Below are 72,089 nucleotides of genomic sequence, written 5' to 3'. Positions count from 1 at the left end.
CCCTATTACTGCGCTCCAAGTCCAAGCAGTCCCTATTACTGCGCTCCAAGTCCCTGCAGCCCCTATTACTGCGCTCCAAGTCCCTGCAGTCCCTATTACTGCACTCCAATCCGAGCAGTCCCTATTACTGCGCTCCAAGTCCCTGCAGTCTCTATTACTGCAATACAAGTTCCAGCAGTCCCTATTACTGCGCTCCAAGTCCCTGCAGTCCCTATTACTGCGCTCCAAGTCCCTGCAGTCCCTATTACTGCACTACAAGTCCCTGCAGTCCCTATTACTGTGCTCCAAGTCCCTGTAGTCCCTATTACTGCGCTCCAAGTCCCTGCAGTCCCTATTAAAGCGCTCCAAGTCCCTGCAGTCCCTATTACTGCGCTCCAAGTCCCTGCAGTCCCTATTACTGCGCTCCAAGTCCCTGTAGTCCCTATTACTGCGCTCCAAGTCCCTGCAGTCCCTATTACTGCACTCCAATCCGAGCAGTCCCTATTACTGCGCTCCAAGTCCCTGCAGTCTCTATTACTGCAATACAAGTTCCAGCAGTCCCTATTACTGCGCTCCAAGTCCCTGCAGTCCCTATTACTGTGCTCCAAGTCCCTGTAGTCCCTATTACTGCGCTCCAAGTCCCTGTAGTCCCTATTAAAGCGCTCCAAGTCCCTGCAGTCCCTATTAAAGCGCTCCAAGTCCCTGCAGTTCCTATTAAAGCGCTCCAAGTCCCTGCAGTCCCTATTACTGCGCTCCAAGTCCCTGCAGTCCCTATTAAAGCGCTCCAAGTCCCTGCAGTTCCTATTAAAGCGCTCCAAGTCCCTGCAGTCCCTATTACAGCGCTCCAAGTCCCTGCAGTACCTATTGCTGCACTACAAGTACAACAGTTCCTACTACTCCACTATAAGTCCCTGCAGTCCCTATTACTACATTACAAGTCCCTGCAGTCCCTATTACTGTGCACCAAGTCCCTGCCAGTCTTTCTGTAGCCTCTATGCAATTGTGTCACTTTTACTACATTATTACTGCATTCTAAATTGCAATAACCCACGTGGTGCACTACTAGTCCTCCTAGCAAGACTTTCTACAGTCTCAGTTGAGGTATTATTTATGACACCCCCCATCCCTACCACTGCACTACAATCCCCAGCATGCAAAGAGAAGGGCGCAATCATGTGACCTGTCAGCGTAGCTCACCCTCTGGTGACCATTTGGCTCCTCCTTCGGTCGCGGCGTCTGACCTCTCCTGTGCAGCCCCTCCCCCTGTGCTTGTGCGGGGAGGCGTGGCTGCAGCGTGTAGCTCCTCCCCTGTGTCGGGATGAAGGCACGGGGAGGCGTGGCTGTAGCGTGCAGCTCCCTCCCGTGTATCGGGAATGTTGTAGCGGGGAGGCGTGGCTGCAGTGAAGCCCCTCCCTCTGTGTCGGGATGATGGCACAGGAAGGCGTGGCTGCAGCGTGTAGCCCCTCCCCTGTGTCGGGATGTCAGATTGTCAGTGCGGAGAGGCGTGGCTGCAGTGTAGCCCCTCCCCTGGCTGTGTCGGGAATCGGGATGTCGGCTCCCGGGCCGGTGTTGCGGGCGGTGCGGCTGGGGCTGCTCGGGTACGCGGAGGCGGCGGGGCTGCAGGCTCGCTGTGTACGGCGCTGTGCGGAGCGGGGGGAGGACAGGCTGCTGCTGCTGGAGCACCGGCCGGTGTACACGGTGGGGATCCGGCGGGCGGGGTACCCGGAGGAGGAGGAGGCCAGGCTGCGGGCCCTGGGGGCGGACTACCAGCTCACTGACCGCGGCGGCCTCATCACCTTCCACGGGCCCGGCCAGCTGCTGTGCTACCCGGTGCTCAGCCTCCGCCGCCTGCGCCGCAGCCTCCGCAGCTATGTTTGCGGCCTGGAGGGGGCCGCCATCCGCCTGTGCTGCAGCCTGGGGGTCCCGGGGGGGCGGAGCCAGGAGACCGGCGTGTGGGTGCGGGGCCGCAAGCTGTGCGCCATAGGTGAGCAGAGACCCCCCTCCCCCGCTGTGTGATATATTATGTACCACCATCATGGCCTGTATACACTGGGGAGACCCCCATACTGTACCTCTATATACAGGGGGACCCCATACTGTACCTCTATATACAGGGGGACACCATACTGTACCTCTATATACAGGGGAGACCCCCATACTGCACCACTATATACAGGGGGACCCCATACTGTACCTCTATATACAGGGGGACCCCATACTGTACCTCTATATACAGGGGGACCCCATACTGTACCTCTATATACAGGGGGACACCATACTGTACCTCTATATACAGGGGGACACCATACTGTACCTCTATATACAGGGAAGACCCCCATAATGCACCACTATATACAGGGGGACCCCATACTGTACCTCTATATACAGGGGGACCCCATACTGTACCTCTATATACAGGGGGACACCATACTGTACCTCTATATACAGGGGAGACCCCCATACTGCACCACTATATACAGGGGACCCCATACTTTACCTCCATATACAGGGGAGACTCCCATACTGTACTTCTATATACAGGGGAGACCTCCTTACTGTACCTCTATATACAGGGGAGACCCCCAAACTGTACTTCCATATACAGGGGAGACCCCCAAACTGTACCTCCATATACAGGAGACCCCCATACTGTACCTCTATACAGAGACCCCATACTGTACCTCTATATACAAGGGAGACCTTACTGTACCTCTATATACAGGGGAGACCTCCTTACTGTACCTCTATATACAGGGGAGACCTCCTTACTGTACCTCTATATACAGGGGAGACCTCCTTACTGTACCTCTATATACAGGGGAGACCCCCAAACTGTACCTCCATATACAGAGGAGACTCCATACTGCACCTCTATATACAGGGGAGACCTCATACTGTACTTCTATATACAAGGGAGACCTCCTTACTGTACCTCTATATACAGTGGAGAACTCCTTACTGTACTTATATAGAAATATTATATAAGTACCCTCGTACTGTATTTCTTTATAGATGAGTACTCCTGTACTGTTCTATATATAGGTGGAGACCTCGGTATTGTATATATATGTATATATGTGTGTGTATATATATATATATGTGTATATATATATATATATATATGTGTATATATATATGTATATGTATGTGTATTATGTGTAGAGAGAGAGACTGACCCCCATACTGTTACTTATATATAGAGGGGAGAACCCCTATATTGTATGTGTGTATATAGGGGCAAACTGCATACTGTATTTTTATATACAACGGGGTTCCCCATATTGTAGCTCTATGTACATGGGGACATCAATACTGTACCTTGATATACTGGTGGAGACCCCCCATACTGTACTTTGATATTAAGAGGGAGACCCCCATACTGTTTAATAAGTGTATAGCTTCTATATACATGGGGGGACATTCCCATATACTATATTACATACCAACATGGCCTGTATATATGGAGGGGGGGAGGCATATCTGCTATAGGTAGGGAGCACACCGCCATTCACTACAGTACATAACATCAGCGGGGGTCCTATATGTTGGGGGGTAATAAGGTCTGCGCTATAGGTGAGCAGAATTGACCAGTAATAAATTACATTCTGGATAACTAAAGTATGACATTTGGGAATTGAAAGTATTTGTAAACCATTTTAAGCAAAGATGGAAATAATTTACACTACTTCGCCTAGGGATTCTGTAAAATGCCTAGAGGTGGACCAGGCAAAATATATACTGTGAAGAAAGATGAACCATTCATTGGTTTTAATTACCGATCATTGTACTACCCCTAATAGATATATATATATATATATAAATATATATATATATATATATATACATATACATACATACATACATACAGTGTTCTCCCCAGGCCCCTTTAGCTGGGTACTCCACCTGGCTAATTTTGATGACCACCCGGCTATTATCGGCTTGCCTCATCCGCCTCTAATGCTGTAAGCAGAGTTGCGCAGAGAAGCGAAAAACCTGCATTCTCCCCCACCCGGCCGGAAAAAAATTCTGGGGAGAGCACACACCCTCTATCTCTCTCAGCTGTTAGTGGCTCCGGCTTACTGTCCGGCGCGGCCGTACTCATTCAGGACAACGGCGCTCATGCTTGAAAAGGAGCCCTTGACAAGCCCTTGTCAGAATTCTTCAGGGGGTATCTCCCGGAGCAGTGCGTATCAGCGCGGCTAGATTTGGGCACAGCCAGCGCCGCCATAGACTATAATAGGAATCAGTCTATAGCGGCGCTCAGTGAGTAACGTCAGAGCCGTCAGAAGACTGAGCCGAAGTTGCTTAAAAATCACAATAATTCGGCCTCCAGCAATAGCTGGAAGCCGAATTATTTCATTCCTTACCATCCATGGCGGCCTGGAGGGGGAATAGTAATTAACACAGCCTGGACTTGTGCAGAAGCAGGATCAGCCTTATACCGCTGTATCCTGCGCCCAAGTCTACCGGCGCCGATTTCAAATGTACTTGTATCTCCACCCTGTCCACAGGGATCTGGAGGGGGAATAGTAATTAACACCTCTGGGACTTCTGCAGGAGCATGGAGAGCCGTTCATTAGCTGAACCCTGCTCCCCAAATTTCCCGACAGCTTAATTATATGTACACCTAAAGACTTCCCTCTTAGGTGTTTCCTTTTTGACCCGAGCTTCAGATTGGGTGGACTTTAAAGGGGAACTGAAGAGAGAGGTATATGGAGGCTGCCATGTTTATTTCCTTTTAAGCAATTCCAGTTGCCTGGCAGCCCTGCTGACCCCCCTGCCTCTAATACTATTAGCCATAGCCCCTCAACATGCATGCAGCAGATCAGGTGTTTCAGACTTTAAAGTCAGATATGACAAGACTAGCTGCATGCTTGTTTCTGGTGTTTGTTCAGATACTACTGCAGAGAAATAGACCAGCAGGGCTGCCAGGCAACTGGTATCGATTAAAAGGAAATAAATATGGCAGCCTCCATATACCTTTTACTTCAGTTCCCCTTTAAGCCACAATTATTTGCATGTCATTGGCTGTAGTGCCATGCTGGGAGATCTGTTGCTATAGTCTGTACACAGTGGGGGGATGGTAGTGTATACATTTATTGAGCGCGCTTCCCTCTGTCTCTCTGCAGCACAGCGCTATTTCCCTCTGATGTCACTTCCTGTCTTGTCCCCGCAGGCGTCCATTGCTCTCATCACATCACTTCCCACGGATTGGCGCTGAACTGTAACACGGACCTCAGCTGGTTTGACCACATCGTCCCGTGCGGGATCGCGGGGAAAGGCGTCACATCCCTAAGTCGGGAGCTGGGCAGAGACGTCACCGTGGAGGAGGTCATTCCGCCATTTCTAGAGGCCTTCCAGGAGGAGTTCAACTGCTCTATAGACTTGTCTGATGCAGATGACCTGAAGGAGGCGCCGCTATAAAACTCCACATTCTTCATGGAATAAAATTTTATGTTTATTTTTTAAGTTATTGGAAGGGAAAGTGATCTCCTGTATTATAAATATTTTTTTAATCTGTTTTTTTTTTCCGCTTCCTTTCTGTGGGGGTTGAAGACCACTGCAGCCTGTCTTAACACTGGAAGTGACCCTTATCTGAGTGAAGTAATCTAACTGCCACATCTAAGGCCCAGGATCTGACCTAACTGCCACATCTAAGGCCCAGGATCTGACCTAACTGCCACATCTAAGGCCCGGGATCTGACCTAACTGCCACATCTAAGGCCTGGGATCTGACCTAACTGCCACATCTAAGGCCTGGGATCTGACCTAACTGCCACATCTAAGGCCTGGGATCTGACCCAACTGCCACATCTAAGGCCTGGGATCTGACCCAACTGCCACATCTAAGGCCTGGGATCTGACCTAACTGCCACATCTAAGGCCTGGGATCTGACCCAACTGCCACATCTAAGGCCTGGGATCTGACCCAACTGCCACATCTAAGGCCTGGGATCTGACCCAACTGCCACATCTAAGGCCTGGGATCTGACCCAACTGCCACATCTAAGGCCTGGGATCTGACCCAACTGCCACATCTAAGGCCTGGGATCTGACCCAACTGCCACATCTAAGGCCTGGGATCTGACCCAACTGCCACATCTAAGGCCTGGGATCTGACCCAACTGCCACATCTAAGGCCTGGGATCTGACCCAACTGCCACATCTAAGGCCTGGGATCTGACCCAACTGCCACATCTAAGGCCTGGGATCTGACCCAACTGCCACATCTAAGGCCTGGGATCTGACCCAACTGCCACATCTAAGGCCTGGGATCTGACCCAACTGCCACATCTTAGGCCCGGGATCTAACCTAACTGCGACATCTATTGCTAGGTACACACTGAGATTTTCTGGCAGATTTACTATCAGATCTAATTTCTGATCGATTTCCAATAGATATGAATGGGAAAAAGTTGGAAATCGATCGGAAAAGGTGCACGTTTCCGGTCATATCAGGTAAACCTGATAGAAAACTGATGCAAAACTGACAGGACAGGTCAGTACCGGACCGGAAATGTGCAGATTTTTGTGTGAACCGAGACTCCACACCAAATGCGGTATTTTACCAACCCTTTATTTTTGACTGAACATATGGAATTGAAGCCTATTTGGAGAATGTTATTTTTCTCAAAGGATGGGAAAGATACAATGTGAGGAGCAAGTTTGTGTTGCCGGTCAACAGACATTCTTCTGGTGTTTTGTCTCTTTGGCCGGTTTGCTCCGGTTCCAGGGAAATTAGAGTGGGAGTGCGAAATGCGTCGGTGAGATTTGTTATTATGTGGAATTTTTCACATCTGCGCTTCTGAAGGACACCGGAGTCATTTTACCTTTGTCCTTCATTCTCCACTACATACAGTAAACCCCCCACAGCATGGTGGTGTAGTGGTTAGCTCTCTCGCCTTGCAGCGCTAGCTACCCAGGCTCATATCACAGCCAGGGCACTATCTGCACAGTTTGTATGTTCTCCCCGTGTCTGCCTGGGTTTCCTCCCAAAAGCTGCATTTGCGATGATAATACTCACTAACATTGCACACTGGATATTAAAGGGACTCCGAGCACCTCTCATGGGCATGCCTTTAACCAGTTCACCCCCAAGGGTTTTTATCCTAACGGACCAGAGCAATTTTCAGTTGTCAGCGCTCCTCCCTTTTATTCCCTAATAACTTTATTATAGGGATGGGACGAATCCACAATTTCTTCGAATCCGAATCCGGATCCGAATCTAAAAAGGTTCTCGAATATCTCGAACCTTTCGAATCCCGAATCTAACGAATCCTGCACATAAGAATTGTGCGATCCGTGGTATAGTTGCCCGCAGTATAGGTAGCGAGGTAAAGGTGCCTTCAGTATAGCTAGCTAGGTATGGGTGCCATCAATATTGGTAGCTTTCAGTATAGGTAGCAAGGTATAGGGGCCTGCAGTATAGGTAGAAAGGTATATGGGCCTTCAGTATAGGTAGCAGGGTATATAGGCCTTCAGTATAGGTAGCAGGGTATATGTGCCTTCAGTATAGGTAGCAGGGTATATGTGCCTTCAGTATAGGTAGAAAGGTATATGGGCCTTCAGTATAGGTAGCAGGGTATATAGGCCTTCAGTATAGGTAGCAGGGTATATGTGCCTTCAGTATAGGTAGCAGGGTATAGGGGCCTTCAGTATAGGTAGCAGGGTATAGGGGCCTTCAGTATAGGTAGCAGGGTATAGGGGCCTTCAGTATAGGTAGCAGGGTATAGGGGCCTTCAGTATAGATAGCAGGGTATATGTGCCTTCAGTATAGGTAGCAGGGTATATAGGCCTTCAGTATAGGTAGCAAGGTATATGTGCCTTCAGTATAGGTAGCAGGGTATATGGGCCTTCAGTATAGGTAGCAGGGTATATGGGCCTTCAGTATAGGTAGCAGGGTATATGGGCCTTCAGTATAGGTAGCAGGGTATATGGGCCTTCAGTATAGGTAGCAGGGTATATGGGCCTTCAGTATAGGTAGCAGGGTATATAGGCCTTCAGTATAGGTAGCAGGGTATAGGGGCCTTCAGTATAGGTAGCAGGGTATATGGGCCTTCAGTATAGGTAGCAGGGTATATAGAGGCCTTAAGTATAGGTAGGTATGTAGGTAGGTATAGGGGCCTTTAGGTAGGTAAAGGGACCTTCAGTATAGGTAGCAGGGTATAGGGCCTTCAGTATAGGTAACAGGGTATATAGAGGCCTTAAGTATAGGTAGGTATGTAGGTAGGTATAGGGGCCTTTAGGTAGGTAAAGGGACCTTCAGTATAGGTAGCAGGGTATAGGGCCTTAAGTATAGGTAGGTATGTAGGTAGGTAGGTATAGGGGCCTTTAGGTAGGTAGGTATAGGGGCCTTTAGGTAGGTAGGTAGGTACGTATAGGGGGCCTTTAGGTAGGTATAGTGGCCTGTAGGTAGGTAGGTAAGTATAGTGGCCGGTAGGTAGGTATAGTGTCCTGTAGGTAGTTAAAGGGACCTTCAGTATATGTAGCAGGGTATAGGGCCTTAAGTATAGGTAGGTAGGTATAGGGGCCTTTAGGTAGGTAGGTATAGGGGCCTTTAGGTAGGTAGGCACGTATAGGGGGCTTTTAAGTAGGTAGGTAGGTATAGAGGCCTGTAGGTAGGTATAGGGGCCTTTAGGTAGGTAGGTAAGTATAGGGGCCTTTAGGTAGGTAGGTATGTATTGGGGGCCTTTAGGTAGGTATAGTGGCCTGTAGGTAGGTATAGTGGCCGGTAGGTAGGTAGGTATAGTGTCCTGTAGGTAGGTAGGTAGTTAAAGGGACCTTCAGTATAGGTAGCAGGGTATAAGGCCTTAAGTATAGGTAGGTAGGTATAGGGGCCTTTAGGTAGGTAGGTATAGGGGCCTTTAGGTAGGTAGGCACGTATAGGGGGCCTTTAGGTAGGTAGGTATAGAGGCCTTTAGGTAGGTATAGGTGCCTTTAGGTAGGTAGGTACATATAGGGGGCCTTTAGGTAGGTATAGGGGCCTGTAGGTAGGTAGGTATAGTGCCCGGTAGGTAGGTAGGTACGTATAGGGGGCCTTTAGGTAGGTATAGTGGCAGGTAGGTAGGTAAAGTGGTAGGTAGGTGTCGCTCCCCCTCCCCCCGTGCCTCCTCCGCTCACCCCCATGGCCTCCTCCGTCCCCCGTGCCTCCTCGCTCACCCCTGCATAAGTGTCAAGTCAACTCACATGTCCAGTGGAGCGCAGACAGAGCGGCAGACCTCGCCCTTACTTCTCGGTTCCCTCTAGTGGCCGGACCGGCTTTTACTGATGACGTCATTGTAAAAGCCGTCACTAGAGGGAACCAGGAAGTCAGCGAGAGGTCTGCCGCTCTGTCTGCGCTCCACTGGACGGGTGAGTTGATACAAAGTATGCGGGCGGCCGGGCGGAGGAGGCGCGGGGCGGTCGGAGGAGGCGCGGGTCGGAGGAGGACGAGTGCGAGCGGCGGATGCGCGGCGATGCAGCGTCGGGATTCGGCGGATTCGTAAAGTGGAAAATGGCGTCGGGATTCGAATCCACGAATCTCGAATATTTCCCAATATTCGAGGGATTCGTGGATTCGCCGGATTCGTCGTCCCATCTCTACTTTATTACTACTTATCACAAGAAAATGATCTATACCTCGTTTTTTTCGCCACCAATTAGGCTTTCTGTGGATAGTACATTTTGCTAAGAATTTTTTTTATTCTAAATGCATTTTAATGAGAAAAACAGAAAAAAAATAAAAAAAAATCATTATTTCTCAGTGTTCGGCCTTTACAGTTTTAAAATTAAACATTCTCCTGTGGATAAAACAAACACGTTTTATTTGCCCAGTGGTCCCGATAATTAAACCGTTTAGATTATGTCCCTACCACAATGTATGGCGACAGTATATTATTTTGAAATATAAGTGGTTATTTTTCTGTTTGTTCTGGCCATAATTACAAGCCCCTATGTAATAAATTAAAATTAATTTTCCCCCATAAAATATAGAATAAAAAAAGCTGAGTCCCTAAGGCAACTATTTTTTTTTTTTTTTTACAAGTTTTTTTTGGGGGGGGAGGGTTGGAAGTGTAATTTTATTAATGATGTGTATATACTTGAAAATGTATGTATTTTGTAGGTGTAATATACTTTTTGGCCACAAGATGGCGCTAGTGAACACTCATAGGACGTGTTCACTTTTTTTTTTTTTTTACACACTTTATTAAACTGTTACATTTCCTGTTTATGTGAATGGACGTAGCCGCTGTTCGCGGTCACGTCCATTCACTCCAGGCACTGCGATTGGGTAGAGGACTGTTCAGTCCTCTTCCCCAATCGCCCAGCACGGGATCCCGACGGTAATGGCGGCGGTAGCGGCGGACACACGGCGGTAGCAGCGGCGCGAATGCGCGACGTATTAAAACGTCATGTTGCTGTTAATAGCGGTAAGCATGACGTTTTAATACGTTAGGATGGCGGTAAATGGTTAAAGAGACTCCGTAACAAAAATTGCATCCTGTTTTTTATCATCCTACAAGTTCAAAAAGCTATTCTAATGTGTTCTGGCTTACTGCAGCACTTTCTACTATCACTGTCTCTGTAATAAATCAATGTATCTTTCCCCTGTCAGACTTGTCGGCCTGTGTCTGGAAGGCTGCCAAGTTCTTCAGTGTTGTGGTTCTGCCATGAACTCCCCCTTCCAGGCCCCTCTATGCACACTGCCTGTGTGTTATTTAGGATTAGAGCCTCTTCTCTCTTATCTTTTACAAGCTGGATAAATCGTCCTCTGAGCTGGCTGGGCTTTCACATACTGAAGAATTACAGACAAGGGCAAAGCTGTTTGCAGGAAGAAACGAGCAGCCTGAAACTTCAGTGCATGAGAACTCCAGGGGGAAAGAAACACACAAATGATCTCTTGAGATTCAAAAGGAAGGCTGTATACAGCCTGCTTGTGTATGAATGTATTTTCTATGTGTGGACATACTGTACATCAACCTACTTCCTGTTTTGGTGGCCATTTTGTTTGTTTATAAACAAACTTTTTAAAACTGTTTTTAACCACTTTTAATGCGGCGAGGAGCAGTGAAATTGTGTCAGATGGTAATAGGAGATGCCCCCTAACGCACTGGTATGTTTACTTTTATGCGATTTTAACAATACAGATTCTCTTTAACCACTTCCTGACCGCCTAACGCACAGAGGCGGCCGGGAAGTGGAGCCCTGAAGGACCGGCTCACCCACAGAGGCGGCGGTCCTTCTAAGGGCATGGGTGGAGCGATCGCGTCACCGCTCGCTCGCCGCAACATCCCGCCGGCTATACGGAAGCGCCGGCGGGATGTTAACCCCGCGATCGCCGCATACAAAGTGTATAATACACTTTGTAATGTTTACAAAGTGTATTATACAGGCTGCCTCCTGCCCTGGTGGTCCCAGTGTCCGAGGGACCACCAGGGCAGGCTGCAGCCACCCTAGTCTGCACCCAAGCACACTGATTTCTCCCCCCCCCCTGCTCCAGATCGCCCACAGCACCCATCAGACCCCCCCCCCTGCCCACCCCCCAGACCCCTGTTTGCACCCAATCACCCCCCTAACCACCCATCAATCACTCCCTGTCACTATCTGTCAACGCTATTTTTTTTTTATCCCCCCCCCTGCTCCCTGCCCCCTCCTGATCACCCCCCACCCCTCAGATTCTCCCCAGACCCCCCCCCCCCCAGACCACCCCCCCCTGTTTACTGTATGCATCTATCCCCCTGATCACCCATCAATCACCCCCTGTCACTGCCACCCATCAATCAGCCCCTAACCTGCCCCTTGCAGGCAATCTGATCACCCCCCCACACCAATAGATCGCCCACAGATCCGACATCAGATCACCTCCCAAATCCATTGTTTACATCTATTCTCTCCTCTAAACACCCACTAATTACCCATCAATCACCCCCTATCACCACCTGTCACTTTTACCTATCAGATCAGACCCTAATCTGCCCCTTGCGGGCACCCAATCACCCGCCCACACGCTCAGATTGCCCTCTGACCCCCCCTTATCAATTCACCAGTGCATTAATTACATCTGTTCTTCCCTGTAATAACCCACTGATCACCTGTCAATCACCTGCCAATCACCTATCACCCATCAATCACCCCCTGTCACTGCCACCCATCAATCAGCCCCTAACCTGCCCCTTGCGGGCAATCTGATCACCCACCCACACCATTAGATCGCCCGCAAACCCGCCGTCAGATTACCTCCCAAATGTATCGTTTACATCTGTTATCTTCTCTAAACACCCACTAATTACCCATCAATCACCCCCTATCACCACCTGTCACTGTTACCTATCAGATCAGACCCTAATCTGCCCCTTGCGGGCACCCAATCACCCGCCCACACGCTCAGATTGCCCTCAGACCCCCCCCCCCCCTTATCAATTCGCCAGTGCATTAATTACATCTGTCCTTCCCTGTAATAACCCACTGATCACCTGTCAATCACCTGCCAATCACCTATCACCCATCAATCACCCCCTGTCACTGCCACCCAACAATCAGCCCCTAACCTGCCCCTTGCGGGCAATCTGATCACCCACCCACACAAATAGATCGCCCGCAGATCCGACATCAGATCACCACCCAAGCGCAGCGTTTACATCTATTCTCTCCTCTAAACACCCACTAATTACCCATCAATCACTCCCTATCACCACCTGTCACTGTTACCTATCAGATCAGACCCTAATCTGCCCCTTGCGGGCACCCAATCACCCGCCTACACGCTCAGATTGCCCTCAGACCCCCCTTTATCAATTCGCCAGTGCAATATTTACATCTGTCCTTCCCTGTAATAACCCACTGATCACCTGTCAATCACCTGCCAATCACCTATCACCCATCAATCACCCCCTGTCACTGCCACCCAACAATCAGCCCCTAACCTGCCCCTTGCGGGCAAACTGATCACCCACCCACACCAATAGATCGCCCGCAGATCCGACATCAGATCACCACCCAAGCGCAGTGTTTCCATCTATTCTCTACCCTAAACACCCACTAATTACCCATCAATCACCCCCTGTCACTGCTACCTATCAGATTAGACCCCTATCTGCCCCTAGGGCACTCAATCACCCGCCCACACCCTCAGAATGCCCTCAGACCCCAGCCCTGATCACCTCGCCAGTGCATTGCTTGCATCTATTTCCCCCCTCTAATCACACCTTGAGACACCCATCAATCACCTCCTGTCACCCCCTAGCACACCTACCCATCAGATCAGGCCCCAATTTGCCCCGTGTGGGCTCCTGATCACTCGGCCAAATCCTCAGACCCCCTTCCGATCACCTCCCCAGTGCATTGATTGCATCTATTTTCCCCTCTAACCACCCCCTGAGACACCCATCAATCACCTCCTGTCACCCCCCTAGCACTCCTATCCATCAGATCAGGCCCAATACAACCTGTCATCTAAAAGTCCACCCTGCTTATGACCGGTTCCACAAAATTCGCCCCCTCATAGACCATCTGTCATCAAAATTTGCAGATGCTTATACCCCTGAACAGTCATTTTGAGACATTTGGTTTCCAGACTACTCACGGTTTTGGGCCTGTAAAATGCCAGGGCGGTATAGGAACCCCACAAGTGACCCCATTTTAGAAAAAAAGACACCCCAAGGTATTCTGTTAGGTGTATGACGAGTTCATAGAAGATTTTATTTTTTGTCAAAAGTTAGCGGAAATTAATTTTTATTGTTTTTTTTTCACAAAGTGTCATTTTTCACTAACTTGTGACAAAAAATAAAATCTTCTATGAACTCGCCATACACCTAACGGAATACCTTGGGGTGTCTTCTTTCTAAAATGGGGTCACTTGTGGGGTTCCTATACTGCCCTGGCATTTTAGGGGCCCTAAACCGCGAGGAGTAGTCTAGAAAACAAATGCTTCAAAATGATCTGTGAATAGGACGTTGGGCCCCTTAGCGCACCTAGGCTGCAAAAAAGTGTCACACATGTGGTACCGCCGTACTCAGGAAAAGTAGTATAATGTGTTTTGGGGTGTATTTTTACACATACCCATGCTGGGTGGGAGAAATTTCTATGTAAATGGACAATTGTGTGTAAAAAAATCAAACAATTGTCATTTACAGAGATATTTCTCCCACTCAGCATGGGTATGTGTAAAAATACACCCCAAAACGCATTATACTACTTCTCCTGAGTACAGCGGTACCACATGTGTGGCACTTTTTTACACCCTAAGTACGCTAAGGGGCCCAAAGTCCAATGAGTACCTTTAGGATTTCACAGGTCATTTTGCGACATTTGGTTTCAAGACTACTTCTCACGGTTTAGGGCACCCAAAATGCCAGGGCAGTATAGGAACCCCACAAATGACCCCATTCTAGAAAGAAGACACCCAAAGGTATTCCGTACGGAGTATGGTGAGTTCATAGAAGATTTTATTTTTTGTCACAAGTTAGCGGAAAATGACACTTTGTGAAAAAAAACTATTAAAATCAATTTCCGCTAACTTGTGACAAAAAAATAAAAACTTCTATGAACTCACCATACTCCTAACGGAATACCTTGGGGTGTCTTCTTTCTAAAATGGGGTCATTAGTGGGGTTCCTATACTGCCCTGGCATTTTAGGGGCCCTAAACCGTGAGGAGTAGTCTTGAAACAAAAATGACCTGTGAAATCCTAAAGGTACTCATTGGACTTTGGGCCCCTTAGTGCAGTTAGGGTGCAAAAAAGTGCCACACATGTGGTATCGCCGTACTCGGGAGAAGTAGTACAATGTGTTTTGGGGTGTATTTTTACACATACCCATGCTGGGTGGGAGAAATACCTCTGTAAATGACAATCTTTTGATTTTTTTACACACAATTGTCCATTTACAGAGGTATTTCTCCCACCCAGCATGGGTATGTGTAAAAATACACCCCAAAACACATTGTACTACTTCTCCCGAGTATGACGATACCACATGTGTGGCACTTTTTTGCACCCTAACTGCGCTAAAGGGCCCAAAGTCCAATGAGTACCTTTAGGATTTCACAGGTCATTTTGAGAAATTTCGTTTCCCAAGACTACTCCTCACGGTTTAGGGCCCCTAAAATGCCAGGGCAGTATAGGAACCCCACAAATGACCCCATTTTAGAAAGAAGACACCCCAAGGTATTCCGTTAGGAGTATGGTGAGTTCATAGAAGATTTTATTTTTTGTCAAAAGTTAGCGGAAATTGATTTTAATTGTGTTTTTTCACAAAGTGTCATTTTCCGCTAACTTTTGACAAAAAATAAAATCTTCTATGAACTCACCATACTCCTAACGGAATACCTTGGGGTGTCTTCTTTCTAAAATGGGGTCATTTGTGGGGTTCCTATACTGCCCTGGCATTTTAGGGGCCCTAAACCGTGAGGAGTAGTCTTGAAACGAAATTTCTCAAAATGACCTGTGAAATCCTAAAGGTACTCATTGGACTTTGGGCCCTTTAGCGCAGTTAGGGTGCAAAAAAGTGCCACACATGTGGTATCGCCGTACTCAGGAGAAGTAGTATAATGTGTTTTGTGGTGTATTTTTACACATACCCATGCTGAGTGGGAGAAATATCTCTGTAAATGGACAATTGTGTGTAAAAAAAATTAACAAATTGTCATTTACAGAGATATTTCTCCCACCCAGCATGGGTATGTGTAAAAATACACCCCAAAACACATTATACTACTTCTCCTGAGTATGGCAATACCACATGTGTGGCACTTTTTTGCAGCCTAACTGCGCTAAGGGGTCCAAAGTCCAATGAGCACCTTTAGGCTTTACAGGGGTGCTTACAATTTAGCACCCCCCAAAATGTCAGGACAGTAAACACACCCCACAAATGACCCCATTTTGGAAAGTAGACCCTTCAAGGTATTCAGAGAGGGGCATGGTGAGTCCGTGGCAGATTTCATTTTTTTTTTTTGTCGCAAGTTAGAAGAAATGGAAACTTTTTTTTTTTTTTCTCACAAAGTGTCATTTTCCGCTTACTTGTGACAAAAAATAATATCTTCTATGAACTCACTATGCCTCTCAGTGAATACTTTGGGATGTCTTCTTTCCAAAATGGGGTCATTTGGGGGGTATTTATACTATCCTGGAATTCTAGCCCCTCATGAAACATGACAGGGGGTCAGAAAAGTCAGAGATGCTTGAAAATGGGAAAATTCACTTTTTGCACCATAGTTTGTAAACGCTATAACTTTTACCCAAACCAATAAATATACACTGAATGGGTTTTTTTTAATCAAAAACATGTTTGTCCACATTTTTCGCGCTGCATGTATACAGAAATTTTACTTTATTTGAAAAATGTCAGCACAGAAAGTTAAAAAAATCATTTTTTTTGCCAAAATTCATGTCTTTTTTGATGAATATAATAAAAAGTAAAAATCGCAGGAGCAATCAAATAGCACCAAAAGAAAGCTTTATTAGTGACAAGAAAAGGAGCCAAAATTCACTTAGGTGGTAGGTTGTATGAGCGAGCAATAAACCGTGAAAGCTGCAGTGGTCTGAATGGAAAAAAAGTGGCCGGTCCTTAAGGGGTAGAAAGCCCTAGGTCCTCAAGTGGTTAAGCCAGACGACATGTCCCCTCTGGAGGAGCCTCTTGCAATGGCCATGTGTGTCACTTCCTCTTCCTGCTTCATTCAGTGATACACGTCTCTAACAGAGAAGACAGGGGTGACCCGGAAGTTATAACATAGCCAAGATGGCAGCCGCAACTTTTAAATTGAAATCGAACAAAAACTATTTGGTGTATAATGGCGATTCAGGCATCAAATGAAAGAGGAGAGCACAAGCTACAGAAAGGTATGCATCTTTAAGTACTGGTCGGAGTCTTAATGAGTACTTTAAAATTCTTACAATAAAAAGCATACCATTCTATTCATTATGTTGTCCTGGGCTGCTCTGTGCTGTTTCTGCCACTCCCTGCAGCAATCCTGGCTTGTAATTGCCAGTTTTAGGCAGTGTTTAGAAACAAAAGACATGGCTGCTAACCAGAGTGTGATGGGCTGAGAGGAGCTCAGTCTGTGACTCACACAGAGCCTGCAGGGGGCATGGAGAGGGTGTGTATAGCTTCTATCCTATCACAAGCAGAACAGCACATTAGTGCCTGAGCCCAACAAATCCGCCAGAGGAAAGAAGATTAGATTATATAACAGAGATATTACAGCCAATGTGCAACTAGAAAAGGCTGCAGTAAGACAGACCACATTAGAACAGGTATAGGAACTCATAGGATAGAAGAAATAAGGCTGGACATTTTGTTAGTCTTTTTAAAGGCATGCCCATGAGAGGTGTTCGGAGTCCCTTTAAGGCGATTTTTAAAATGCTTATAATGTGAACAAGCCCTTAAAGTGAACCAGAGATGTAGCACACTCATGTATTTTGCCATATATATCAGTGGGAACATTAGAGAAAACACCTACCATGCTCTCTTTTTTTCTTATTTACTGTTCAGATTGCATCTAATCAGCCCTGATAAAATCCCCGACTGAGCATTCAGTCTGGCTTTGTTCAGGAATCTTTATACCTGAGTCTGTCTTCTGTGCTGTCTTTTTAAGCCCAAGCCTGCCCCCTTGTGGCTCTGCTCAGGAATCATTATAGCTGAGTCATTATAGCAAAGCCAGACTGAAAACTCTCTCAGGGATTTTATCTGGGCTGATAAGAAGCAATCTGAACAGTAAATAATGAAACAGAGAGCTGGGTAGGTGTTTTCTCTAATGTTCCCACTGATATATGTGGTAAAATACATGAGGATGCTTCATCTCTAGTTCACTTTAAAGGACTTCAGAGGCCAAGTTAAAAAATCTATTAGGTACTCACCTGGGGCTTCTTCCAGACCCTCGCAGCCATCTCAGTCCCTTGCCTCAGCTCCTTTGTGTACTCGCTGGCTGCCCGCAATGGTGACCCGCTGGCGGGATCGGCTGGAGTGCCTGCATTTCCACGTCATCTGGCGCATACTGCACAGCCTCTCTAATACTGGGAGCACATCTGCAATCTATGCAGGGGTATTAGGAGGCTACCTAATACTAGGGGGGCACATCTGGTGGCCTATGCTGGGTTGAGAGGGTGAACCAAAGGTTAAAGTGAACCAGAGAGGAAGCACCCTCATGTATTTTACCATATATATATCAGTGGGAACATTAGAGAAAACACCTACCCTGCTTTCTGTTTCATTCTTCACTGCTGAGCCTGCTTCTAATCAGCCCTGATAAAATCCCCGACTGAGCATTCAGTTTGGCTTTGCTCAGGAATAATTACAGCTGAGTCATTATAGCAGAGTCAGAAGGGGGCAGGCTTGGGCTTGAAAAGGCATCGGAGAAGACAGACTCCGCTATAATGATTCCTGAGCAAAGCCAAACTGAATGCTCAGTCAGGGATTTTATCAGGAGTTCTCATCATATCACATGTCACCTCGGTTGTCCTTTAAGGGGCCAGAGATTGCTGGTACGGACGTGGTTAAAAGGCAGCTTGTTAATTAGCAGGAGCCGCTGGGTTGGACGGTCTCCCTCTCAGACCCGCATAGCATGTTAGACTCTCATCTCCGTGTTGTGGTGACATGAGGAAGCCTCAGATGTCGGTTGTCAGGGGAAGTGTGTTTCCCGTCGGCAGCTGTAGGAGAGCAAGAGCATTCTGCAGAACACATGGTGGGATATACATTGTGCAATAAACTGACATTTTCTGAGTCACTTGTATACTGTGACATATACATCTGTGCCCAGCACACTAATGCATAGATAGAATAGTATGTTATGCCCAGTTAAAGGAGACTCTGTCATATAATTGTGACACCACTCAGCCTCTCCCCTTTTCCTGATTGCAGGAGGCTGGATTTCTGGAAAGGCCCATAGAGGCCAAGGCTTTGGGTGGAAAAAGAGTGGCGGCTGGATTTGAAGAGATAAGAGGCTACGGGTCAAAGTAAATTATCTCTCCTGGTCGGCAGCCGCCCTGCTTTGCTCTGCACACACTGGCCCAGGTGCATTTAACTTTTTCTCCCAAGTTCTCTCCAAGGAGATAATTTTGTATCTCTTTAGACTAACTTAAAGGGAAGCTAAACTGAAAAGGATATGGATTTTTCCTTTTAAAATAATACCAGTTGCCTGATTCTCCTGCTGGTTCTGTGTCTCTAATACTTTTAGCCACAGCCCCTGAACAAGCATGCAGATCAGGTGCTCTGATTGAAGTCAGACTGGGTTAGCTGCATGCTTGTTTCAGGTGTGAGATCCAGATACTACTGCTGCAGAGATCAGCAGGACCGACAAGCAACTGGTATTCTTTAAAAGGAAACATCCATATCCTTCTCAGTTTAGGTTTCCTTTTGTTTTACAATTGAAAAAGTACCCAAAAGTTGGTGAGGAAGTACTATCAAAACTATTTTAAGTATTTTCTTACATGCTGGTGGTTTAAAGGACTTATGAGGTGAAATTAGTAAAAAAAAAATTCAGTACCTGTCTTTAATCTGGACGCCATCTGCGCCCTCCATTCAGTTCCGCTGGGTCCCCCCGCTCTTTGCCAGACCCCTGGTCGGCCCCCGACCCCACTGGCTGGGTCAGGTTCTCATGCCACAGGTAAAATGACAGCCGGAGCTTGCCGTGTCTGCGCAGTCCGCATAGAAGCGAGTGTGGCTGCCCTCAGATTGCGCACCCTGTATAACTAGGATGTACCAGCTGCTTTGAGAAGTACTAGGGGTTTTACAGTAGAGAGCCGAACTCCTGATCAGTGAGCTTTCCTGCACACATTACCTGATCATGGATGGGGAATATCACGACTATAACTAGTTCACACTCCCCTCACCTCGTCCTCCAGCTGTCAGTTTATTGATGGTCATCCGCTGCTATCTGTGGTGCTATCCCCCAAGTATTGCAGAATCCTCAGTATGTCCACAATGTGTCACCCCAGCCTTGCCAAGTCCCCACAGTCCCCACAGTTATATCTCCCCAGCGTCCCTAGTAAAGGGAGCATCACTACTGAATATGCAAATGATCTCTTTATGCCCCAGAAGCTAGGCTTACATCCGCTGGTGCATAGCAAGCCTATAGCTTAGGCAATTTACAAAGAAAGACAAGATTCTTGCTTGCTTGATCTTAAAAAGACTCTGTAACAAAATGTTGTGCCTTATTTATTCTATCCTATATGTTCCTATAGCTGTTCTAATGTGCTCTGTCTTACTGCAGCCTTTCCTATTTGCACAGTGGCTGTGTTATCTCTGTTATATGATCTAATCTCCTCTCCTCTGTCGGGCTCAGGCAGTCAAGCTGGAATGTGCTGTGCTGCTTATGATTGGATATAAGCTATACACACCCTCTCCAGGCCCCCTGCTCACTCTGTATGACTCACACACTGAGCTACTCTCAGCGTATCACTTGCTATGTCTTTTGTTTGTAAACACTGCATAAAAATGTCAATTACAAGCCAGGATTGCAGCAGGGAGTGGCAGAAACAGCACAGAGGGGCCCGGGAGAACATAATGAATAGAATGGTATGCTTTTTATTGTAAGAATTTTACAGTACAGATTCTCTTTAAAGTGACAGCAGTGAAAAAAGAAAACTTAGGAGATCAAAAATTGTATGTGTAGTATGGATAATTAATAGAAAATTAGTAGCAAAGAAAATAGTCTCTATATTTTTTTTATAGCATTGCATCATTCTCTAATATTTGCAGTAGACAAACTACACTCTGCATTTTAAACTATGAAACAGAGCAGAGCTAATGACCCTTTGAACTTCTCTGCAGTAAAATCTTTTCAGGAGCTGTCTCTCTCTGTTTCTTTGATGTATAAGTGCTTCAGAAAACAGCACTGTAGACGACTAAATTAGTCAGAGAGTTCAGAGAATTTATTTATTTATTGTATTTATAAAGCGCCAACATATTACGCAGCGCTGGACATTAGTTTAGGTTACAGACAATATTTAGGTGTGACATACAGCAATATGACAATACAGGAATACAAGAAAACCAGGTCACGCAGCACAGTATGAGTACAAGGTAATGCTTAGTCAGTCACTCGATGGAGCATGGAGTTTAGGCAAGTTAGGTTCACTCAGATGCATAGCATGGGTTCACAGTAATGGAGGTGCATGATCAGGTAGGACACAAAAGGAGAAGGAACCCTGCCCAAACGCTTACAATCTAGAGGGAGAGGTAAGGACACGAAAGGTAGGGGACCAAAGTTCAGCTCCGGGTTTAGAGCACTTGTGAGGAGTAGTAGGCCAGAGTGAAAAGGTGAGTTTTGAGGGCTTTCTTGAAGATGTTGAAGGAGGGGGCTGCCCTAATGGGTGGAGGTAGGGAGTTCCATAGTGTTGGAGCGGCTCTTGAGAAGTCCTGGAGGCGTGCATAGCACTTTTGCATAGATAACTAACTCTTCCTGTACTGCAAACAATATGAGACCAGTTTATGTGCTGCTAATGTTCTAATTCTTAGCTGTACTACACATACAATGCATTATATCATAAGTTTATTTTCACTTCAGATTCCCTGTAAGCATGTTGAAGGGTTATGATGCTGCCATCTACAGGTGGCATTGAGGTACTACATTCTGGTAGGACAGGTAGGACTCCATTTAGTGTATTCACAGTCCTAGAAACAAGTCAGTGCAACTTTCATTGTGGCTGAGCTGAAATCTAATAGCCCGTTACACTTAATAACACCCAATAGCCTGTGACATTACTTAAAAATTGTTTTCATTGTGTTCTGAGAATTTGATACTCAAATTCCTGTATGAGAGTCCCTCACCTACGTTTTCTTCAGAGGAATCAGAATCAGAATCATTTATTTCGCCAAGCATGACAGGATCACACCTGGAATTGGGTTTGGCACATTACAGAGCTCAACATCTACAAGGACATGAATAATAGTGAACTAAAACAAGAGACATACATGATAAGCATTTAAGAAGATACAACAGATAGTAGAGGCAGGCTATGAGGGCTCGGCCCATGAGTTCCAAGCGCGTCTGTGAGTCTAAGAAGGATGGGGTGGAGGTGAGACGTGGGTGGAGTTCAGGAGATTGACTGCTGAAGGGAAAAAAGAGTTCCTGTGCCTCGTGGTCCTGGTGGGGATGACCCGGAATCTTCACCCTGACCGCAGGCGACTGAAGTAGCAGTGGCCAGGATGTGAGGGGTCCATGGCTATCTTCAGCGCCCTCGTGTGTAGTCTCGAGTTGTAGAGTAGATCAAGTGGAGGGAGGGGTTTCCCGATGATTCTTTCTGCTGATCTAATGACCCTCTGGAGTTTTTGCCTGTCGCTGGCGGAGGAACCAGCATGCCAGACCAGGATGGAAGAGCAGAGGATAGATTCTGTGGTGGCAGAGTAGAATCTTGTGAGGACATGCTGGGGCATGCCAAACTTTTTCAGCTGAAGGAGAAAGAAGAGTCTTTTCTGGGCCTTTGCCACGGTGGAGCTGGTGTTAGCCTTCCACCTGAGGTCGTTTGAGATGGTGGTGCCCAGGAGGCGGACGCAGGGAACCATCGCCACTTCAGTGCCGTCAATGTGGATTGGTGGTGGAGAAGGGGCGTGCTTCATGAAGTTGATAATCATCTCCACAGTTTTAGCTGCGTTAAGGACCAGCCTGTTCTCCCTGCACCAGTGGCAGATACTGTCTACCTGCTGACGATAGGCACTCTCGTCTTCCTTGGTGATAAGGCCAACGATAGTGGTGTCATCTGCAAATTTGATAACCTTGACAGAATCTGCTGTGGATCTGCAGTTGTTGGTGTAGAGGGAGAACAGCATTGGAGACAGGACGCAGCCTTGTGGAGCCCCCATGTTCGTGGTCCGTGGTTGGGAGGAAATGTCACCCAGCTTGACCGATTGTGACATGTGGGATAGGAAGTCCGTGATCCAATGGTGTAGGCTGGAATGGAAACCGAGTGTAGCTAGACCCTCCTGAAGTCTGCGTGGACAGATGGTGTTAAATGCCGAACTGAAGTCCAGGAGGAGGACTCTGGCATACGAATGGTTAAACCTTTAAAAGCACACCTGAAGTGAGAGGTATATGGAGGCTGACATATTTATTAACAATGCACATTGCCTGCTGTCATGCTAATCATCTGCCTCTGATACTTTAAGCCATAGCCCCTGAACAAGCATGCAACAGATCAGAGGTTTGACTGAAGTTTGGATTGGCTGCATGTTTGCTTCAGGTGTGTGATTCAGACACTACTGATGCTAGTAAGATCAGCAGGCCTGCTAGGCAACTGGTATTGTTTAAATAGAAATACATATGGAAACCTCACTTCAAGAGAAACTCCGACCAAGAATTTATCTTCATCCCAATCAGTAGCTGATACCCCCTTTTACATAAGAAATCTATTCCTTTCCACAAACAGACCATCAGGGGGCGCTGTATGGCTGATATTGTGGTGAAACCCTTCCCACAAGAAGCTCTGAGGACCGTGGTACTCCTGGCAGTTTCCTGTCTGTGAACCTTGCTGCATTGTGGGAAATAGCTGTTTCCAACTGCCAAAAAAGCAAGCAGCAGCCACATCATCTGCCAACAGTAAAAATGTCACCATGTGATAAATATCAGAATGTAAATCGGGGAGAAGAAAGATTTTACAATGGGGAAACACTGACTAAATCATTTATACATAATCATTATAAAAATTAAGCACTTTTTTTATTACATTATTTTCACTGGAGTTCCTCTTTCAGTTGTCTTTTAAACAGAAGAATGGCAATAGAAAGGGCTCATGCACATGGATGGTATAGTACAGTGATGGCTAACCTTGGCACTCCAGCTGTGGTGGAACTACAAGTCCCACAAGGCATTGCAATACTCTGACAGCTCTAAGCATAACTTGTAGAGGCAGAGGCATGATGGGATTTGTAGTTTCGTCACAGCTGGAGGGCCAAGGTTAGCCATCACTGGTATAGTAGTAGCAGTAGATTATTGTACCAGGTTAGCCATCAGTAAAAGCAGAAGTTTTGAATCAACAACAACAATGAAACATTTATAAAGTGCTTTTTTCCCTGAGGACCCAAAGTGCATAAGCCTGTCTCAGACCAGTGCATAGTGATGTGTAAGGGGGAAAAGTTATGTGATCATAAATGCCAAACTAAACAGGTAGCTTTTTAGTTTTGATTTAAACGTGTCCAGGGTTGGAGCTGTCTTGATGAAGTTTGGCAAGGCAATTCAAAGGGTAGGGGCAGCATGACAGAAAGCTCTGGCTCCAAAGGTTTATAGTTGGAGTCTGGGGGTGGTCAAGTTATTGGATCCTTTTGATTTGAGGTTATGGGAGGTGGGACGCAATTGTACCAAACCCTTCAGGTATCCAGGGCCTAGGTTGTGTAGGGATTTCAATGTTAGCAGGACCGGAGCTACCATAGAGGCAAAGGAGGCAGCTGCCCCAGGGCCCCAGTGCTTGTAGGGGCCCCCAGTGGCTACAAGAGGAAAAAAAATTCAAATCGATCCTATAGTTTTTGAGATAATCGATTTTAAAGTTTCAAAGGAAAAAAAATACACATTTAAAAACCTGCCGACTTTAATGGTTAATAGCAAATCCACCTTAAATGCTAGAAACCCTAAATTTGCAGGATATGTTAAGGAGATGATTGGGAATAAGAGGAAAAAACAATTTTTCAGAGGACCTTATAGTTTTTGAGAAAATCGATATTAAAATTTCGAAGGAAAAAAGTATACTTTTAAATGCGGTAAATGTCACTTTTAGTACCTAACGGTAGTGTAATTTTACTTGCATCAAAAGAAAGAGCAATAAATTTCCTGACGGGGTTTCCAGGGGGTCCATACGCAGCCGCAGCGCTTTGGCCAGGGATCGCTATACAGCCGCAATATGGCTGTATGAAGATCCCTGGCATTTTTTCCTATTTTCCCAATTTTTTTTTTATGTTTAGAGTGTGGTAATTTTTTGTTTTTTTAATTTTGTGGGGTCCCCCCTGCTGAAACTTTTTAACCCCTTGTCCCCCATGCAGGCTGGGGTAGCCAGAATGTGGAGCTCAGACCGATTGGGGCTTCACATCCTGACTATACCAGCTGCAAAAAAGGTCCCTTAATGCCGATTTTTGTTCCGGGGTATCTGTTGGGGGGGGGGGGCCTCCTGGTTTATTTTGCCCTGGGGCCCCATTGTTGCTTAAACCGGCCCTGAATGTTAGCATGACAATTTTGAAAAGGATTTTCTATTTATGGGCAGCCCACTTCCGTTCCATTTTCCATCTGGAGGTATTTATATTAAAGCCAATGGGAACCGTTTTATAAAAAAAGAAACCAGATACTTACCTAAGGAGAGGGAAGGTTCTGCATCCTAATGAGCCCTCCCGTACCTCTCACGGTGCCCTCGGTGCAGCGCAGGATCCCCCATTTGCATCCCCCGATGCGGGGGACTTCAGAAGTCTTCTGGAGCTGAGTCCTCCCGAAGACAGGCGGCTCTATGCTGCTCATGTGCGACTGCACACTAGAGGGCGCTCGTGCGTGCGCAGTATAGAGCGGCCCGTCTTCGGGAGGACTCGGGCTCCCAAAGACTTTCCGAAGTCACCTTCCCCAGCGGAGCGAGCAGTATGTGACCAATTTAGTGAAATATTCCTCCCGGGGACAGCGCTGCACTGAGGGGACCGGGAGAGGAGAGGGAGGGCTCATTAGGACCCAGGGCCTTCCCTCTCTTTAGATGAGTATCTGGTTTATTTTTTTATAAAGCGATTCCCAATGGCTTTAAGTTCCCTGACTGACTTTTGATGCTCCTCCCCTTACCCCCAATTATCCCAACATGGTGGCGATCCACCGCGGTCCACGTGTTTAATGGGGCACAAAGTGTTGCAGCAATTTAAGGTGGCCATACATTTATCAACTTGGCGGCCGATTGATAATTATTAGGAATCGTAAATTGGCCGCATGTATCAATCGGACATGCTGCAATATATTTGGCCTGTGTGGTCAATTGGGTGCGGGGCAACAACGCCGAGCAATATCTGCACAAGCGACAAAACCCCCGGAGCTTTACCTGTCCGTGTTGGCTGCTGGCACTAAGCTCCGCCTCCAATACGATTACACATGTCCCATGTGGTTGCTGGAGTAACGTGGGCACGTGTGTGATGTCAGATATATGCCAGCAACCACGTGAATGCGGATTGTCGATGGAACCCGGAACTACCGTGTTTCCCCAAAAATAAGACAGTGTCATATTCGTTTTTGCTCCAAAAGATGTGCTAGGGATTATTTTCAGATGGGAAACACTGGTAGTTTTCCTATACAAAATGTATATACTGCATGCCAGGCTGAAACACAAGCAGCATGCACAGAGCTTGTGGTTTGCAAATATTGGCTCTCACTTACAAGAAACGGATTCTGCTGATCATGTGGGTAAGAGTCTATTTCTTGCAGGCAAAGAACTCTGTCAGGCTCCCCAGAGCTATGATAGGATAAGCTGTGTGTCCTGGGAAGACATTGAAGGGACTATATCCAGACTTTCACACATTAGAGGATGAGAGAAAACACTGCATACCACTAGGAGAAGAGAAATCCACAGTGACAATCGCTGCACACTATGTCACAGCATGCCACAGACTGAGAGGAGCATAAATAAACTGTATACTCTCCCCCCATTCTGCCAAAAAATGTCCATGAACTGCTAATTTACTGCACCCCCACCCCACCCTATCCCATGTCCCCCATTCCCCCTGCTTTGGCAATGCCTGTATTGAAGCCTGGTCATGCCAATAATCTTCGATTTGATTTGAAGTGCTGCTGAAGCTTATCAGGACAGATCAGGAGGGCTGGCTCCAACAAAAACACCAATTGCCTGACACACATATACAGGACTGCAGAACTCACATTATACTGCTGCTCTCCTGTATCCAGGCTTTGTATTGAGCGTGACTTGCTGGTGTCATGTGGGCTGCTGCTAGGGCTTACATTCGGGGGATGTCTTATATTTCAAGCATGCTAGGAATTCCTGCTAGGGCTTATTCTCAGGGGATGTCTTACTTTAGGGCAGGGGTGTCAAACTCAAATACAAAGTGGGCCAAAATTGTACACTGGGACCTAGACGCCGGCTGAAACTGTACACTGGGACCTAGTCGTGGGCCAAAATTGTACACTGGGACCTAGTCGCGGGCCAACCTCAGTGTCTACTGGCCACCTTCCTCCCTTATAAAGTTCTCTGGTGTCTAGTGGTCCTCCCTCCCCTATACATTTCCCTGGTGCTTAGTGCTTTCCCCCTACCTCCTCATATGGCTTCCCTGGTGATCTAGGGCTTCACCTCCTAATATATCTTCCCTGGTGGTCTAGAGTGGGCCAAACATAATGCAAAGTGGGGAAACCACTTGAGGGCCAAATTTAATGGCTCTGAGGACCAAATTTGGCCCGTGGGCCAGATTTTGACATGTATGCTTTAGGTTAAAGACGTTAGCGGCAAACCTGGACAGGTAATGTATAGTACATGGACACACACACATCACAAGCCCGATTCCAGATCAATTTCAGCATGAAATACATCGGGAATCTCGTCCTGAGGAAGCACTAATTTGCATAGTGCGAAACAGCTGTAGACCAGTCTTGCGTGCTTATCCTTCTCTCTCCTGGCATTGTTGTGCTGCTGATGCTAACCTTTTAAGTATTTACAATAAAGGCTTTTTTACCGGATGTGCCCAGCCACTCTTGTCTATACATTAACTGGCTACGTGGAACTGGAATTTTTTGGTTTTGAGCACTCTGGAGTTGTGTTTAACAGTGGTCCTGTGCACCTCTCTCTCTATAGTGGTGAAATACATCGGGAATCTGTCTGCGGTGTATGAGCAGCTGACAGATCTCTCTCTAATCAGATTCGACCAGAGAGAGATTTGTCTTTTAGTTGAACATGCCCATCATTGCTTGATGTATCATGTATGACTACCTTAGCTTAGCTGACTCCAGTTATGCAAGTTTATGGAGCTGTTGTGTGACGTTGCTCTTTTCTGTAAATGTTTGCCGGAGACCGACTCAACAAACAATCTAATTTTGTCCCATCTGCAAACAATCTTTACGTCCTGCCAGCTCTTCTCTCCTCCTCTCTGCGGTTCTTCAGAAGACCTTTCTTACTGTGATGTACGCAATGGAAGAATACTTTTCACTTCAGACACAAACGCAACTTCTGAGGAAGTTTTTTCGGAGCAGAGACAGAAACGGTTGAGGAGAGAAGGAAGTTTGTGTGAGAGGGCAGATTATCACAGCCCTCATATGTTTCCTGTCAGATGTTCCACTGTCTGTCCTATCTAATCAGCACGATCTTTCTTCTGCTGGAAATGGCTTGAACTTCAAGCCGAACTCGCCACAGTTTTTGTTTCTGAATATGCATGATTCAATAAAACCGTATTTAAAATTAACAATGCACACAAAAGTTTGATAGAACATTTTGTAGTTTTTTTTTAATTTTTTTTTTAAAAAGGTAATAACTTCTCTACCAAAACTTAGATCCTCAGCAACATATTACGTGTAAAGTTCCTGGTCAGACCAGAAACTATATAATAACGAGAAGCACTCTAGCTTGGTTAAATGTTATCATGTACACACACAGAAGTACACAACCGTTTTCGAGCTATTCGCTGTTCCTCAAGTGGTACACCTGAGGAAGAGCGAGTAGCTCGAAACCGGTTGTGCACTTCTGTGTGTATAATATAACATATTTCCAAGCAAGAGTACGTCTTTGATCGTTATCTGGTTTTGTGGACTGGTGAACCACAGAGGGATAGCACTGGCAGCCGGGTGAGGACACCTGGTAGGAAGTTGTAGAAGTCAACATTCATTATAATTAGGAGCCCCAAAACCGGCCACTTCCTGCTCCACAGACTGTCTGTGCTATAGGCTGCAATCATCTTGGAGAGATTCAGTCTGTGCCTTCTTCCTTGTAGTAGCCACACCCACAGAGCTTGAAAACTTTCTCACTGAACTCATTGCATCTGATCACGTGATTACAGGCAGGATAGTTAGCTGCATAAGCCTTATTCTACACAAGAAGGTAACAGCTGAGCATCCCGATTACAAGCCTATTAAATGGAATTTTGATCTTCAGCTGGAGATGGCCTTTCACCATCATGATTAAATTTTTTGCTCAAGAAATCCTTTAAGTGGGACTAAACATTCAGGCTTGTTTCGCACTGTGTATTGGCGGTAGCGGTGCGGTGTGGTCCGAGGATCGCCCCGCCAGAAACAGGCCTTTGGGGATTACCGCGTTAGTAATTCCCATCTGACAGCAGGCCAAACAGGAAGTGACTCTCACTTCCTGTGGCTGAATTGATGATGTGCACGGAAGAGCATTGCTAAAATACACTTCTGCGCATGCGCGATGTGTAAAACTTGCGGCTGTCATTTTAAAAAACATGCTTCGCCATAGAAATTACTTCCGGGCTGCCGCTTGTCGTTGTAGGAGCCGCACGCTAACGTAGATATGTGCTCGCGGTAGATAAGGAAATTCAGGCGCACTGTGTCGCGTGTAGTGTGATATGCCCCGTAGACTTTTATTGCCCTAGCGTTAGGCTGCAGTAAAATGCTGCACTGCACCAGTGTGAAAGAGCTCTCAGGCCTAGTGCACACCAGAGCGTTTCGGCTGCAGTTTGCGATCCGCTTGCGGGTGCGGATCCGCTAGGGTAATGTATTTCAATGGGCTGGTGCACACCAGAGCGGGAGGCGTTTTGCAGAAACGCATACTCCCGGGCTGCTGCAGATTTTGGATTGCGGAGGCGTTTCTGCCTCAATGTTAAGTATAGGAAAACCGCAAACCGCTCTGAAAAACGGCACTTCAGAGCGGTTTGCCAGGTGGTTTTTGTTACAGTAGCTGTTCAGTAACAGCTTTACTGTAACAATACATGAAATCTACTACACCAAAACCGCTACACAAAACCGCAAAACGCTAGCTGAAACGCTGCAGAAAAAGAAGAAAAAGCGTTTCAAAATCTGCTAGCATTTTGCGGATCTGCTAGCGGATTTTGGTGTGCACCAGGCCTCACTGTTTACCAGGCACTCCAGCTGAAAAATGGGTGTGGCCATGCACCAAAATGTGGGTGTGGTCATGGGTGGGGCCAAATTTACATGAACTTAACAGTGGTCTAAGTAGGCCTGCCCAGCAAAATGTTGGATGAAGTCCCCTCTCCATTAATAACCCCCCCCCCTCAAAAAAAAAACCCTGTGCGCATATCACATAAACAGGCAGTGTCACTTAAACATAACTAGGCAGAGTTACATGACTTCTGTGCTGGCTGGTCTGTCTTTCTGCTAGGCGGGCTGGCCTACTGCCAGTCCCCCCATAACATTCCTTGACTTTCTAGTGGACCCCCTCCCATGCTCCCACGGACCTCCCATTGAGGCACCACAGCCCCCAGCATGCCCCCACAGAAAAACCACAGCTCCCTGCATGCCCCCATAAAGGCATCACAGCACCCAGCATGGCACCACAGCACCCAGTATGCCTACATAGAAGCACCACAGCTCCCAACATGCCCACCATTGAGACACCACAGCTGACTCTTCCTGTGGGACATCCGGGGCACCCCAGAATAGATCCAGGGCACGTGCCACTGATCTTTGGGGCTAGAAACGCCCCTGCTGTGTACAGTTCATAGGACACTGCAACTGGGGTTGGGGTCCTGCCATAAGTCTTCTCTTCTTGGAAGCTCCCCTTGTCTTCTGTTTCTGCTGTGGAAATGCCTGATGGAGAGTTGTTGCCTGGCCTCTCCACCTTCCTAATATGAGACAACCCTCCTAGCCCATCCCTACTCAGAGCTCAGTTCCTAAAGTGGGACCCCAACTACCAACCCAAGCTGTATTCCTCTTATGGCATCACCACGGGGCGACTACGCTAGGGCGCTATGTCACCATCTCATTATCGTTTGAAGAGCTGCAGTTCTGTTGGCAGATGAGGCGGCGCTTGCACAGACTGATGAACTGGTGAGGGGTTCAGTGCGGGGATGTGGTAACGAGAGGCTACTGTTAGGACTTTGATGGCTTCTTCAGAACTCTACGAAGGCATCTCTGGTATGTTTAAGGCCCTGTAGGCTTTACTTTATAATGATACCTCAGATTTACAAACCTGTCCAGACAAAAGCTTCATCAAAGACTTGGAAAGCTGTGTAGAAGTATTTCTGAAACAACCATGTCCTTCCTCCAAAAGCTGCTCCTGTTCTGTGTTGCCATCCTGTCACCGCTTCATAGATGTGGCCGGTGACACCAACTGTACTCTGGTGATGTAAGAGCAGCATGCGGTGTCACCTCCTTCCCTCCTGTGTGCTTGTACTCTATGGAAAATCATGTGATCGCTAGTGTCGAGCTTGTTGACTTTCCCACAGTAGTCATTTTGCAGTGAAATTCAGAATTACAATGCAAAATCGTAATGCGAAATTTCAAACAATTGTAATTATGATGCATCATTATTTAGCAAAAAAAAGATTTTCTCGTGGCCACACGTTACTGGATTCCTTGAATGCAATTTTGTGTAACTTGAGAAAATGATGCCTCTTTAAAGGACCACTATCGGAAAAACTGTAAAATTTAAAATACAAATGAGAAGTACATTTCTTTCAGAGTAAAATGAGCTATAAACTACTTTTCTCCTATGTTGCTGTCACCCTTTTATAAAGAGGACCCCCTATGCCCGCCCCACCACTTACCCATTTCCACAAAAGGTACATTTAAGGTAGCCATACACTGGTCGATTTGCCATCAGATTCGATCAACAGATAGATCCCTCTCCGATCAAATCTGATCAGAGAGGGATCGTATGGCTACCTTTCTGCAAACAGATTGTGAATCCATTTCAGCCTGAAACCGATTCACCATCTGCTGAGCTGCCGCTGTCGCCTGGGCCCCCCCCCCCCCCCCCGGATACATTACCTGAAGCCTGGTCCCGGGCATCTTCTCCGCATCACGACATCTGGCATCCGCGTATAACTTTCTGTCACTCCAGTGACAACGGAAGTTCAAATAGAGCGCCCTCTATTTGTACTTCCGCTGTCACTGCAGTGACACAGGAAGTTATACACGGATGCCGGGATGCAGAAGCTGATGCGGAGAAGATGCCAGCCGTGAGCCAGCTTCAGGTAATGTATACCTGCGTCGATCGTACGCCGCTAGCGATGCGCTCCCTACCCGCGTGCGATCGACGGTAATTTCCCGCACGGTGTGATCGACAGGACCGATTTATTTCGGGCCGAAATAGATCGAAATTTAGCGTTTAGCATGAACGATGTGACAGCAGATTCGATCCCAGTGATCGAATCTGCTGTCGATCGGCGGGTAATCGGCCTAGTGTATGGCCAGCTTTAAAGATGCTTTCCCGGTGCTTGGTATATTGTTCTACTTTAGTATAGTGACTGCCGCTCAACCACACAGATAAATCATAAGGTAAGTTTTATCATGAAACTTGAAGCATATATGGATGTTTCCTTTTAAGCAATACCAGTTGCCTGGCAGTCCTGCTGATCAGATATAATAAACATTAACAAACTGCGGAAACTGAGCTGTACTGAGCTGAGAAGCAGAAAGAGCTGAGAAGTGATCACTAAATAGATTTTCATATATAAATACAACAGCTGTACAATAAAATGCAATGGCAGCTTTCAGAGCAGATAAACTGTACTGTGGGAATTTGTAATTTGTAGACAGACAATATTATTTGTGCGCAAAAGCAAGTAAGATAACTGTATGGGTAATAAAAGTAGGAAAACAGTTCTTTTATTGAATGTTATGTCAGAGTTTTATTCCACTTTAAGTAATAAAAGTTTGAAAACCTGACGTTTGTCCTCCATCTAAATTATTTTGAACTTTCTGCTTTCTTTTAAAAAGAAGGTCCAAGGAAAAAAAAAATCAAGATCTACTTACTGAGGGTGCCCTCCAGCCCCTGGCAGCTGATATGTCCCTTGCCGCAGCTCTGGCGTCCCAAGGTGCCCTCCGTTGCAGATGCCATCCTCGCCAGGTAGGCATCTTCTGCGCCTGCCACTCGTAATTGTGCTCAGTTGGCCTGGAGAGGCGCCGAATGCTCCTGGCCATCAACGACCAATTGAGCCCCATCCAATGTCCCCCCAAGGGTATATGTTTCCCCGGTGTGAATCCTGGTCTCTTTTGGGAGGGGGGCCCAGAGATGCAGGGCCGGATTTAGGCCAAGGCCGGATAGGCCATGGCCTAGGGCACCACAGGAACAAAGACACCAAAGCAGCAGGCTAAACTGGTGCAGCGCTTGCAAATGCTGCAATGCAGGGAGATCAGGCGTGCGCCTGACCTTGGTATTCTACTGCTAGCCGCCTGTGCAGCAGCCTCCTTGCTCTCTGTGCACATTTGTATTGTGGCCAGCGGCTATGGACTTGGGCGGCATTGGGGACGGAAAGGAAAAGGAAGCTTCTGCACTGGAGACGAGCTGATGCCTGCTGCAGTGTGAAGGCGAGCTGGCTACCTATACTGAAAGGGGGGGGGGGGGGGAAGGATTACACAGGGGGCACAGCAGTGCAGAGGGGGGTCTGACTCCCCCTCCCACACCTGGGTATCCCCTTCCCTGCTCCCCCTCCAGCTACTTTTGTTAAAACCATTGCCTGCGGCGAGCAGGGAACTCACTCACCTCCGTGTTCCACTGCTCACCGCATCACTTCCTGCAATGCCGCCATCTGAAGTGCAGAGGGCGGCATTGCAGGAAGTGACACTGCGTGCAGTGGAACACGGAGGTGAGTGAGTTCCCTGCTCGCCGCAGGCAATGGTTTTAACAAAAGTAGCTGGAGGGGGAGCAGGGAAGGGGATACCCAGGTGAGGGAGGTGGAGTCAGACCCCCCTCTGCACCTCCCCCTTCCTGACTGCCACCCCCTCCAGCATGGCGGACCCACCACCCATGGCCAGGGCTGGGGATACTGTTGTTGTATTGCTTTTCACTACCCCTCCGTGTATCCGCGGTCCGTGAAAACTCTGCAAATCCAGACTCTCCGTTCAGTTTTTCAAAATGGATCCCGCAAATCCGTTTTTTTAAAGTGTGTGAAGACGGACGCTATTTTAAACATTGGTATCCGTGGCTCCGGTTTTGATCCGGGCCAAAAAGCGGAGCCACCAGGGGCGTAACAATACACCCTGCAAGGGTTGCAGTCGCAGGGGGACCCAGAGAGACTGACAACTAAGGGCAAGGAGAGAAAAAAATGTTCTGCTCTCTGCACAATTGTTCTAATGACAGCATCAGCCACTGATAAAGAATCCTACAAAGTTTTGCAGACAAAGATCTGTAGACAGTCCCTATTCAGTGTTCAGCAGGGTCTTGTGTATAGTGCTGTTCTGCTGGCAGGAGAGGGCCCCATCCAAAGTTTTGCAGGGGGGCCTAGTGATTTCTAGTTACGCCCCTGGGAGCCACGGACCAAAGCTGGGACAAGGTCCTCCAGCACCCAAGGCTGAGACACCAAAGTGCGCCCCTCCATCCCTCCCATCCCAGCTGTCACACACTAATCGTTATTAGACTAATAGGCGCCCCAGGGCACCCAAACACCCACCCCCCCCCCCAACACCTTAATCTCTAGTTATGTGGCTTGCAGTCGCTGCCATGTATCCCTTTTTCTTATTACTCTCTGCTTCAAACACAATAGGGGAATGATAGCTGAGTGAGTTGTGTGCGCCTCCTACACTGTGCCCTGAGGCTGGAGCCTCTCTCGCCTCTGCCTCAGCCCAGCCCTGCACCCTCTCCTACATTGCGCCCTGAGGCTGGAGCCTCTCTTGCCTCTGCCTTGGCCCGGCCCTGCCACGGATAAATTTTTTACACAAGTGTGAAGTGACCCTCAGTGGCTGCAGCTCTTGAGCGCTCTGAGTCCGACAGGAGAAAAGCGCTATACAAATGTTTGGATTATTGTTATTATATTGCTGTAATTTACCATATGTACCAGCTACACATTAGCTATGTATGTATTTGTACCATTGATTGTCCTGACTGTACAGCGTCTTAAACTTCTCATGTATATGTGTTCCCCAATCCTTGTTTTGTACTATGTACAGCGCTACGGAAAAAGGTTGGCACCATGTAAATAAAAAATAATAATATGAAATAATAATAATGTTCTAACATCTGCTCAGCATACAGGAATGGAGTCTGAAGAAGGCTTACTAGCTGAAAGCTTACTCTTTTTTCTTCTAAGTTAGCCAATATCATCCTGATTGGGAAGCTTCCTTTCTGTGACATAAGTTTAGTGTGAGAGTCCTGGAGGGAGGAGGCGTGGCTGCCTGAGTCAGGGGCGGAGCTGAGGCCACAGCACTGGATGGCAGATCACAGCAGCACAGCACTTGCGGAGAGTCAGACAGTGTGAAGTGGATCTGATCTGTCACTTGGTCACACAGCTCGTACTCCCTGCAGCCCGGCACCTGCCGTCTCCTCTCCTCCTGCCTATCCACCAGCAGGAGTCAAACTCCAACCAGCAGGGAGACATTTACCAGGAATAACTTCTACCAGCCACTGAATCAGAGTGAGGAGCTGGAGCATCATTCTCAGGGATCTCTCTGTATCCAGGTAAGAAGGAGGCTGTCTGTGTCACACGCAATGGATCTGATGTACTGAGGCTTCCCAGAGAACACTGGAATCATCAAGCAGCCTGTTACCTGGGTCATATCAGATCACAGTGAGGGCTGCTGAACTGTTATGGAATGAGAAATTTGTGTAGATGCAGTGTGTACCTGAACCACCACTGAGAATTGGTGGTTATCTTGGATTTATTTTCTTTATCCCACTACTCAGGGGCGTAACAATAGACCCTGCAGGGGATGCAGCCACTGGGGGCCCCATCCTGAGAGACTGACAACTAAGGGTATGGAGAGAAAAAGCTTTCTGTTCTCTGCACAATTGTTCTAATGACTGCATCTGCTCAGCCACTGATAAGGAATCATACAAATTATTGTAGACAGTCCCTATTCAGTGTTCAGCAGGGTCTTGTGTACAGCACTGTTCTACCTCTAGCCTTTCGGGGGGAGTGGGTTTGGCGGGAGGGGGCCCCATCCAAAGTAGTTTTGCAAGGGGGCCCAGTGATTTCTAGTTACGCCCCTTCCACTACTCTAATACTTATAACTTCCAGTAGCCCTTGTTATCGTCTGATATGGCCCAGATGGGGGTTGCAGCTTGCAGGATGAAGGTGCGTAACAACTCCAAGTTTGATTGGCGAATTTTACCTCTTCCATGCAGTTCGAGGGCCAACAGATTTTGAATACTTTGAATAGATATTGTCGGTAAAGCCCTGTATACACCAGATGATACTCATCCGAGGCAACTGATAACGACCGCCTCTGCCAGGAATCCAGTGTGAGTACAGCGGCCTCGGACGCCCCTCCACGCCAATCGCTGGCCGAGGCAAAGCAGCACAACCCATCGCTAGCCTTTAGCCTGGTACACACTTTCAATCATGATTGGCCAATCACTGACCAATATTACCACCTATCTGTAGTATGAGGGTTTATCTACACAATCTACTCATAGTATTCACTATCTGTTGACTCTCATACTAAATGAAGGTTGGAAAATTGGTCAGCGATTGCCCAATTATAATTGAAAGTGTATACCAGGCTTAAGGCTAACGATGTGTTCTGTTGCTTTCTGTCAGCATTGGATGTGTGTAGGCACCTCTCTCTGTTCAGAATCTATGAATTCCCCAGATTTGATTGATAAGGTGTGATTGGTTCCAAGAGCAGAACAGGGTCAGACGCAGCAGAAGATCTGGGTCATATCGAGAGATAGTGAGGGAAGAATACTGACCACAACTAGAAGATTGCAGAGCACTGACTGATCTATCGATAAGATGACGGATATAGATAGCATGGTGGTATAGTCAGTAGCCATACATCTAGCAATTCTGATTCAATCAACAAAGTGATCGACTTTATTAAGGAATCGACTTCAGTATGGTTGATCGAAAGTCGATTGACTAGTAACCCACACACTACAAATGATATCCTATGCAATTCACCTTCACATTCAGTTTGACTGATGTTGTGTCTCCATGCTGTGAATGCAAAAATCGATTAAAAGTCAATTGAATGACATTGGAACAGTAACCGATTCCTGTGCGATTGACCAATATCTCTCATCCTGCTCGATCAACTAAGCTGGTCAATTCCACATGAAATCAGCCACTTTTCATTGAATGGGAATCCTGGAGCACACTCAGTTCTCTCTCAATTCTATAAAAGGATCGAATCGCATAGTCGATCGTACAACCAAATTGCTAGATGTATGGGCACCTTACAGCAGTAAATCCCAGGACTCACCCCCCAGTCCCCACACTGTCTGCATGCTGGCATGTCCTGTCTGTTTTAGTATGGGATTCCTCCTCTAGGCACTCCTCCCTAAACCATACTGAAAAAGCAATGGGTTCCCCCCAAAACTGGCCAAGGACCACACTAGGGAATAGACTGTGAGCTCCTCTGAGGACAGTCAGTGACATGACTATGTACTCTGTAATGTGCTGCAGAGGATGTCAGTGCTATATAAATACATAATAATAATATGGTAGGACATTAGACTATGACTATGGTAGGATTAGAGTGTGAGCTCCTCTGAGGACAGCCAGTGACATGACTATGTACTCTGTAATGTGCTGCAGAGGATGTCAGTGCTATATAAATACATAATAATAATATGGTAGGACATTAGACTGACTATGGTAGGATTAGATTGTGTGCTCCTCTGAGGACAGTCAGTAACATGACTATGTACTCTGTAATGTGCTGCAGAAGATGTCAGTGCTATATAAATACATAATAATAATATGGTAGGACATTAGACTATGACTATGGTAGGATTAGATTGTGAGCTGCTCTGAGGACTGTCAGTGACATGCATATGTACTCTGTAAAGTGCTGCAGAAGATGTCAGTGCTATATAAATACATAATAATAATATGGTAGGACATTAGGCTATGACTATGGTAGGATTAGATTGTGAGCTCCTCTGAGGACAGTCAGTGACATGACTATGTGCCCTGTAAAGTACTGCAGAAGATGTCAGTGCTATATAAATACATAATAATAATATGGTAGGACATTAGACTATGACTATGGTAGGATTAGATTGTGAGCTGCTCTGAGGACAGTCAGTGGCATGACTATGTGCCCTGTAAAGTACTGCAGAAGATGTCAGTGCTATATAAATACATAATAATAATATGGTAGGACATTAGACTATGACTATGGTAGGATTAGACTGTGATCTCCTCTGAGGACAGTCAGTGACATAACTATGTACTCTGCAAAGTGCTGCAGAAGATGCCAGTATATAAATACATAATAATGTGGTAAGACATTAGACTACACTATTACCAACACTTAAATGTATTTTTAGTGACAGGCATAGGACATTGTTGCTTCCAATGTGACTAGATGAAATCAAACAACCTACTATTTTTACAAGTTTTTTGCCCAAAAATGTTATTGCATAAAGTGCTGTATGAGTTTCCTCTCGCCTCCAGCCTCACCCTGATTCCCATTTTACAGTAACTTTTTGTTCAGCAGAGTCAGAGCAATGCCTATCTAGATGCAGTTTCATCTGTTGTCCAAAGAAAACAATACTCTATACCCCTCATTACCTGTGTCGGATAAATGCTCAGAAAATGTTTGTACAGAATAAATGTGTGAATGGGACTTTGTGTCTCAGGAAAATAATCAGAGAGGAAGAGGACGGGGTGGAGGAAACTAAACAGAATTGAGAGCAGTAGCAGACTGAAGGTACATACACACAGGGCAGCACCATGGCATAGTGGTTAGTGCTCTCACCTTGCAGCACTGGGTTCCTGGTTCGATCCCATCCAGGAGTTTGTACGTTATGTACTCCTCCTGTCTGTGTGGGTTTCCTCTGGGTGGTCCAGTTTCCTCCCAAAAACATATCAATTGGCTTCCCCCTAAATTGGCCCTAGTCTATGATACATGCACTACACGATATAGACATAGGACTATGGTAGGTATAAACTTGTGAACCCCTCTGAGGACAGTCAGTGACAAAACAATATACTCTGTACAACGCTGCGGAAGATGCCAGTGCTATATAAATACTTAAAGAGAACCTTAACAGAAAATAAAAAAATTTAAATAACCACACACAGGTCATACTTACCTCTTGTGTAGTCTACTCCCCATTTGTCCACTGTGATCAAGAGAATTCTCCGTCCTCCATTTTAAAATTGGCCATTACCCCATAACAGCTTCCTGGTCAGCGCACTGTTAAACTGTAACAACAGCCACTTGAGCCATAGGGAAACATGGACATTACCTTGCACATTCAGTTGTAACTGACAGCTGCTGATACATAACTGACAGCAACCGGTATATTTCAGTTCTGACAAAATATCGTCAGAACTGGAAGGGATCACTGTAAGAAGAAAATAGTGAGCTTCTGAGAGGAACTGACTGTGAGGTAAGTATGTAATATTAATGGTACTTGTGTATTATCCCGTCTAGCAGAACGGGCTCGGCAGTTAGACAGGCTGGAAAAGCGTGCACTGTGCTTCTTGAGCAGCTGTTTCACCACAGATCAGCGGCTCTGTTCCACACAGCTTTCCTCACTGGCAGTGTTGTAGCCCATCCCGAAGTCACAACACTTGTCTGTGTAAGATGTGAGTAGAGGGGCTGTACAGCACACTGAATGCAGTTGACCTCCGCTCCATAGCAGCCACTGATCCCCGCTTAGGTAAGCTCTCCCCTGGTGGGCTGTGATTAGGGGCGAGACCCTTTTATAGACCAGCTGTATGATAGCGGGCAGATTTCTGCAGGGCACAGCGCTGTACATAGCAGAGGGTGTGAGGTGGATCACCTTGTGCTGGTGCTCAGCAAGTCCTCTTCCCTGTAATGTGATTAGGCAGAGTTGGTATGCCGCTAGAATCACTTGTAATTTCCCTCCTCCAGGCTGTAAGGCTTCATGCCTCTTTCATTATTGCTCTCTATTGTTCTGCGGTCTGATCGCTGACAGAAAAGCCAACACAGCACAGTGAGGAAAGCTGTGTGGAACGGAGCAGCTGATCTGTGGTGAATCCGCTGCTCAAGAAGTACAGTGCACACTTTTCCAGCCTGTCTAACTGCCGAGCCCGTTCTGCTAGACGGGATAATACACAAGTACCATATTAATTTGCAGCTACGTCATGTGTTTATTTGAAATAATTTTACTCGCTTCAGGTTCCCTTTTAATAAATTGTCATTTATATGCCTGGAACAATCATTCATGATTTTCACAGGGAGTTCAGGTGTCACCTGCAGTTGCTGACAATGCTGTGCTATTGTTCTCCCAGCAGTAGTATTCCCCCACTCGTCCTTTCCACCCCCTCTCCATAGAACAGAACGGCCTGCTTAGTCAAAATCCAAGGAACATGTCTGTATAGCTGCTCCTAAACTGTCACCCCAAATGATCACTGATAGTATGCAGGTAGCTTTAGGCTAGCTGAGTTTTCATGAGATCCTGCTATGATTATTTTAGGCAGAGCAAAGATGGTAGATTACTTTTACACTAACAGCGACCCTGACACTAGTCAATTCACTCTCCCCTCACGTTCACCTTAAAGGACGAGTGATGTGAGAGGGATATGGAGGCTGCCATATTTATTTCCTTTTAGGCTGCTTTCACAGTGAGACGTTACAGGCGCACGTTAGAGCAGCCTGTAACGCAGCCCAACTCACAGTAATGAAATGATCACAGTGCCCACGTTGCGTTACATTGTAACGCTGCACGTCAAGTTAAAGTGCTGCATGCTGTGCGTTATAAGCGGCTAAGCCGCGTTAGACTGCTTGCACATGCTCAGTGATGTTGGAGGAGGAAGTCTCCCCTCCTCCTCCTCTGCGGCCAGCCACATGGCTAATTAATATTCACTGCACTCAGTGACGTGCAGTGTTTACTTCCTGGAGCGCCGCTCTGTGCGGCGATTGGTCGGGCGGGACCACGTGATGCCGCATGCGTCCAAGAGTACGCATCATGGCATCACGGACGCCAGAGTGAGCTGCACAACACGGCTCACTCTGACGTCCACATCCAAGAGCACCAGGCGTTGCGTTAGGGGCACGTTATGCGACCATAACGTCCCCTAAAACGCAACGTCCTGGTGGGAAAGTAGCCTTAAAGAATGCATATTGCCTGGCTGTCCCGCTGATCCTCTGCCTCTATTGCTAGGTACACACAATGCGGGTTTTTTTCACTCGATTTTCTGTCCAAACGATTTTCGATTCGATTTTCTGGTTGATTTCCCTCTCGAGTCTCTATTCTTATTTATTTCCATTCACTTCTATGAGAAATCGACCAGAAAAACAATCGAAAATCGGGCATGACGGAAATGATCTATCGAACCATCTAACACAAAATTGTATGTGTAGCATAAATACTTTTAGCCATAGACTCTGAAATGCATGTCGATTATTATTGATTTATAAAGCGCCAACGTATTCCATGTGTAATACGTAATAAAACACGGGGGTATATAATAATACAGACAATGGTATACACCAATATACAGAGTGCAGAATTGGTACTAAATACAGAATTGTGACAAAACAAAGAATTGGTCATTACAGTGACAAACGTAAAACGATGAATAAAATGTCTAACAATTCCGAGACACAAAAGGGGGAGAGAGCCGTGCCCTTGCCAGCTTACAATCTAAAGGAATAGGGAGAAACAAGAGGTGGGGAAATATACAATAAACATACCTAGAAGTAGTGTTTTTAGGATATCTATTAGGGATGCACCTTGGCCTTAGTTCACAGGAGTAATGGCCAAAGGTAGAGCCATAATTCCCAACTGTCCCTCTTTTGGAGGGACAGGTCCTCTTTGGGAGCCCTGTCCCTCTTTCCTCCTGATTTGTCCCTCTTTCAGGACTTTGTCCCTCTTTCTATGTAAATATATTTATTTCTCTACTAAAAATGTGTTTGACTCTAAACTTTATTCCCACCCTTTAAATTGATATATTGCTAATTGTAAAATGTTAATATGAAGGAAAATGAACCAGGATAGAAAGGACCAGTGTGGTTTGAATTAGAAAACAACATATTTTTCTTACGAAATCTTTATGGTGTGTGTGACCAGGGGCGTGATCAGGGGTGTGGCAGGGGCTTGGCTTAAGTGTCCCTCTTTCTCATCTCAAAAATTTGGGAGGTATGGTAGAGCATATATATGCTTGTCAGAAAAAAGTGAGTTTTTGGTGGGGCGTTTAAAGTTTTTAAAGGTTGGAGAGTGATGGATGAAAGGCATACCAGAGGAGGAGTGGAGCACATGAGAAGTCTTTTATATGTGATTATGTGAGGAGGTGAATCTCGTGTGCAGATCTGAGATTGCAGTTGCTTTGGTATGTGGAAATTAGTGAGGAGATGTACAGGGGAGAGAGATTGTGGAGATGTTTCTGAACAAAATCTGACCCGATAAACTGCATGGCATGCTTGTTTCAGGTGTGTGATTCAGACACTACTGCAGCCAAAGAGATCAGCAGGACTACCAGGAAACTGGTATTGTTTAAAAAAATATATATGACAGCCTCCATATCCCCCTCACTTCAGCAGTCCTTCAAAGACAACTAGTAAATATTTTATTGGTAATAACCTGAAACTCTGCTCTGAAAGTAACCTGCAAGTGAAGGTTTACCAGCCTGGAGTTTTCCATGTCCTGTTATTTATGTGCATGCTTGTCATCCTCGTCAGCACAATAAAGGCCGTGTCACATGGATGCACGGGATAGTAAATTTGCATTCATTAGCAATGCATTATATTTTGTGCATTGCACAGCTGTACTTATTGCATTATATAACCTGAACTGAAAATAAAAAGTCAAAAGAACCATACACAGGTCATACTTACCTCCTGTGTAGTCTACTTATAAATCTCTTTCTCCTCTCCTGCGTCCCATTTGTCCACTGTGATCAATGGAATTCTCCATCCTCCATTTTAAAAATGGCCATTACACCATAACAGCTTTCTGGTCAGCACACTGTTAACTTGTAATATCTACCACTTGAGCCATAGGGAAACATGGACATTACCTTGCACGTTCAGTTGTAACTGACAGCAGCTGATATATAACTGACAGCAACTGGTATAATTGGAAGGGATCACTGTAAGAAGAAAATGCTGAGCATCTGAGAGGAACTGACGGTGAGGTAAGTATGTAATATTCATTTGCAGCTACGTCATGTGTTTATTTTAAATCATTTTACTCGCTTTAGGTTCCCTTTAAAATACCTGGCTGGCTGCATTCCAGTGAGGTGAGTCCAATGTCACTGAACAGAAAGATGACACGCCCCTTCCTCTGTCCCATCATCACTCACACAGTAGGAAGTGAGGGAGGAGGTAGCATCCAGTCTTTCCCTGTTGGCATAGAGCTCTTGACTTTACTCATCCCCTCCCTCGACTGAGAGGAAAACACTTTGTGGCCGGCACTACAGCTCAGTCTCAAAATGATAAGAATCAGGCCAGCTGTAGAGCTGAGCACAGGCGTCAGTGAGTCAGGAGGGAGGAGAGGGAACACACTTGTTTTCCTGGTTTGCCCCAGAAGCAGATGACAGTCACACAACTGCTAAGTTACCTCTCAGCAGCCCGCACTATGCTCCAATCTGACCCAGAAGAGGATTCCTAATATATGTAATAGGAGACAGTTGGTGTTTTTTTTTAAAAGAAAGAATCCAGTCTACATTTTGTGAAATGCTTATTAACCGCTTCGCATCCACACTTTGTTTCCCACTTATGGACCAGAGCAGTTTTGACAGTTTAGCTATGTCCCTATTTAATCAGAAGTAACTTTATTCCTACTTAGGACACAGAAATTAAATATATACTGTTTTTTTCAAGACAAACTAGGCTTTCATTGTATGCCATTTTTTTCCCTCAAACAATTTTGTTTTCTATGAATTTTAATGGGAAAAAAAGGAAAAAAATTGAAAAAAAAACACATTATTTCTCAGTTTTACCAATTCCAGTTTAAAAATAAAAAGTGCTACTTTAGATAAAAACCACAAATTTTGTTTGGCTATTCTTACTGCTTATCACAAAACTTAGATTATGTTCCTGTCACAATTTATAGTGAAGATATATGATTCTGAAATAATGCTACAGTGTGTATTTTTCACTATGAAATGAGAAAATAAAAGTATTTTTAATGGTAAAAATCAATCTCATTAGCTCAGGAAACCTATATTCCCATTCACCAATTAGTGCTGAATCATATAGTGCCAGAAATGTGCACAGGAGCCAGCCCAATCCTGCACAGCACTGCTTCTGCTACAAGACGGATATCTACTGACTCGTGGCTTAGATGAAGTCACAGAGGACATAGATATACTGTAGTGGTGGATAAAGTGGTTAAGGTGCCCATACACTGGCAGATTTAATCATCAGCTAGATCCCTCTCTGATCCAATCCAAAGGGAGGGATCGATTCCTTCCACACATGTGCAGACTGATGATTTTATGATGAAATCTGATGGAAATCTGTGCAACCACATCGGCCTGCCGGACCTCTCAGGTCTCCCTGAAGAAATGTGTCTCTCCCCTCCGTCCAGACCCGTGGTCAGTGTGTGTAGTCTTGGCCTACGCATCTCCTCTGCGCCTTTCACCAGTGCTGTCAGGGTCGCATGTACCCCTTGACCACGCCGCATGCACATGTGACAGGAGAGCCAAAACTACACGGCATACTCACCCCAGGTCTGGGGCTATACATTACATATGGTAGGGGGGGGGGGACAACGACCAACTAGGGGTCCTTCTGCTGTCGGGAAATTGAACGCCGCTACTGCCACGCACCTGACTGACGGCTTTCAAGCGAGATCTTTCCAGCATTCCGGATCAATCGTTTCAATTGATTTCCGGCTGAGAGGACGATCGGGCTCGGCTGCCACACCACATTGTGATCGAATCTGCGGGATATGGATGCGCAAATCGGGCACCTTAAGATCCTTGCTGGAGATCTCTGTAGATGCCAGGCACAGTGATCTGCTACTCACAAACGATGGTCAGAATCTAGTGTGTGAGACTGAATAGTCTAAAATGTTACTATCAATCAGAAAAATTGATTGTCATTCCTAAATTGTATGGTGGGTGGCTATTATAAAGGTGCAAGATATAATTATTAGGAAACACCTAAATTGGTTTGGTAGAGTACAATCAGAATGCTGTTACCACACTTGGATGCTGTGTCAAAATAACATAAACTTTATAAAGCATAAACATGCACACCATGCTAGTTCTATTGCTAATAAGTTTGTATTAAAAAAAAGTGGACCTGTATAGGTCAAACAGGAACAATGAGTACGCTGAGGATGCTGACTCTGCCACGCTGCCAAGCTTGAGTGGCCTATTTTCCACTGTCAAAACAACCCATTGAGAAAGGATCATTATACGAAACGCCGACGTCTGTTCAATATTTGGGGGTGGCAGCACCTCCTCTGCAGAAATCGCATTTATCTTAATTGAGTTTGCTACAGCTTGCCACGAACTTTTCTAATTCCTTAAAGGGACATTGACATTTTTGATGAACTATACATGGATCACACTACTACTTGCATTATATGCACTATATGTGCTGGAATGTTGCATTTGTATCTATGGGCATGTGATATTTACTCCAAGCAGGGTCCAGGCGCTTGTTGTATATCTATTACAATTGCATTGTTATGTAACCAATGATTGTCTTGCTGACATTTGTAGTTGGTGTGTACTCATTGTTCCTGTTTGACTTATACAGGTCCACTTTTTTTGAATACAAACTTATTAGCAATTGAACTAGCATGGTACAGTGGAGGAAATAATTATTTGACCCCTCACTGATTTTGTAAGTTTGTCCAATGACAAAGAAATGAAAAGTCTCAGAACAGTATCATTTCAATGGTAGGTTTATTTTAACAGTGGCAGATAGCACATCAAAAGGAAAATCGAAAAAATAACCTTAAATAAAAGATAGCAACTGATTTGCATTTCATTGAATGAAATGAGTTTTTGAACCCTCTAACAATAAAAGACTTAATTCTTAGTGGAAAAAAACCTAACCACTGTGTGGGAGCCAGAACTCTTAATGGTTGGTAGGGGTTCAAAAACTTATTTCACTCAATAAAATGCAAATCAGTTGCTATCTTTTATTTAAGGTTATTTTTTCGATTTTCCTTTTGATGTGCTATCTGCCACTGTTAAAATAAACCTACCATTGAAATGAACATACAGCAAAGGCAACAAAGGAGTAGCTCAAGAAGAAGCACATTAAGGTCATGGAGTGGCCTAGTCAGTCTCCGGACCTTAATCCAATAGAAAACCTATGGAGGGAGCTCAAGCTCAGAGTTGCACAGAGAAACCTTAGGGATTTAGAGATGATCTGCAAAGAGGAGTGGACCAACATTCCTCCTAAAAACTTGGTCATCAATTACAAGAAACGTTTGACCTCTGTGCTTGCAAACAAGGGTTTTTCCACTAAGTATTACGGTAAGTCTTTTATTGTTAGAGGGTTCAAAAACGTATTTCAGTCAATGAAATGCAAATCAGTTGCTATCTTTTATTTAAGGTTATTTTTTCGATTTTCCTTTTGATGTGCTATCTGCCACTGTTAAAATAAACCTACCATTGAAATGATACTGTTCTGAGACTTTTCATTTCTTTGTCATTGGACAAACTTACAAAATCAGTGAGGGGTCAAATAATTATTTCCTCCACTGTATGTGTGTTTATGTTTTATTAAGTTGCCACTATAAAGGTGCCCATTGATAGTACAATTTTTACATCAGATGCAATCTTTCAACACACTTTTTATGATCGAATGTAATCAGAAGTTAATTCTTGCTTGTTCCCATAAACAGGTTGCTTAGGGCATTTTCTCGGATTGACAGAATTTTCAGTTCCAATCGACCAAAGAATCATTTCATATTGATTTTTACCAATGCTGTTTCCTGTATAATTTGAAGATAAATATTGCGTCGAAAATTTGCATCTGATGAATATATTGTACCATTAACACACACCATACAATTTTTTATATTGTGATCTGATCATAGAATTACAATCAATTTTCCAGATTCATAGTATGAAACATCTAACCAATGTATCGCACGTGTGTTTGATTTCTCCACAATTATGAAAAAGAGGATCAAAAAATAGCTTGGATCTAAACATCAGGAAACTGACAATCTATTCTACACCGTTCAATTTCCTATTTATCAGAATTTTCCACCACTCCCGATCAACTCGTATAAGAAAAAATAGGAAATTGAAATTCGATTGGAAAAAAAAAAATAGCTTTTGATTTTTTCGTACAATTAATCAATTTTTATAAAACAGCGAGACAATCAAATGTTTTTAATGTGTAGTTTGTGGCCACCTTAACCCCCTTGGCGGTATGATTCTTTCCAGATTTTTGGGTCTAAAAACGGTGCAATTTTTTTGCACCCTTTCAGACCCTAAAACCTGGGAAAAAATCACGCTGCCAGTGAAATCTGCAGCAGTTTTTCAATCACTCACCTCACTGGCTCCAGCGCTGCAGTTATGCCTCCATCCTCCGGGTGGTGCTGCAATTCTAAAGTGAAATTGCCGGCTGTCGTCATGACGACAGTCGGCGATCTCACCAGCAGTAAGCAGAGCCTCGGAGGAGAGGAAGAAGAATGGCGGCCGACGGGATCCCCGGGAGGTATGTAGAAACGTCCGCATTGCTCTGCATTCAGCCTCCGGCAGCTGCCCCGAGCAGAGGTCGGGATAACTGCTCTGAGCTGCAGTTTTCCACCCCGAACCTAGCTCGGGGTTACCGCCAAGGAGGTTAAAGTTCCACAGTTGTGCTGAAAATTGTTGAAATTATTGGGCCAGAGGGTCCGTCTGGATAGAGATGGATTAAGATGTAATGGGGCCCTAGGCAAGGTAGAAGATTTGGGGCCCCTCGAGGTCTTTTTGGTAAGCTGAAGTGAAGAGAGGTCAGAGAAGGTGGCTGGTGGTCCCCTTGACACCCACTAGGCCCCAAGCACCTGTCTAGATTGCCTGGTGGATGGTCCTGCTCTCCGTCTGGGAGGTTGGTGCACCACATGTATCATGCATGTCTGCTTAAAGTGTAAGTCAACTTTTCTGGCTACGCTGCTATTGAGAACCAGGGCAGTAAAATAATCAACTTTGTAATTGGATTTCATTACCAAATTCGCACTACTAAGCTGGTACAGCTCTTTGATTCCTACCCCCCCCCCCCCCCCCCCGCTCGGTGAACGAAGGACATTGAGATTTGATTGTGTCTTTGTGTGGATGCTGCAGAAACAATGTAACACTTTGTGCGTGAGGACATTCCACAGCTGGCTGCAGCCAATCCGCTCCATTGGCTTGACGGGCGGGGCACCATGAGTAGGGTGACCAGATGGGTTCGGATGAGAAGGAGGGCACAGTCAAAAGGGAGGACAAAAATGGCTAAACATACTTTAAAACTCCATAGTTGCCAAGCCTGACACATAGTGATTACAATTTAGTGAGAACTTTACTGAGACTTTTCTGTTTCTTTTGAATTGGACTTTTTTTTTAGACAATTAACTGCTAACCGCTGTCCGTTGATATATATATATATCTCAACTTTTTGAGATGAGAAAGACAAACACTTTAAGACATGCCCCTGCCACACCCCTAACCACACCCCTTCCACACCCCTGCCACACCCCAGCCACTCGAACCACTAAAAATGTATAAGCAAAAGCCGTCATTTTAGAATTCAGACCGCACAGATCCTTTCTATCATCACTAGTTTCTCTTCACATTAACATTTAAAATTCATAAATTCATTAATTTAAAGGATGGGAATGAAGTTTAGAGTCAATTAAACACATTTTTCAATAGAAAAATACACATATTTACACAGATCTGGAGAGATTTGGATCCCAAAGAGGGACTGTCCCTTGCAAAAAGGGATTGTTGGGAGCTATTCTGTCGGGACTCGGGTGAAACTAGAATATAAAATGGCGTTGCCACGCCAACTACTTCATGGTATGCTTATTGATAACAGGAAGACGTAATGTCAAGTAGATGAATTGAGAATAGCCAAAGGCTGCTCCATCTCAGTATACTGTATATCTTATGTAATTAAACGGTCACCTCTGTGATTCTGTGAAAGGAGGACATTTTACTGAATTTTTTAACTGCCTGTAGTACGGAGGAAACCATGCTAAAAAAGAGGGTGTGTCCTTCATTTGGAGGAAGTCTGGTTGCCCTAACCATGAGGTATCGGCCAGCAGGACTGTCTGGACTGTGGGGATTCTTTACTACAATTATCCTAAACCACTGGAGAACCTAAACAGGAAGTTCAGGGAAAACGTGTGAAAAGACATGTTGTGTCCATGGATGTGTGAAGTAAAATGAAGGCATTGTTCTAGCATTGCTCATCTCTTATCTCTTGTTTTTATCTGTAGAAGTTTCTGGAGTAAAATCAATGAGGTCTGGTCGCACTTCCTGTGTTGGGATGACAACAGGAGTGAGTGTCATTTTATTTCTTCTAAACTGACGCCATCGTAAGAGATTCCAAACTGTCACTAATATCCAGCAGGCCATGAGGCTTTCCCTGTGGTGGCCCCCTCCCCCTGTGCTGCCCCAAATGGCCAAGCCACACAGCGGTCGTTAGGGATGAGCGTAAAGCGAGATTGTCCTGCAGTGTGTGAAAGACGAGATCAGTGTATGCGGGAGGTTCATTCAGCTAGCCTCTGCCTCCCTTCTGATGTTTTCTATGGTGCGTTCCATCTTCCTAAACTTCCACCTTAAGAGCAAAAGGTTTGGTTAGAGTTAGGCATGAGGGGTTGTAAGATAGAGTTAGGCATTGGGGGGTGGGGTGAGTTAGGGCTAGGCATTGGGGAGGGGCTTAGTCAGTTAGGGTTAGGTATGGGAGTGGGCAGTGAGGATTAGGCATCTGGGTTGGTTAGAGTCAGGCATCAGTGGGGTGGTCGGTTAGGGTTAGACATCGGTGGGGGGGACCGGATAGGCCAACGTGTGATTTGGCCAACTGGTCAGTTGGGCGCAGGGTGAGCCAAATGATGGCTCACCCTGCTGCCGCTGGAATGCCAGGTGGTGTAAAATATTATTTCGTCTCCAAGTCGTACCAACCTGTAGAGAGAAGTCATTGGGTGTCCGGCTGTCGCCAACACCTGATAAAGGGCTCGATCACATCATGATGCGCTTCTGTGTGCATTTGGCAGCATGTATGATGTGCGACACGCAAGAACGGCGGAAGGGCATAGACAGCGCTTTTCCCGTTCACATCATAGGCGCTGCACAGCAGTGCGATGCGCTTGTGTACTGCTGCATGCGTTCTGCCTGCAAGCGCAGCGCTGACCCATTCACTGAAATGAATGGGATCAGCAGCGCGTCGCGGTGCAGATGGCGTGTGAACGTACGAATTGCGTTCCGATCGCACGGCCATCTGCGCGTCATGAAGTGGATGAGCCCCTACTGTTTATACCGCTGTACGGCCATAGACGTAATAACATTACATCTATGGCGACGCCCAGGTCAGGCACAGCACAGGAAAGAACGCACACTGAAGTGACCTGCTTCGATTGGTTAGGGTTAGGCATTGGTGGTGGTGTGTGTGGGGGGGGGGGGGGGGGGGGAGAGTTTGGTTAAGGTATGGCATTAGTGGAGTGTGGTCGGTTAGGGTCAGGCATCGAGGGGATTAGTTAGGGTTAGGCATTGGTTTGGTCAGTTAGGGTTAGGCATCGGTGGGGGTGGGGGGTTTGGTTAAGGTAAGGCATCGGTAGGGTGGTCAGTTTGGGTCAGGCATCAGTGAGGGGATTGGTTAAGGTTACGCATTGGTTGGTTTGGTCAGTTAGGGTTAGGCATCGGTGGTGGTGTGGTGGGGAGTTTGGTTAAGGTATGGCATTGGTAGGGGTGGTTGCTTAGGGTCAGGCATCGAGGGGATTAGTTAGGTTTAGGCATTGCTTTGGTAGTCGGTTAGGGTTAGGCCTAACTAGGGGGAGTGCTCATGTGAGAATTGGGTTAGGTTTAGCAATAGAAAAATATCGGTAACATTTTGAATATCGATAATTTTACCAATATTTTAGTAGCAGCAATTTTCAACACCCAAATTTCCCTAGGGCCCATTTTGCATGTATGCGTTACGGGCCCCCTCACAAACCCCGCCCCCCCAGCACCTGTAGGAGCAGCTGTCGCAGTAGTTACACTTTGGCGTGTTTGCAGACCGCTGGCGGGCCGCGAGTCTCGCCCTCTGGAGAATGCAGAGAGATGCGGCTCCTCCTTGAAGTGTAAGAAAACAATGACATTGTCTCTAATTAGACAGATCATAGCAGTTCTTGCAGACACGCCGGGCGCAGTGAAAGAGCCCTATTGTTCTGTAGCCATCCCCCTGGGCTCCAATCATCTGGGCACAGCGCCACATTGCCACGTTTATTGGATTAAAGTGTCAGTTTCTATAACAAATTGCCAACTTCAGCAGAACTTCAGATTCTAAAAGTGCCAACTTCAGTTTCTAACTAGAGCAAGAATGAGTTAGAATAACTTCTGGGCTTTTATCTCTGTCTGTGTCACAGTAAAAAAAAAATATATTCTTTCTCTTTTCCTATCCAAATAGGAAGTGGTGCAAAAAGTTTATGTAAGAGGAGTCTGCCTCCTGACACTGTCAGTCTTCATTCCGACACTCTTGGTGGCCATACATCTAGTGATCCGATTCGGATGAAAATCTTTGCCGCAACACGCATGCCTGATTAACGAATATATTGATCAAGCAAACTGGAAAATCTCCGGCCATCGTGGTAGATCGGTTGCTCGGGGGTAACAGCATATGATATCGGGACGAGTGACGAATGCAATGGAACCCCCAAAATGTGCCCCCCATGCATTGAAATCTCTCAGCTGGCCGCCAGTAGTGTCCTGCTGCTCCTGCCTCCTCCAGTCACATCCCACATGGCCGCTGCATATAGCACTGGTGACGTCACGCATGCGCCATGTGCTATGCGCAGTAGCCGCGGCCAATGGGGGGCACATTAACATTTGAAGGGACATGCAGAGGTGCCGTTACGCAGCCGATTACCAAAAGGTTTCATGCTGAAATCGATCGGGCATCGGACTGTGGTGTATGGGCAGCTGACAGATCTCTCTCCGATCAGATTTGAGCAGTTAAAGATCTGTCTCTTGGTCGATCTGCCCATACACTGCCAGATGCATGGGCAACTTTAGCATCAGTAGCAGACTGAGGCGGAACTACAAGTCATGAGGCCCCCCAGCAAAACTTTGTTCACACCATTTCCCTTGCCTGGTGAGCCTCACAGCTTGGAGGCCCATCTTGCAAGCAGGGGCGTAACAATAGACCTCTGCAAGGGATGCAGCTGCAGGGGGGCCCATGGGGGGAGAAGTTTCTTTTGCCTGTCCTGAGAGACTGACAACTAAGGGCACAGAGAGAAAAAGCTTTCTGCTCTCTGCACAATTGTTCTAATGACTGCATCTGCTCAGCCACTGATAATGGATCATATAAAGTTTTGTAGACAAATATTTGTAGACAGTCCTGATTTAGTGCGCAGCAGGGTCTTGTGTAAAACGTCCTTCCCCCCAGCCTCTCTACCCCTTCCCAAGTGCTGTGTAATGTAGTGATGCTGGGGAAGTCTTCAGAGCCAGTTCTGCTCCATCAGAGGACAGAGTGTATGCAGAGCCAGGACAAGATTCCTCCAGCACCCAAGGCTGAGACACCAAAGCGTGCCCCTCCCACCCCAGCCATCACACACTGATTGCTATTAGACTATAAGGCACCTCAGGGGCCCCAACACCTTAATCTCTAGTTATCTGGCTTACAGTCACTGCCATGCATCTAATATGTGCAGATTACACACTACTCAGCATTCTCAATGTTTTTACAGAGCAAGCTGTGAACTATTGACCTATTGAGAAAAATAAAATCCTTAAGGGCCCTTTTCCACTAGAGCGTTTGCGATTGCTTAATCGCAAAACTGCAAACTGCTAGTGATTTTAAAATCGCTACAGTTTGCTTTTTAACATAGGAATCGCGGTAGGTAATTTCCACTACCGCGATTCGTTTTTTACTCAATCGCGATTGCGCCACGGAACGATTTTTGCCACAATTTTGCTATGCAGTGCATAGCATAGCAAAATCGCGATCGTAAACGTCGGGAAATCGACGCAAAATTTTGTACATTTGCTGAATCGCAATCGCTAGCATTCAGCGTGAACGCTAGGGACTGCTAGTGGAAAAGGGCCCTTACTAATAGCTCAGATAACAAGCTTCAGAGCTCTCTGCGACTTTAGAGCTCAATGGCTTTTTTACATAGATAACAACTGGAGTTTCTTAACTCTTCCTGTACTGGAAACAATATAAGACTCATATCTGTGCTCCTAATGCTTTATTTCTTAGCTGTACTACACATACAAATCATTATATTCTACATTTTTTTTCCACTTCAGTGTCTCTTTAAAATGGCTAAGAGAGGGATGCTAGCAGGGAGTAAGAGGTTGCTAAGGCTCTATGATCTGCTTGTTCCAGTCAATCCTGTTCTATGACATGCATATAATAAATGCTGTGCCTAAACTCGGCCTGTAATATATGAACCAGCATTTGTGTCATTTGGACAGGAAGTGACGGCCCCTTTTCCATAAGGGGGAGGGGAGGAACATCTTCAGTAAAGACATCCTCATCCTACTTCCTGGTGCACTATACTAGCAGCGGGGATATTGGGAGGGGTTGATTTCTACTCTTGTACTTGAAGCACGTACATAATCGTACCACATTGTGTGAAGGGATATATCCTTTTAGTGGTTTTCTCCATCACTACAGAGAGAGACTTTTTAATACGAGTGGGGGTGGGTTTGTTCTCCCCACTAGCCTAGTGTAGTAGTGTGGTGAGTATAATTATTCATGTCGTCCTAATCCCTGTTTCATAAAATTATACCATATTGGCTCTTAGTGTCCTCCGACATTCCCTTACCGCCTTTTTTCCTTCAATATCCTCAAGTAGATGTTCATTACGACAATCTGTCACCATGTGGTCAATGAGGCTTCCTCTCTCTCAGGTACTCCATGTAATGCTGTCTCTTTGTCCTCCAGGTCCCGTTCTGAAGCCTCCAACCCATCCGTGTAATCCTCAATGAGATGGAGACCGCCAAACCAATGGAGAAACTACTAGAGAACATCCACATCGTGCTGCAGGCCATCAACAAGACCTTGAACAACCAGCCGTGCCAGCCGCCCATGCAGCTCAACGACACTAACACCAAGGCCGGGAGTCACAACAAGGACGATAACGCCTACATCTTCATCATCTTCGTCATGTTCCTCTTCGCTGTGACAGTGGGCAGTTTAATCCTCGGATACACGAGGTCGAAGAAAGTTGACAAGCGCAGCGACCCCTACCACATCTACATAAAGAACAGCCGAGTCTCAGTTATATGATGTGGGGACGTGGGACAGTTTTGAAATCTTCTTGGGATCTCCCACCTCCACCCAGGTCACCAGTCATGGTGCTTTGGTGGTGCGACCTTTGTGTGTGCACAAGGTCACCATGAGGACTGAAGGCCTGTAGCTTCCTCTGGTCGCACAGTATGTGGTTCCGGCAGTTAGGTAACCAGTTTGTGCTTCAACTGAGATATCACGCAGAATAGTGTTTCTGAAAAGAACAATAATTTATGCGCAGGCGCAAAACAGTATTGCAGAATTAATTGGCGTCAGCAGTGAAGACTTGTCCTGAGTTTTCTGCTTAAAACTGAGGAGACTACAAGAAGAAAAGGGCCCGGTCATTTGGAAAGAGAGTAGAACTGTGATGGAGAGATATAGTTATGAGGAAGGATAGTTCTCAGATCTTTTGTTGCAACCAAAGAAAGGTGTTCTCACAACTGGACTGATTTAGAACAATTTTGCATCTCAAAGCTCTCAGTTTTGGGTGTCACTTTGAAAGAGTCACAGTCCCAAAGACTGAAAGAATTTTCTGATTTGGAAATACAGAGGAGTAACGATGGCAGACAAAATTCGGTCTATTAAATGAGTTTGCCCATTAAGGACAAATCTTGAAACAAAAAATGTACTCATTTCGTAGAAAGTTGTTGGAATATAGGCAACCACTGTTTAAGTTTTAGGAGAAAAACAGTGCCATACGTCTCTGTGTGTCCTTGTATATATTTCAAAAAGTATCTGACTACCCTGATAGGATCCTGGTTTATGTCTTAAATGTGGAAGTGGACTTACAAAGAGGTGCTCAGGTTAGAATTAAAATGATGACAAATACTGGAAGGGGTATAAATTCTTACCTACTGAATAAGAACATTCCTCTGATCAGAAGTCAAGGACTTTACCAATGCCACTTAACCCATTTCATGGGAGACGCCATTTCTGAGGCCTTGTGAGCCTAAAAAGGATTATTATAACCAACACCTCAATCTACAGGTTAGAAATGCGAAGCGATCCAAGCTAATACAAATATCACGGTTTATGGTAAGATCAGGTAAAAAAAATTCAAATCAAACCTGTAAGAAATTTTAAGGCCCTTATCACACTGGTGCCTTGTGTTACCCTGTTTTGCCGCAATTCAGCGCTACACCAATGAATGTCTATGGGGCATTTCATACCTAGTGGCTTGCAATGCAATTCACCGGAATCTCCAAATTGAAGCGTGGGCAACACCGCGTTAGGGGCCTGCATGTGCGGCGATTTACGGCTACCAGTAGTCATGTAAACCTATGGCAATGCTACTTTTTATATTGTTCGGCCTTAATTTGCAGCGCTAATGCGCGGAAGCACTTTTTTGGGGACACTTCTTTGCAATACATATTTCTGCTACAGGAAGTGAGTGCTAGAGAGCCTCTTTAAAGAGGAACTCCAGTGATAATAATGTAATAAAAAAGTGCTTCATTTTTACAATAATTATGTATAAATGATTTAGTCAGTGTTTGCCCATTGTAAAGTCCTTTAAATCCCTGATTTATATTCTGACATTTATCACATGGTGACATTTTTACTGCTAGCAGGCGATTTAGCTGCTGCATGGTTTTTTGGCAGTTGGAAACAGGTGTAAACAGCTATTTCCCACAATGCAACAAGCTTCACAGACAGGAAACTGCCAGGACCATGGTCCTCACAGTTTCTTGTGGGAGGGGTTTCACCACAATATCAGCCATACAGCGCCCCCTGATGGTCTGTTTGTGAAAAGGAATAGATTTCTCATGTAAAAGGGGGTATCAGCTACTGATTGGGATAAAGTTAAATTCTTGGTCGGAGTTTCTCTTTAAGGCCCTCATTAGCATACATGAATCCCATTACCACGCAGAAGCGCAGGAATTTGTGAAGGCCTTTTTTGGCATTGCAGTGCGATTCGATCAACCCATCACGCCGTACCGAAACTGCTGGTTGGTAGTGTGAAACCGGCCTAAACACATAGTTAGCTGTTGACTTCTTTACATTGGCATCAATTCTCTCAAAAATATAAACGCCTATATGTATCCCAACTAGGGATGGGCAATGCGATGCCAATTAAAGTTAAAATCTGATGCAAATTTTATGTTAATTTTCCATACAATTTGCAGATTGGAAATCGAATAGTCAAATACAGGAGGAGCTGCATTGATTGGTCCATTTTCCAGCTGCATAACATTTTCTGAATAATCAGGTTTATGTGTCAAATTACAAATGTCTAACATACGTGGTTCACTTTATGCTGAAAAATAAAAATATTTTATAAACCCGAGTCTCTTCTTTCTGCCGAGCAATTGAATAATAATAATAATAATAATAATAATTCCAACATTTGTATAGCGCTTTTCTCCTGTCTGACGCAGAGCACTTCAGAGCTGCAGCCACTAGGGGGCACACTCAGCAGGCAGTAACAGTGTTAAGCCTCTTTCAGATAGACAAGACAAGACAAATAACATTTATATTGCGCTTTTCTCCTTGCGGACTCAAAGCGCCAGAGCAGAGCAGCAGCCACTAGGACGCGCTCTATTGGCAGTAGCAGTGTAAGGGAGACTTGCCAAAGGTCTCCTACTGAATTAGTGCTGGCTTACTGAACAGGCAGAGCCGAGATTCGAACCCTGGTCTCCTGTGTCAGAGGCAGAGCCCTTAACCATTACACTATCAGCCAAGATAGGCAGCAGGTGGTGAATTTACTTCCTGTCAGCTGCTCTCCTGCACTGGCCAAGCACTTGTTAGTACTCGGTACCCGTGCTAGAAGGGCCACCCCCGCCCCCACAGTGGCGGCTTCAGAATTTTTTTGTTGAGGGTGCTATGCAGGTGCTGGATCCACTACTGGGGTAGCTGCTGGACTGTGGCACGCAAAGTGTGCCGCCGGAAAGTGGGCATGGTAATGGCGGGTCACAGGCAGGGCCAAATGTACAGAAACTTAACAACAGTGTAATTCACAGACAGTGGGCATCAACAGGAAACTTTAAATGCAGCTCTCTCTCCTAATAAAAATGAATTCCCTACTTGCTATACATATAGCAGAGCAGACCTGAGTATTGGTAGCCAGACGTAGGTGCCCCCAGTACAGGTAGCCAGGTATAGATGCCCCAGTATAGGTAGCCAGATATAGGTGCCCCCTGTTGGAGCTTAGTGTTCTGTACAAGCAGATAGGCACCCAGTATAACAAGTTAGAACTCTTTACTGGAAAAAAAAACATGCAGAGCTATATCATACATCACCGTCAGGAAATGCAGCTTACTTAGAACACAGATAATACAGAGTGAATACAGGAAATGACAATCCCATAAAGATTACCATCACATTTTTACACCCAGTGACATCTTGTGGTTGTGTACTATACTGCAGTTTAAGGTTATAACCCTGTTGATACTACTTTCAACTCCCCCACTATAGTTATCTCTTTCCTGCTCTCAGAAGCCATTTTCTGCTAGGAAAGTGTTTTATAGTTGGAATTTCTTATCAGTGAGGGTCACACTGTAGTCACTTCCTGTCTGAGTCAGGACTGAGTCAGCCACTTACATACCTGATATTTAACTCTATCAGGCAGAGATAGAAAAAAAAGGAACACAGCCTAGTTATTAGTGTGTGGCACTATATATACCCATGTCTATCTCATCATGTCACACGTCACCACGGTATCCTTTAAAGGTGCCCACCAATGATACAATCTTGATAGTACAATCTTATCAAATCCATGTAGTAGAAGGGAAAAACTGAATGAATACGCTTTGAATGCTAAGCACACACACAGCACAACTTCCCATCAGATCGACGGGTCACACTGATTATTTCTGACTTGTCTGATCTGCTCCCAATCAATAAGGAGATCGATTTTGTGAAGTAACAATCTGAGGATCAATCCCGTTATCGATCGGGAGCAGTTTACACACGATGTACACATGTATACACAATGGAACTTCCCATCATATTATACGTCAGTCTGACAAGAAATTGCATCATGTGTACCCAGAATAAGGTAGTCCCTCATAGTTACACCAAAGTGGGAAGATTGGACAATCAAGATTGTATCATTAGTGCGCACCTTATGCTTCAGGTGAAACACTCCTCATAACATTTTAGCTATACAATGATCAAAGAATCATCTTATCCATATTGGATATGCTTTATGCCAAGGTACGCACCATGCAATTTCCCTTTAGGTCATGCATGTCAAACTCTGGCCCGCGGGCCAAATAAGGCCCTCAAAGCCGTTAAATTTGGCCCTCAAGTGGTTTCCCCACTTTGGATTATGTTTGGCCCACTCTAGACCACCAGGGAAGCTATAATGGAGGTGAAGCCCTAGAACATAAGGGAAGCCATATGGGGGAGGGAGGGGGGAAAGCACTAGACACCAGGGAACTGTATAGGGGAGGGAAGGGGCTTCTAGACAACAGGGAACTGTATAGGGGTGGGATGGGGCCACTAGACACCAGGGAACTGTATAGGGGAGGGAAGGAGGACCACTAGACACTAGGGAACTGTATAGGGGAGGGAAGGAGGACCACTAAACACCAGGGAACTGTATAGGGGAGGAAAGGAGGACCACTAGACACCAGGGAACTGTATAAGGGAAGGAGGACCACTAGACAACAGGGAACTGTATAGGGGTGGGATGGGGCCACTAGACACCAGGGAACTGTATAGGGGAGGATGGGAGTCACTAGACACCAGGGAACTGTATAGGGGAGGGTGGGGGTCTCTAGACACCAGGAAACTGCATAGGGGTTGGGGAGGGGGGGCATTAGACACCCGGAAACTTTATAAGAGAAGGAGGTGGCCACTAGACATTGAGGTTGGCCCGCGACTAGTTCCCAGTGTACAATTTGGGCCCACTTTGTATCTGAGATTGACACCCCTGCTTTAGATAAATGAATCAAATAGATAATTGGATCAAATAGAAATTATCTATTCAACTCGTCTGTCTGATGGGAAATTGCATAGTGTGTACAGCTCATTCCTAATGCCTAGTACACACCATGCAATTTCTCACCAGATAGAGGGTCCAATAGATGTCTGACTAATGCGATCTGATTTCTGATTGTTTTTCCTGATCGATTTTGTATAGAAGTGATCAGAAAAACGAACGGAAATCAGATCGGACCTGTTGAAAATGATCTATCGGACCATCTATCTGGTGAGAAATTGTATGGTGTGTACCAGGCACACAGGAGGCCATACACGATTCAATTTTGTAGTACTTTGTTCAACAAGAGAAATCTGATCAATAATATAATTTATCAGAAAAATCGAATCAATGTACCATACATTTATGGTCGATATTTCTGAAAATATCAAGCAAATAATTAAATAGAAATATTAGTTTTTATATTTTTCAATCAAATTTTTATCAAAAAAACCTGAAGAAACGTTGACTGAAAAACAAGGATTCTTTTTGATTTCTTCTCTATTTGATCGTTTTGGTTGTATAAATGAGAAAATCAAAAGATTTGATAGTACCATGTATGGGCACCTTAGAGGATACTTTAGACCATGTAAAAATTCAAGCTACTTCCTGGTTGGGAGGGGCGGTGCGCACTACGAAGGCGCTGCTCGGCAACCCGCGTCTTTGATTGCGCCTGCAGCCGGGAGCACTCTGCGCATGCGTACTTTGTAGTTGTGATGTAGTGTGCATACTCATAGTGCTCCTGGCCACGCAATCAAGGACGCGCGCCGCCGGCGGGGAGGTTTAGACAATAACGGTGGGGCAGGGAGGAGAATTAGGGAGAGAGGTGGGCATTAGGAGAGCCTCTTACACATGCCTGGGCCCCTCGTTTTTGAATTTTTACAAGGGCTAAGGTATCCTTTAAGGCAGTGGTCCTCAATCTACGGCCAGCGGGCCAAATGTGGCCCCCTGAGGCTTTTTCACTGGCCTCCAAACACAAACTGTATAATTTATAGATGTGGCCCACTGCACCACTAATTATCGGTGGCTGGCAAATAGAATAGCAGTGCTGGCCCCACCCATCCACATACTGTAGAAGCCAGTGAGCAGTCATTCGCTGGCTTCCAATCCAGTTCTGCATCAGGTAACACTGCTGTCCAATTGGACGGCAGGTTGTCACCTGGGTATGCTTCAGTGTCTGGTGCACAAAGACGTTCTTCAGGTGCTGCATGACTGAATGGCTGCTGCCAGTGGCGTAGCTAAGGAGCTGTGGGCCCCGATGCAAGTTTTACAATGGGGCCCCCCAGGCACTCTATACATAACAATTGATACGGCGCACCAAAACCTGCCAATGGAAACTACAGTGTCAGAGGTGCAAGAAGGGGATGGGGAACAGTTTGTTAAGGATTACCACTATTGAAAGCATCTATGGAAGTGATTATTATGAGCACAGGACCAATAGAGAGCTAATACTGTAGTTGAGGGAGGGCCCTTCGGGGCCCCTCTGGCCCAAGGGCCCCGATGCGGTCGCTACCGCTGCACCCCCTATTGCTACGCCCCTGGCTGCTGCTGGAAGTTCTCCTCCCAGCATGATTGGGGGGAATCGATACTTTGATTCAATGTAATGTTTTTCATCATCATTTTATGTATGTTCCGGCCCCCCAGCAGTCTGAAGTATGTTGACCCGGCCCTTGACCGAAAATGTTTGTGGACCCTTGCTTTAAGGCATTACTTTGTTAAGGCATCCCAAGTTTGGATCGGTTGATTGCCGTATAGCCATAGCACTGTACTAGGTCATTGGGCAGAATGTTATAGCTGGTGGAGGGTCCTGGGCTCCCTGACGTCTGTCCTGACATTTCACGCAAGCGGTGTTCCTAATCGCGGTGTGAGATCACGGCCGAGACAGTGACTGACGCACAAGCCTGTATATTTATTATATGATGATGATCGTGGCACCTTGAATGCCAGGAGGCTCCAATCCCTCAGCCTTGGAGCGTGGAGAGGAGACAGAGCTGAGGAGAACCTCGTAGATTAGACACGATTTCTGCGTAAACTTCATCCTTGAAAAAAACAGAGACAAAGTGATGACGCCTCAAGAAGCTCAGAGGAGCCCAACACCACAATATACCTCCCACATGCCCGGGAGACAAAGAATTCCTCAGACAAGGCTCCAGCGAGTGGACCAACGTACAGAGACAAAGCCGTGTTTACATGGCTGTGACATGTCTCCAGTCCGCTTACATTGAGGAGAATGAAGTGTCTGTATAACAGGAGTGTATCCTAACTTGAACGAAAGCCAATAAATTACAACAGAGTCTGCGGTACCTGGTGCCGGCGGGGATCGCCTGATGTTGGATACATGTGCTTGTGGGTTGCTTGAGCAACCGGCCTAAAAAAGCACAAAGCTCCCCCCCCAAATACTTACAGAGCCTCCAGCGACATCTAGCAGCCTTCCTGCAGCACCTAGCGGGCTCCTAGCGGCATTCCGGCCTTCCCCGTGCACACAAGCCAAAGCCGGTGTGTCACCTGACCCGCTTCGGGGCAAGTGACACGTCGACGTGCAAGCACGGTCGCTAAGCGCTCGCTAGATGCCGCAGGAAGGCTGCTACACTTTGCTGAAGGCTCGATTAACTGTAATTTGATCTCTCAGCTGTGTCAGCTAGGAAATCTCGACAGTCCTTGGCAGAGCAGCTAATTTGTAAGCACAGGATGTTAACCCTATGTCTGCTTCCATGAAAGCAGAAAGTAGACACATTGCAAATTTACTGAAGGATTTGTATCTGTAACAAATAATTTTTTTTTTAAAGGTTATCATGCTGTTGCTTCTCTTTTAGAGCAGAGAGGAAGTTCTCAGTTCAGGCCCGCTTTAATCACAGCACTGTTGTGGGATGGTCATTTTTTGTCCACACAATACACAGGCAGATAAAACACTGATGAAGATGATGTAAAGTCAATAATCGAGGTTGTGGCGGGGCCCGGATTTACATCACAGGAACCTATAGACACAGAGGTCCTGGCACCCCTGCCGAGCGGCATCGCAAGTGTGCTGGCTGACCCAGCTGTCACTTTTCCCAGGGATGTAGCAATAGGGGGTGCAGAGGTTGTAACCGTATCGGGGCCCTTGGGCCAGAGAGGCCCCGAGGGATGCTCCCTCAACTACAGTATTAGCTCTCTATTGGTCCTGTGCTCATAATAATCACTTCTATAGATGCTTTTAATCCTACCTAATAAAAGGCAAGTATCCCTGCGTCCCATGTCCGTGTGTCAGTGCTTTTTCGTTCTACGCACGTGCACTGAGGGACGCAGAGACACTGCCAAGAGCTGGGGGGGAATGATGCAAAGGAGGACGGGTCAAGAAAGAGGCGGGCCTGGGCGTGACGTGCGTGGGTATTTAAAGGAGAAGAGAGAGAGCAGTGCGGGGGGAGGGTGTGTGTGTGTGTGGGGGGGGGGGGGGGGTCACGGCCACAGCCTAGCGCCCATTTTTAAACAGGCCTTAGGCCTAGTAATGGTAATAATTAACAAACTGTTCCCCCATCCTCTGCTAGCTCCTCTGGCACTGTAGTTGCCATTGGCAGGTTTTGGTGCACCGTATCAATTATTATGTATAGAGTGCTTAGAGGGCTCCAATGTAAAACTTGAATCGGGGCCCACAGCTACTTAGCTATGCCCAGTGGCGTAGCTATGGAGCTCGGGGCCCCGGTGCGAGTTTTACATTGGGCCCCCCAAGCACTCTATACGTAACACTTGATACGGCTCAACAAAAACTGCCAATGGCAACTACAGTGTCAGAGGTGCAAGAAGGGGATGGGGAATAGTGTGTTAATGATTACCACTATTCATAGTATCTATAGGAGTGATTATTACTACCACAGGACCAATAAACAGCTAATACTTTGGTTTAGGAAGGGGCCCATGGGGCCCCTCTGGCCCAAGGGCCCCGATGCGGTCGCTACCTCTGCAACCCCTATTGCTACGCCCCTGGCTATGCCACTGGCTTCTCAATTACTTCCCCCTGCCTGGCATAGGTAGCTACAGGGGTCTCTTAGCATTAAGTAGCCAGAGGTAACCTCAGTATTAAGTAACTAGAGGTGCCATTAGATATTAAGTAGCTAGAGGTGCTCCTGACTGAAGAGAGATCCGGTCAGTGGAATGTGATTGGGTGAGTAATCTCCCGTTTACACTCTGCTCAGGACTTTGAAGGAGAAAGGAAGGCACTAGGAGAGTGGAGTGAGACGCCTTTTCAACATCAGGCGCCTGTAGGCATGTGCCTACAATGCCTTATGGGAAATCTGGCCCTGGTTGTGGCATGAGCCCTCACTGTATATACACGGGTGGTGGGGGGTGTTGTGATGTTCTGTGGAACATGATAACAGGGAATTAACTGAAATAAACTTCACACCAGGGACAGGCGGGAGTGAAGATCACAAATTCTCAGCCTAATCCAAATATTTCTCCTGCACAGCATTCTCTGATTACCCTCAGAAGACTTACAGATCTTCCTCCAGTCTCACACTGACCTAAAGAGGCCCTGCAGTGACAAATAGCAGAAGGCAGTAAATTGTTCAGGATAACAACTTTTACCTTCATTTTCCTGGTTTCAGCATTGGAAATACTTAATATATCTATATATCTCTGTATGTTGGCATGAAGCCCTGCCCTCCAAGTGGTGTTTAACCTAGGCTGTTTATTATGCAGAATTTTCTCCCCAGAGTATTCTGGGAGACCAGAAATCTTTTCTATATGCTCGCTATAGAACTTAGTAAACAAACATTCCGCAGAGATCACCTGCCAGCACTAAAGAAGACGCCAACTGTGATAAATTTCAGAATGTGTGGTGTGTGTGTTGTGGTGTGTGTGTGGTGTGGTGTGAGTGTGTGTGTGTGGTGTGTGTGTGTCTGTGTATGTATCTGTGCGTGTGTTGTGGTGTGTGTGTGTGTGTGTGTGTGTGTGTGTGTGTGTGTGTGTGCGCGCGTGTGTGGTGTGTGTGTGTGTGTGTGTGTGTGTGTGTGTGGTGTGTGTGTGTGTGTGTGTGTGTGGTGTGTATAGTGAGTGTGTGTGTGTGGTGTGGGGTGTGTGTGTGTGTGTGTGTGGTGTGTGTGTGGTGTGTGTGTGTGTGTGTGTGTTGTGGTGTGTGTGTGTTGTGGTGTGTGTGTGTGTATAGTGAGTGTGTGTGTGTGTGTGGTGTGGGGTGTGTGTGTGTGTGTGTGTGTGTGTGTGTGTGGTGTGTGTGGTGTGTGTGTGTTGTGGTGTGTGTGTGTTGTGGTGTGTGTGTGTGTGTGTGTGTGGTGTGTGTGTGTGTTGTGGTGTGTGTGTGTTGTGGTGTGTGTGTGTTGTGGTGTGTGTGTGTGTGGTGTGTGTATAGTGTGTGTGTGGTGTGGGGTGTGTGTGTGTGTGTTGTGGTGTGTGTGTGTGTGTGTGTGTGTGGTGTGTGTATAGTGAGTGTGTGTGTGTGTGTGGTGTGGGGTGTGTGTGGTGTGTGTGTGGTGTGTGTGTGTGGTGTGTGTGTGTGTTGTGGTGTGTGTGTGTTGTGGTGTGTGTGGGGTGTGTGTATAGTGAGTGTGTGTGTGTGTGTGTGTGTGTGGTGTGGGGTGTGTGTGTGTGTGTGTGTGTGGTGTGTGTGTGGTGTGTGTGTGTTGTGGTGTGTGTGTGTGTGTGTGTGTGTGTGTGTGTGTGTGTGTGTATAGTGTGTGTGTGTGTGTGTGTGTAGTGTGTGTGTGTGTGTATGTGTGTGTGTGTGTGTGTGTGTGGTGTGTGTGTGTGTGTGTGTGTTGTGGTGTGTGTGTGTTGTGGTGTGTGTGTGTGTGTGTGTGTTGTGGTGTGTGTGTGTGTGTGTGTGTGGTGTGTGTGTGTGTGTGTGGTTTGTGTGTGGTGTGTGTGTGTGTTGTGGTGTGTGTGTGTTGTGGTGTGTGTGTGTGTGTGTTGTGGTGTGTGTTGTGGTGTGTGTGTGTGTGTTGTGGTGTGTGTGTGTTGTGGTGTGTGTGTGTGTGTGGTGTGTGTGTGGAGTGTGTGTGTGTTGTGGTGTGTGTGTGGTGTGTGTGTGTGGTGTGTGTGTTGTGGTGTGTGTCTGTGCATGTATCTGTGCGTGTGTGTGGTGGTGTGTGTGTGGTGTGGTGTGTGTGTCTGTGCAAGTATGTGTGCGTGTGTGTGTGTACGTGTCTGTGTGAGCCTGTGTGTGTGCACGTGTCTGTGTGAGCATGATTGTGTGTGTGTGTTTGCGTTTGTGTGTGCAAGCGTGTGTGTTTGTGCGAGTGTGTGTTTGGGTGTATGCAGGAAGCGTCATACTTGGCGTGTTGCGTGATTGATGTGTTGCGTGATTGATGTCTGCTTAGCTTTGTACTATATCCAGAAATATTCAGATTAATATTTGATCAGTTTAGGGGAGTGTTTGAAGGTCGTAAAACATTCAATATTTCGCAACTACTGATCTTTCATCAGATAACTATTAATCATCTTATGTCAGGAATACATCTAAGGGCTCGTTTCCACTAGCGGCGATTCGCTTAAATGAAAACAGGCCCTGATAGTGTTGCCCAGCTTAAAGAGGAACTCCAGTGAAAATAATGTGTAATAAAAAAGTGCTTCATTTTTACAATAATTATGTATAAATGATTTAGTCAGTGTTTGCCCATTGTAAAATCTTTCCTCTCCCGGATTTACATTCTGACATTTATCACATGGTGACATTTTTACTGCTGGCGGGTGATGTCAGTGGAAGGAGATGCTGCTTGCTTTTTTGGCAGTTGGACCCAGCTGTAAACAGCTGTTATTTCCCACAATGCAATGAGGTTCACAGACAGGAAACTGTCAGTACCATGGTCTTCACAGTTTCCTGTGGGAGGGGTTTCACTACAATATCAGCCATACAGCGCCCCCTGATGATCTGTTTGTGAAAAGGAAAAGACTTCTCATGGGAAAGGGGGTATCAGCTACTGATTGGGATGAAGTTCAATTCTTGGTCACGGTTTCTCTTTAAATCTTTATTCTTTTTTTTTTCTGTATTGTTCCCCCAAACCCTGCCACTCACACATACCTCAAACAACTTTATTTCACCCATTTGTTAGTTCCCACTACCTCGCCCCCTAACAATTTATAACTTCAGTGTTTAAAGAGGAACTGTAACCAAGAATTGAACTTCATCCCAATCAGTAGCCGATACCCCCTTTCCCATGAGAAATCTATTCCTTTTCACAAACGGACCATCAGGGGGCGCTGTATGGCTGATATTGTGGTGAAACCCCTCCACAGTATAATATGACATCTGTTTGTGGTCTTCATGGCATTGTGGGAAATAACAGCTTTTTCCAACTACCAAGCAAGCAGTATCTCCCTCTGTGCATAGAACTCTCAGTAACGAACATTCCAAAAACAGATCACCTGCACTGGCGTCACAAGGGGAGAGGGGGGGGGGGGGGGGTGCGAGCCGCATCTGCTCGTCACTGCTGAAGGGGTGAAAACCTGACAGAGATGTTCTTCGCTCCTTGGTGGGTGAGGGGGCGGAGCTATGGTCAACGGGGCGGGGCCACGATTGAGGAGGCAGATCCGCAAGCGTAGGGGCGGAGCTACAAATTCTGGGCTTGGGGGCACTGTCAATTACCCTCTGTAATTGGCAGGAGTCACCTAGCTAGATAAGTTGGGGGGAGGGGTCATCTGACTAACTAAAATGGGGAGGTCATGAGGCTACTTATACTGACACCCAGTGTCCACCCTAGGTGGGAAGTCGCGTCAGAAGTTAGAGAGAGAAACATAAGTGAGCGGGCCCGGGTGGGGGGCGCGCTCAGAATTTCTGCAAGGGGGCCCGGCGATTCCTAGTTACGCCTCCAACATAGTGCCAGCCTCCTCTCACCCAGTGTCACCCACTTCCCACCTAGTGTCACTCCCCACTCAGTGTCACCCTCCTCCCACCCAGTGTCACCCTCCTCTCACCTACCTCCTACCTAGTGCACGCCCACCCCACCCAGTGCCACTTTCCACAGTGTCAGCCTCCCCACTCAGTGTCCAAATAGAAATGAAGGAGGCACTCAAATGGCGTTTTTAAACTTGCGTTTATAAGAACAGTGGCAGACACGACATGTTTCGGGGTTTCCCCCTTCCTCAAGTGTACATGCAACTTCCCCAACACAGCAAACTTATGAACTCCAAATGTCCACACCCAAATAGAACGACCCTCCTCTTTGGTCAGCTGACCAACCTCCAATTAACCCCTCAGGGTAAGTCCAAGTCCATCCTATTGGGCACTACAATCAGATGTCTACCCAAATAAACACCTTCAGGAACATAAGTGTGAGCAACCGTATAGGCACATGCCTACTCCATACACAGACTTTACAGGGAATACATAAACTTCACAGGATAGAACATACATCAACTCACTGCACCAACGATGCAGATGTTCCCTCTCTCCACCCACCACAGCGATGATAATTCATCATGTTTATTTGCAGGATTTGGTTAAAGGCATACCGACCTGTTTAAGGGACACTACTGATTTGCTGCAAAGGTTGAAAGAGGTGGACACCAGGGGAACAGGGCTTATCCTTGCTTCCCTTGATGTACAAAGTCTGTTTACCTCTATCCCACATGAAGAGGGGATGAGGTACATAGAAGAGATGTTGCTTGAGACATCCATGGAAAATCGGCTGATATACTTTGTGCTAACCTGTTTATGCACAAAATTGAGCAATGCATGTTTTTGAAGAATGAGAAGTATTGTCGAAATATTGCGGGGTATTATCGATTTGTGGATGATGTTTTGATTCTGTGGCAGGGAAAGCAGGAGGAGTTACAAATGATGGTAGATGAGGCTAATGCAGCACATCCTACAATCAAATTTACGATGGAGTCCTCAGATAGAGAGATCCAATATTTGGATGTCTCCATCAAGATCACAAATGAGGGGTTACAGACGGATCTGTATACCAAGCCCACAGATCGTAACAACCTGCTCAGGGTTGATAGTTTCCATGATAGGAACGTAATTAAAGCCATTCCCAAGGGACAGTTCTTAAGGGCCAGAAGAGTAGCTTCCACAGATGGAGGATATCAAGTCGCTGCTGACAGGTTGATAGAGAAATTTCGATCAAAAGGGTATGATCCTAAATAGGTTGGATAAAGTACGGGGAGAAGTTGGTGAGGTCCCCAGGGAATCCCTATTACAAAGTAAGCCCATGCAGGAGAGGGGACGTGATCGGATCCCATTTGTGCAGACTTATTGTAAACAGTCTAAAATGGTCAGACAAGTGGTCAATAGGTATTGGCCTATACTACAACAAGATCCAGCATATGGAGAGATCTTTAAGAATGCCCCACTGTACGGGGGAGGACCATTAAAAATACAGTATGCAGGGTAGATCTCGCTGAAAGATGTGTTGAGATGCACAAACTTACAAAGAAAAGGGGTACCTTCCCATGCATGAACTGCAATTGTTGTGGAGCCATCATTAAAGGGGATCATATCAGTCACCCACATACGGGAGAAAAAATTAAGATCAACTCAATGTATACCTGTGATAGCACGTTTGTGGTGTATGCTTTGAAATGCCCATGTGGGCTCCTGTACGTGGGGAAGACGACAAGAGACGTCAGAACCAGAGTACAGGAGCATAGAGGCTCCATCCGTGGATTCAAACCATTGGAAGTGAGCGGCCATACCCCGGTGGGCAAACATTTTTTTGCCCGTGGACATGGGGTATCGCAGCTTAAGTGGATGGTGTTGGACCACGTACCCCCACCGAAAAGAGGAGGAGACAGGGACAAATTACTGCTGCAAAGAGAAGCTCGGTGGATGAGAAAATTAGACTCAATTGCACCGAGAGGTCTTAATGAAATGTTTAGCTTGAAATGCTTTTTGTAGGTAAATGGTATAAGTCAGTATGTCATGTTTTTTGTTTCTCTCTTACAGGTTGTGATGAATTATCATCGCTGTGGTGGGTGGAGAGAGGGAACATCTGCATCGTTGGTGCAGTGAGTTGATGTATGTTCTATCCTGTGAAGTTTATGTATTCCCTGTAAAGTCTGTGTATGGAGTAGGCATGTGCCTATACGGTTGCTCACACTTATGTTCCTGAAGGTGTTTATTTGGGTAGACATCTGATTGTAGTGCCCAATAGGATGGACTTGGACTTACCCTGAGGGGTTAATTGGAGGTTGGTCAGCTGACCAAAGAGGAGGGTCGTTCTATTTGGGTGTGGACATTTGGAGTTCATAAGTTTGCTGTGTTGGGGAAGTTGCATGTACACTTGAGGAAGGGGGAAACCCCGAAACATGTCGTGTCTGCCACTGTTCTTATAAACGCAAGTTTAAAAACGCCATTTGAGTGCCTCCTTCATTTCTATTTGGATCCAGTCAATGTGGAGTGGTGAACCACGTAAGAGGGATTGTGCACCGGCGGACCAGGTGAGATACCTGGTGTTGAAGCCCAGCTCAGCAACCCCTGATTGTTTGTTCCCCACTCAGTGTCACCTTCCCCACTCTGTCATCCTCCTCTCACCCAGTGTCACCCTCCTTCCACCCAGTGTCACTATCCCCACTCAGTGTCATCCTCCTCTCACCCAGTGTCACCCTCCTTCCACTCAGTGTCACTATCCCCACTCAGTGTCACCCTCGTCCTACCCCCATTGTCACCCTCCCCACTTAGTGTCACCCTCCTTCCACCCAGTGTCACCCTTCTAGTATTCATGGCATTCCTCAGAGATTTTGGTCCACATAGACATGATAGCATCACGCTGATTTTAAAAGATTTATAGTCTGCACAAACTGACAATGACAGTGTTTGGTTTCATGGGGGAATGCTGCTGTCTTATGTGTTCCAAACACATTTGGTAGACTACATGGTTAAGTATACCTTAGGGCTGCATAGCCAGGCTGCGCATATTGCTGGTACAGTATCCAGGTCTCTTTAAAAATTGCAGCCATCACTCAGTGGCTCCGCCTCCTATACCTCCACAAGTGGGACTTGCATGTGTCCTGCAAAACTTTCTGCTCACACTTGAGCCAATCATGGAGTCTTCTACAAAATGCAGCCAATCATGATAAGCAAATGGCATCTGTAATGGGAGTGGCCCCGACACCTCCGCGGGTGGGACTTAGCGCCCTCCTATCTACTCTCCTTAGTTTTTCAGCGAGTAGCCTGTACTGCGCTCCACACACTACCAGAAGCGTCATCGCTAACACGGGAAGTACGTACAATCCCATGGGAGGACTGTGACAATACTTTATCGGTGATTGCAAAGTGAAATTGGTAATGCTGCATCCTCTTTTGTTTACATTCACATTATCCATCATTTTCCCCAGGCTGCTTATTTATATAGTACTGTATATCCAACACCGGGGACATTTTTCTTGTCTTACAAATGTTATCAGGCATCAACTCACCTGCAACCAGCCTGAAGAGAGCAGCCAACCATGGGTTTCACACTGACGTATGATGCATGCACCGCCCACTGACATATAATGCTTGCTCCGCCCACTGACATATGATGCATGCACCGCCCACTGACATATGATGCTTGCTCCGCCCACTGACATATGATGCTTGCTCCGCCCACTGACATATGATGCTTGCTCCGCCCACTGACATATGACGCATGCACCGCCCGCTGACATATGACCCATGCACCGCCCACTGACATGACACATGCTCCGCCCACTGACATATGACGCATGCACCGTCCACTGACATATGACGCATGCTCCGCCCACTGACATATGACACATGCTCCGCCCACTGACATATGATGCATGCACCGCCCACTGACATACGACACATGCTCCGCCCACTAACATATGACGCATGCACCGCCCACTGACATATGACGCATGCTCCGCCCACTGACATATGACGCATGCACCGCCCACTGACATATGACGCATGCAGCGCCCAATGACGTATGACGCATGCACCGCCCACTGTGTACTATATCCAGAGTCAGCGTCTCATAGAGTTAAAAAAAAATGTTTATTTTACTATAACAGAAGTTTTATTATATCTGAGTTTACTACACCAGGCGTTGCTCCCCTAGACTTATAATGGAGATTGGCCGGAACCTGGAGGAGGTAGTTTACTATACCGGAAAGTTTACTATACTATTTGCTGGCACCCAAATTACCCTCCGAGCACCGCTATAGCCGTATTTCACTTTACAGTCTATGGCGGTGCCCAAATATCCAGCGACCTTTTTGCCGGTCTCACATAAAACCGCTTCCTCTCTCCATGGTGGTCATTGGACGCTGTTTACAAAAATGTTGCTTATTGAAATGAAACTGCTCAGAATGATGTTCCGTTTTGGTTTCCTGTTAGCCGGAATAAACCGCACAGCCGATGCTTCAGAACTTGTTGTCGGGTTAATGTGTAATCACCGGATTACTCAGTAATAAGACTCCCTCTCCAGATTGTGTTTGGCATACTTCTGTTCTCGGTTCCACCTCTCTGCCCCCCTCACTGTAACACAGCAGGAGCTCAGCGCTGGATATGAAGTGGATACGCTGCATTCTTTATAAAGCATATATGAAATGATATCCCCAGGCAGAGAAAAGGCACAGAGGGATAAATGTCACCTCTGCCTTACACAGGAAGTCCAGGCTATAATGTATACAACATATGCCTGAAGCCATATGCAGATAATGCAGATATTATTGTACCTCCGCTCACCTGATAGCTTCTGTTCTTTTCTGCAGAGTTTGCTGTAAATTAATATGACCCGCCCCATTTCCTGAGCTAGGCTGACAATAGAAGTTGTTGTCAGTCCGGTTGGATTGACTTGAGCTGCGTCTTATCAGTTTGAACAATAGCAAACAATTTTTTTGGTTTGTTTCAACAACAAAAGTTGTTTGATAATTGAGCATTTAAAAGACTTTAGTTGAGCGTGTGTACCAGAGACGCCGGACATGGAAAAAGAAAAAAGATTTCATACATACCTGGGGCTTCTTCCAG

At 46.1% G+C, this 72,089-nt stretch overlaps 2 protein-coding genes across 3 annotated transcripts; both read left to right on the top strand.

The window, feature by feature from the left end:
- The first annotated feature begins 1,453 nt into the window (after nt 1–1,453).
- On the top strand, nt 1,454–5,452 carry LIPT2 (lipoyl(octanoyl) transferase 2). The gene is made up of 2 exons (XM_068266586.1): nt 1,454–1,963; nt 5,156–5,452. The coding sequence occupies exons 1-2, from the start codon at nt 1,528–1,530 to the stop codon at nt 5,401–5,403; spliced, it is 684 nt and encodes a 227-aa protein (XP_068122687.1). The 5' UTR covers nt 1,454–1,527; the 3' UTR covers nt 5,404–5,452.
- Nucleotides 5,453–35,179: 29,727 nt separating this feature from the next.
- KCNE3 (potassium voltage-gated channel subfamily E regulatory subunit 3) lies at nt 35,180–56,540 on the top strand. Of its 2 annotated transcripts, XM_068264645.1 has the most exons (3): nt 35,180–35,425; nt 49,268–49,329; nt 53,917–56,540. In XM_068264645.1, the coding sequence occupies exon 3, from the start codon at nt 53,962–53,964 to the stop codon at nt 54,259–54,261; it is 300 nt and encodes a 99-aa protein (XP_068120746.1). In that variant the 5' UTR covers nt 35,180–35,425; nt 49,268–49,329; nt 53,917–53,961; the 3' UTR covers nt 54,262–56,540. The 2 variants fall into 2 exon arrangements, with proteins under 2 accessions (XP_068120746.1, XP_068120745.1); XM_068264644.1 differs by lacking the exon at nt 49,268–49,329 and having other exon boundaries at nt 35,181–35,425.
- Nucleotides 56,541–72,089: the final 15,549 nt, after the last annotated feature.

Source organism: Hyperolius riggenbachi, chromosome 2, assembly GCF_040937935.1.
Source record: "Hyperolius riggenbachi isolate aHypRig1 chromosome 2, aHypRig1.pri, whole genome shotgun sequence".
Classification (NCBI taxonomy): domain Eukaryota; kingdom Metazoa; phylum Chordata; class Amphibia; order Anura; family Hyperoliidae; genus Hyperolius; species Hyperolius riggenbachi.
Note: the sequence above shows the minus strand (reverse complement) of the source record. Positions and strands in the feature narration are given on the sequence as shown.

Coding starts and splice junctions, on each gene's coding strand:
- LIPT2 (XM_068266586.1), top strand. CDS start 1,528: ATGTCGGCTCCCGGGCCGGTGTTGCGGGCGGTGCGGCTGGGGCTGCTC. Junction 1,964..5,155: donor CCGCAAGCTGTGCGCCATAG/GTGAGCAGAGAC, acceptor TTGTCCCCGCAG/GCGTCCATTGCTCTCATCAC.
- KCNE3 (XM_068264645.1), top strand. CDS start 53,962: ATGGAGACCGCCAAACCAATGGAGAAACTACTAGAGAACATCCACATC.